At 44.6% G+C, this 70,098-nt stretch overlaps 1 protein-coding gene across 6 annotated transcripts; it reads left to right on the top strand.

The window, feature by feature from the left end:
* Positions 1-34,091: 34,091 nt before the first annotated feature.
* LOC135545537 (cytoplasmic polyadenylation element-binding protein 4-like) lies at positions 34,092-48,404 on the top strand. Of its 6 annotated transcripts, none has more exons than XM_064973201.1 (12): positions 34,092-34,211; positions 36,486-37,636; positions 39,027-39,122; positions 40,273-40,366; positions 41,346-41,396; positions 41,564-41,587; positions 42,386-42,562; positions 42,759-42,848; positions 43,928-44,046; positions 44,423-44,537; positions 44,706-44,887; positions 45,106-48,404. In XM_064973201.1, the coding sequence occupies exons 2-12, from the start codon at positions 36,563-36,565 to the stop codon at positions 45,331-45,333; spliced, it is 2,250 nt and encodes a 749-aa protein (XP_064829273.1). In that variant the 5' UTR covers positions 34,092-34,211; positions 36,486-36,562; the 3' UTR covers positions 45,334-48,404. The 6 variants fall into 6 exon arrangements, with proteins under 6 accessions (XP_064829273.1, XP_064829274.1, XP_064829272.1 ...); XM_064973202.1 differs by having other exon boundaries at positions 36,483-37,636; positions 40,276-40,366; XM_064973200.1 differs by having other exon boundaries at positions 36,483-37,636.
* The last annotated feature ends 21,694 nt before the right edge of the window (positions 48,405-70,098 follow it).

Here is a 70,098-nt window from a genome sequence, read left to right as displayed (position 1 = left end):
GGATGAGTGGAGAGGGTGTATGGTAAAAACAAACCAAACACCCAAATGGTGGTGGAAGCCAGACAGCCAGTCAGGGAACAGAGAGTGTTGGCTGATGTGGCCACCCTTTAAAGCCTGCAGGCCAAACCTGCCCGATGCACCACATCAGCTGACAATCCTCCCAGCTCTGCCCACTGGCATCCTGCAACAAATAGACTACCAAACAGGAGATCCCAGCAGATCTGGAGGGAGGTCAAACTATGCATCTCTGTCTTTACGTATCTCTGTCTCTCTGTCTCTATGTATCTCTGTCTCTATGTATCTCTGTCTCTACGTATCTCTGTCTCTCTGTCTCTATGTATCTCTGTCTCTATGTATCTATGTCTCTATGTATCTCTGTCTCTCTGTCTCTATGTATCTATGTCTCTATGTATCTCTGTCTCTCTGTCTCTACGTATCTCTGTCTCTATGTATCTCTGTCTCTCTGTCTCTATGTATCTCTGTCTCTATGTATCTCTGTCTCTATGTATCTCTGTCTCTCTGTCTCTACGTATCTCTGTCTCTATGTATCTCTGTCTCTCTGTCTCTATGTATCTCTGTCTCTATGTATCTCTGTCTCTACGTATCTCTGTCTCTCTGTCTCTATGTCTCTATGTCTCTATGTCTCTATGTATCTCTGTCTCTCTGTCTCTATGTATCTCTGTCTCTACGTATCTCTGTCTCTACGTATCTCTGTCTCTATGTATCTATGTCTCTATGTCTCTATGTATCTATGTCTCTATGTATCTCTGTCTCTCTGTCTCTATGTATCTATGTCTCTATGTATCTCTGTCTCTCTGTCTCTACGTATCTCTGTCTCTACGTATCTCTGTCTCTATGTATCTATGTCTCTATGTATCTCTGTCTCTCTGTCTCTATGTATCTCTGTCTCTATGTATCTCTGTCTCTATGTATCTATGTCTCTCTGTCTCTATGTATCTATGTCTGTATGTATCTATGTATCTATGTCTCTCGGTCTCTATGTATCTATGTCTCTATGTATCTCTGTCTCTATGTATCTATGTCTCTATGTATCTATGTATCTATGTCTCTCTGTCTCTATGTATCTCTGTCTCTACGTATCTCTGTCTCTACGTATCTCTGTCTCTATGTATCTATGTCTCTATGTATCTCTGTCTCTCTGTCTCTACGTATCTCTGTCTCTACGTATCTCTGTCTCTATGTATCTATGTCTCTATGTATCTCTGTCTCTCTGTCTCTATGTATCTCTGTCTCTATGTATCTCTGTCTCTATGTATCTATGTCTCTCTGTCTCTATGTATCTATGTCTCTATGTATCTATGTATCTATGTCTCTCTGTCTCTATGTATCTCTGTCTCTATGTATCTCTGTCTCTATGTATCTATGTCTCTATGTATCTATGTATCTATGTCTCTCTGTCTCTATGTATCTATGTCTCTATGTATCTATGTCTCTATGTATCTATGTCTCTATGTATCTATGTATCTATGTCTCTCTGTCTCTATGTATCTATGTCTCTCTGTCTCTATGTCTCTATGTATCTCTGTCTCTCTGTCTCTACGTATCTCTGTCTCTACGTATCTCTGTCTCTATGTATCTATGTCTCTATGTATCTCTGTCTCTATGTATCTCTGTCTCTCTGTCTCTATGTATCTCTGTCTCTATGTATCTCTGTCTCTATGTATCTATGTATCTCTGTCTCTATGTATCTATGTCTCTATGTATCTCTGTCTCTATGTATCTCTGTCTCTATGTATCTCTGTCTCTATGTATCTATGTCTCTCTGTCTCTATGTATCTATGTCTCTATGTATCTCTGTCTCTATGTATCTATGTCTCTATGTATCTCTGTCTCTATGTATCTATGTCTCTATGTATCTGTCTCTACGTATCTCTGTCTCTATGTATCTCTGTCTCTATGTATCTCTGTATCTATGTATCTCTGTCTCTATGTATCTCTGTCTCTATGTATCTCTGTCTCTACGTATCTCTGTCTCTACGTATCTCTGTCTCTATGTATCTCTATGTATCTATGTCTCTATGTCTCTATGTATCTCTGTCTCTATGTATCTATGTCTCTGTGTATCTCTGTCTCTATGTATCTCTGTCTCTCTGTATCTCTGTCTCTATGTATCTCTGTCTCTATGTCTCTATGTATCTCTGTCTCTATGTATCTCTGTCTCTCTGTCTCTACGTATCTCTGTCTCTATGTATCTCTGTCTCTCTGTCTCTATGTATCTCTGTCTCTATGTATCTCTGTCTCTCTGTCTCTACGTATCTCTGTCTCTATGTATCTCTGTCTCTCTGTCTCTATGTATCTCTGTCTCTATGTATCTCTGTCTCTACGTATCTCTGTCTCTCTGTCTCTATGTCTCTATGTCTCTATGTCTCTATGTATCTCTGTCTCTCTGTCTCTATGTATCTCTGTCTCTACGTATCTCTGTCTCTACGTATCTCTGTCTCTATGTATCTATGTCTCTATGTCTCTATGTATCTATGTCTCTATGTATCTCTGTCTCTCTGTCTCTATGTATCTATGTCTCTATGTATCTCTGTCTCTCTGTCTCTACGTATCTCTGTCTCTACGTATCTCTGTCTCTATGTATCTATGTCTCTATGTATCTCTGTCTCTCTGTCTCTATGTATCTCTGTCTCTATGTATCTCTGTCTCTATGTATCTATGTCTCTCTGTCTCTATGTATCTATGTCTGTATGTATCTATGTATCTATGTCTCTCGGTCTCTATGTATCTATGTCTCTATGTATCTCTGTCTCTATGTATCTATGTCTCTATGTATCTATGTCTCTCTGTCTCTATGTATCTCTGTCTCTACGTATCTCTGTCTCTACGTATCTCTGTCTCTATGTATCTATGTCTCTATGTATCTCTGTCTCTCTGTCTCTACGTATCTCTGTCTCTACGTATCTCTGTCTCTATGTATCTATGTCTCTATGTATCTCTGTCTCTCTGTCTCTATGTATCTCTGTCTCTATGTATCTCTGTCTCTATGTATCTATGTCTCTCTGTCTCTATGTATCTATGTCTCTATGTATCTATGTATCTATGTCTCTCTGTCTCTATGTATCTATGTCTCTATGTATCTCTGTCTCTATGTATCTATGTCTCTATGTATCTATGTATCTATGTCTCTCTGTCTCTATGTATCTATGTCTCTATGTATCTATGTCTCTATGTATCTATGTCTCTATGTATCTATGTCTCTCTGTCTCTATGTATCTATGTCTCTCTGTCTCTATGTCTCTATGTATCTCTGTCTCTCTGTCTCTACGTATCTCTGTCTCTACGTATCTCTGTCTCTATGTATCTATGTCTCTATGTATCTCTGTCTCTATGTATCTCTGTCTCTCTGTCTCTATGTATCTCTGTCTCTATGTATCTCTGTCTCTATGTATCTATGTATCTCTGTCTCTATGTATCTATGTCTCTATGTATCTCTGTCTCTATGTCTCTATGTATCTCTGTCTCTATGTATCTCTGTCTCTATGTATCTATGTCTCTCTGTCTCTATGTATCTATGTCTCTATGTATCTCTGTCTCTATGTATCTATGTCTCTATGTATCTCTGTCTCTATGTATCTATGTCTCTATGTATCTGTCTCTACGTATCTCTGTCTCTATGTATCTCTGTCTCTATGTATCTCTGTATCTATGTATCTCTGTCTCTATGTATCTCTGTCTCTATGTATCTCTGTCTCTACGTATCTCTGTCTCTACGTATCTCTGTCTCTATGTATCTCTATGTATCTATGTCTCTATGTCTCTATGTATCTCTGTCTCTATGTATCTATGTCTCTGTGTATCTCTGTCTCTATGTATCTCTGTCTCTCTGTATCTCTGTCTCTATGTATCTCTGTCTCTATGTCTCTATGTATCTCTGTCTCTATGTATCTCTGTCTCTCTGTCTCTACGTATCAATTTAATTCAAGGGGCTTTATTGGCATGGGAAACATGTGTTAACATTGCCAAAGCAAGTAAGGTAACAATAAAAATTAACAGTAGACATCACACATACAGAAGTTTCAAAACAATAAAGACATTACAAATGTCATATTATATATATATACAGTGTTTTTACAATGTACAAATGGTTAAGGACACAGGATAAAATATATAAGCATAGATATGGGTTGTATTTACAATGGTGCGTGTTCTTCACTGGTTGCCCTTTTCTCGTGGCAACAGGTCACAAATCTTGCTGCTCTGATGGCACACTGTGGAATTTCACCCAGTAGATATGGGAGTTTTTCAAAATTGGATTTGTTTTTGAATTCTTTGTGGATCTGTATAATCTGAGGGAAATATGTCTCTCTAATATGGTCATACATTGGGCAGGAGGTTAGGAAGTGCAGCTCAGTTTCCACCTCATTTTGTGGGCAGTGAGCACATAGCCTGTCTTCTCTTGAGAGCCATGTCTGCCTACGGCGGCCTTTCTCAATAGCAAGGCTATGCTCGCTGAGTCTGTACATAGTCAAAGCTTTCCTTAATTTTGGGTCAGTCACAGTGGTCAGGTATTCTGCCGCTGTGTACTCTCTGTGTAGGGCCAAATAGCATTCTAGTTTGCTCTGTTTTTTTGTTAATTCTTTCCAATGTGTCAAGTAATTATCTTTTTGTTTTCTCATGATTTGGTTGGGTCTAATTGTGCTGCTGTCATGGGGCTCTGTAGGGTGTGTTTGTGAACAGAGCCCCAGGACCAGCTTGCTTAGGGACTCTTCTCCAGGTTCATCTCTCTGTAGGTAATGGCTTTGTTGTGGAAGGTTTGGGAATCGCTTCCTTTTAGGTGGTTATAGAATTTAACAGCTCTTTTCTGGATTTTGATAATTAGTGGGTATCGGCCTAATTCTGCTCTGCATGCATTATTTGGTGTTCTACGTTGTACACGGAGGATATTTTTGCAGAATTCTGCGTGCAGAGTCTCAATTTGGTGTTTGTCCCATTTTGTTTTTTGTTTTCTCATGATTTGGTTGGGTCTAATTGTGCTGCTGTCATGGGGCTCTGTAGGGTGTGTTTGTGAACAGAGCCCCAGGACCAGCTTGCTTAGGGGACTCTTCTCCAGGTTCATCTCTCTGTAGGTAATGGCTTTGTTGTGGAAGGTTTGGGAATCGCTTCCTTTTAGGTGGTTATAGAATTTAACAGCTCTTTTCTGGATTTTGATAATTAGTGGGTATCGGCCTAATTCTGCTCTGCATGCATTATTTGGTGTTCTACGTTGTACACGGAGGATATTTTTGCAGAATTCTGCGTGCAGAGTCTCAATTTGGTGTTTGTCCCATTTTGTAAAGTCTTTGTTGGTGAGCGGACCCCAGACCTCACAACCATAAAGGGCAATGGGCTCTATGACTGATTCAAGTATTTTTAGCCAAATCCTAATTGGTATGTTGAAATTTATGTTCCTTTTGATGGCATAGAATGCCCTTCTTGCCTTGTCTCTCAGATCGTTCACAGCTTTGTGGAAGTTACCTGTGGCGCTGATGTTTAGGCCAAGGTATGTATAGTTTTTTGTGTGCTCTCGGGCAACAGTGTCGAGATGGAATTTGTATTTGTGGTCCTGGTGACTGGACCTTTTTTGGAACACCATTATTTTGGTCTTACTGTCTCTACGTATCTCTGTCTCTACGTATCTCTGTCTCTATGTATCTCTGTCTCTATGTATCTATGTCTCTATGTATCTCTGTCTCTATGTATCTCTGTCTCTATGTATCTCTGTCTCTACGTATCTCTGTCTCTACGTATCTGTCTCTCTGTCTCTCTGTCTCTACGTATCTCTGTCTCTACGTATCTCTGTCTCTATGTATCTCTGTCTCTACGTATCTCTGTCTCTACGTATCTCTGTCTCTCTGTCTCTATGTATCTCTGTCTCTACGTATCTCTGTCTCTACGTATCTCTGTCTCTATGTATCTCTGTCTCTCTGTATCTCTGTCTCTACGTATCTCTGTCTCTACGTATCTCTGTCTCTATGTATCTCTGTCTCTCTGTATCTCTGTCTCTACGTATCTCTGTCTCTACGTATCACTGTCTCTCTGTCTCTACGTATCTCTGTCTATCTGTCAATTCAATTCAATTCAAGGGGCTTTATTGGCATGGGAAACATGTGTTAACATTGCCAAAGCAAGTAAGGTATATAATATATAAAGTGAAATAAACAATAAAAATTAACAGTAGACATCACACATACAGAAGTTTCAAAACAATAAAGACATTACAAATGTCATATTATATATATATATATACAGTGTTTTTACAATGTGCAAATGGTAAAGGACACAAGATAAAATAAATAAGCATAGATATGTGTTGTATTTACAATGGTGCGTGTTCTTCACTGGTTGCCCTTTTCTCGTGGCAACAGGTCACAAATCTTGCTGCTCTGATGGCACACTGTGGAATTTCACCCAGTAGATATGGGAGTTTTTCAAAATTGGATTTGTTTTCGAATTCTTTGTGGATCTGTATAATCTGAGGGAAATATGTCTCTCTAATATGGTCATACATTGGGCAGGAGGTTAGGAAGTGCAGCTCAGTTTCCACCTCATTTTGTGGGCAGTGAGCACATAGCCTGTCTTCTCTTGAGAGCCATGTCTGCCTACGGCGGCCTTTCTCAATAGCAAGGCTATGCTCGCTGAGTCTGTACATAGTCAAAGCTTTCCTTAATTTTGGGTCAGTCACAGTGGTCAGGTATTCTGCCGCTGTGTACTCTCTGTGTAGGGCCAAATAGCATTCTAGTTTGCTCTGTTTTTTTGTTAATTCTTTCCAATGTGTCAAGTAATTATCTTTTTGTTTTCTCATGATTTGGTTGGGTCTAATTGTGCTGCTGTCATGGGGCTCTGTAGGGTGTGTTTGTGAACAGAGCCCCAGGACCAGCTTGCTTAGGGACTCTTCTCCAGGTTCATCTCTCTGTAGGTGATGGCTTTGTTGTGGAAGGTTTGGGAATCGCTTCCTTTTAGGTGGTTATAGAATTTAACTGCTCTTTTCTGGATTTTGATAATTAGTGGGTATCGGCCTAATTCTGCTCTGCATGCATTATTTGGTGTTCTACGTTGTACACTGAGGATATTTTTGCAGAATTCTGCGTGCAGAGTCTCAATTTGGTGTTTGTCCCATTTTGTGAAGTCTTGGTTGGTGAGCGGACCCCAGACCTCACAACCATAAAGGGCAATGGGCTCTATGACTGATTCAAGTATTTTTAGCCAAATCCTAATTGGTATGTTGAAATTTATGTTCCTTTTGATGGCATAGAATGCCCTTCTTGCCTTGTCTCTCAGATCGTTCACAGCTTTGTGGAAGTTACCTGTGGCGCTGATGTTTAGGCCAAGGTATGTATAGTTTTTTGTGTGCTCTAGGGCAACAGTGTCTAGATGGAATTTGTATTTGTGGTCCTGGTCCTGGTATCTGTCTCTATGTATCGCTGTCTCTATGTATCTCTGTTTCTATGTAGCTCTATGTATCTCTGACACTATGTATCTCTGTCTCTATACATCTCTATGTACCTCTGTCTCTATGTATCTCTGTCTATATGTTTCTCTGTCTATATGTCTCTCTGTCTCTATGTATATCTGTCTCTATGTATATCAATGTATCTATGTCTCTGTCTCTATGTATATCTGTCTATATGTCTCTCTCTCTCTATGTATATCAATGTATCTATGTCTCTATGTCTCGCTGTCTCTATGTATCTCTGTCTATATGTCTCTCTGTCTCTATGTATCTCTTGCTCTGTCTCTCTGTCTCTATGTATCTTCGTCTCCACTCCTCACTCTCCTCTCCTCATCTCCTCTCCTCATCTCCTCTCCTCATCTCCTCTCCCCTCTGTCCTCCTTCCCTCCCCTCCCCTCCCCACTCCTCTCCTCTTCTCCTCTCATCTTCTCTCCACTTCTCTTGTCTTTACTCCTCACCTCTCCTGCCCTTTCCTTCCTCATCTCCTCAATAACCTCTCCTCTCCTCCCTCTACTATCCGCTCTTCTCGTTTCCTCTCCTCCCTCTACTATCCTCGCTTCTCGTCTCGTCTCATCTCCTCTCATCTCATCTCCTCTCCTCTCCTCTCTTCTCGTCTCCTCTCCTCTCTTCTTGTCTCCTCTCATCTCCTCTCGTCTCCTCTCATCTCTTCTCTTCTCCTCTCTCAACTCCTCTCTCTTCTGTCATTATCTCTTCACCTCTCCCCTATCTCCTCATCTCCTCACTTAACTGTCCTCCTCTCCTCTCCTCTCCTCTCCTCTCCTCTCCTCTCCTCTCCTCTCCTCTCCTCAGGCTGATACTAATGAATGGTGTTCTCTATGTGGGGCCTGGATATGTGAAGCACAGAAAGCTCCACATGAGTGATGATTCTGTCTGTGCCAGTATTCCAGACGCACGCGCACACACGCACACACACACACACATACACACACACGCCTGACCTGCTGTGAACACAGGGGCTTGCTGTATCAGATCAGGCCACTGTCACAGGCGCAACTAGACAGAGCACAGGCCCTCCTCTCATACTGTCACTATGTATTAGAAAGAGACAGGCCCTCCTCTCATACTGTCACTGTGTTAGATAGAGACAGGACCTCCACTCATACTGTCACTGTATTAGATAGAGACAGGCCCTCCTCTCATACTGTCACTGTATTAGATAGAGACAGGCCCTCCTCTCATACTGTCACTGTATTAGATAGAGACAGGCCCTCCTCTCATACTGTCACTGTGTTAGATAGAGACAGGCCCTCCTCTCATACTGTCACTGTATTAGATAGAGACAGGCCCTCCTCTCACACTGTCACTGTATTAGATAGAGACAGGCCATCCTCTCATACTGTCACTGTATTAGATAGAGACTGGCCATCCTCTCATACTGTCATTGTATTAGATAGAGACAGGCCATCCTCTCATACTGTCATTGTATTAGATAGAGACTGGCCATCCTCTCATACTGTCATTGTATTAGATAGAGACTGGCCATCCTCTCATACTGTCATTGTATTAGATAGAGACTGGCCATCCTCTCATACTGTCATTGTATTAGATAGAGACAGGACCTCCCTCATACTGTCACTGTATTAGATAGAGACAGGACCTCCCTCATACTGTCACTGTATTAGATAGAGACAGGCCATCCTCTCATACTGTCACTGTGTTAGATAGAGACAGGCCCTCCTCTCATACTGTCACTGTATTAGATAGAGACAGGCCCTCCTCTCACACTGTCACTGTAATAGATAGAGACAGGCCATCCTCTCATACTGTCATTGTATTAGATAGAGACTGGCCATCCTCTCATACTGTCATTGTATTAGATAGAGACAGGCCATCCTCTCACACTGTCACTGTATTAGATAGAGACAGGCCCTCCTCTCATACTGTCACTGTATTAGATAGAGACAGGACCTCCTCTCATACTGTCATTGTATTAGATAGAGACTGGCCATCCTCTCATACTGTCATTGTATTAGATAGAGACTGGCCATCCTCTCATACTGTCATTGTATTAGATAGAGACAGGCCATCCTCTCATACTGTCACTGTGTTAGATAGAGACAGGCCCTCCTCTCATACTGTCACTGTATTAGATAGAGACAGGACCTCCCTCATACTGTCACTGTATTAGATAGAGACAGGCCCTCCTCTCATACTGTCACTATATGAGATAGAGACAGGACCTCCTCTCATACTGTCACTGTATTAGATAGAGACAGGCCCTCCTCTCATACTGTCACTGTATTAGATAGAGACAGGCCCTCCTCTCATACTGTCACTATATGAGATAGAGACAGGACCTCCCTCATACTGTCACTGTATTAGATAGAGACAGGCCATCCTCTCATACTGTCACTATATTTACATTTACATTTAAGTCATTTGGCAGACGCTCTTATCCAGAGCGACTTACAAATTGGTGAATTCACCTTATGACATCCAGTGGAACAGCCACTTTACAATAGTGCATCTAAATCATTTAAGGGGGGTGAGAAGGATTACTTTATCCTATCCTAGGTATTCCTTAAAGAGGTGGAGTTTCAGGTGTCTCCGGAAGGTGGTGATTGACTCCGCTGTCCTGGCGTCGTGAGGGAGTTTGTTCCACCATTGGGGGGCCAGAGCAGCGAACAGTTTTGACTGGGCTGAGCGGGAACTGTACTTCCTCAGTGGTAGGGAGGCGAGCAGGCCAGAGGTGGATGAACGCAGTGCCCTTGTTTGGGTGTAGGGCCTGATCAGAGCCTGGAGGTACTGCGGTGCCGTTCCCCTCACAGCTCCGTAGGCAAGCACCATGGTCTTGTAGCGGATGCGAGCTTCAACTGGAAGCCAGTGGAGAGAGCGGAGGAGCGGGGTGACGTGAGAGAACTTGGGAAGGTTGAACACCAGACGGGCTGCGGCGTTCTAGATGAGTTGTAGGGGTTTAATGGCACAGGCAGGGAGCCCAGCCAACAGCGAGTTGCAGTAATCCAGACGGGAGATGACAAGTGCCTGGATTAGGACCTGCGCCGCTTCCTGTGTGAGGCAGGGTCGTACTCTGCGGATGTTGTAGAGCATGAACCTACAGGAACGGGCCACCGCCTTGATGTTAGTTGAGAACGACAGGGTGTTGTCCAGGATCACGCCAAGGTTCTTAGCGCTCTGGGAGGAGGACACAATGGAGTTGTCAACCGTGATGGCGAGATCATGGAACGGGCAGTCCTTCCCCGGGAGGAAGAGCAGCTCCGTCTTGCCGAGGTTCAGCTTGAGGTGGTGATCCGTCATCCACACTGATATGTCTGCCAGACATGCAGAGATGCGATTCGCCACCTGGTCATCAGAAGGGGGAAAGGAGAAGATTAATTGTGTGTCGTCTGCATAGCAATGATAGGAGAGACCATGTGAGGTTATGACAGAGCCAAGTGACTTGGTGTATAGCGAGAATAGGAGAGGGCCTAGAACAGAGCCCTGGGGGCCACCAGTGGTGAGAGCGCGTGGCGAGGAGACAGATTCTCGCCACGCCACCTGGTAGGAGCGACCTGTCAGGTAGGACGCAATCCAAGCGTGGGCCGCACCGGAGATGCCCAACTCGGAGAGGGTGGAGAGGAGGATCTGATGGTTCACAGTATCGAAGGCAGCCGATAGGTCTAGAAGGATGAGAGCAGAGGAGAGAGAGTTAGCTTTAGCAGTGCGGAGCGCCTCCGTGATACAGAGAAGAGCAGTCTCAGTTGAATGACTAGTCTTGAAACCTGACTGATTTGGATCAAGAAGGTCATTCTGAGAGAGATAGCGGGAGAGCTGGCCAAGGACGGCACGTTCAAGAGTTTTGGAGAGAAAAGAAAGAAGGGATACTGGTCTGTAGTTGTTGACATCGGAGGGATCGAGTGTAGGTTTTTTCAGAAGGGGTGCAACTCTCGCTCTCTTGAAGACGGAAGGGACGTAGCCAGCGGTCAGGGATGAGTTGATGAGCGAGGTGAGGTAAGGGAGAAGGTCTCCGGAAATGGTCTGGAGAAGAGAGGAGGGGATAGGGTCAAGCGGGCAGGTTGTTGGGCGGCCGGCCGTCACAAGAAGCGAGATTTCATCTGGAGAGAGAGGGGAGAAAGAGGTCAGAGCACAGGGTAGGGCAGTGTGAGCAGAACCAGCGGTGTCGTTTGACTTAGCAAACGAGGATCGGATGTCGTCGACCTTCTTTTCAAAATGGTTGACGAAGTCATCTGCAGAGAGGGAGGAGGGGGGAGGAGGATTCAGGAGGGAGGAGAAGGTGGCAAAGAGCTTCCTAGGGTTAGAGGCAGATGCTTGGAATTTAGAGTGGTAGAAAGTGGCTTTAGCAGCAGAGACAGAGGAGGAAAATGTAGAGAGGAGGGAGTGAAAGGATGCCAGGTCCGCAGGGAGGCGAGTTTTCCTCCATTTCCGCTCGGCTGCCCGGAGCCCTGTTCTGTGAGCTCGCAATGAGTCGTCGAGCCACGGAGCGGGAGGGGAGGACCGAGCCGGCCTGGAGGATAGGGGACATAGAGAGTCAAAGGATGCAGAAAGGGAAGAGAGGAGGGTTGAGGAGGCAGAATCAGGAGATAGGTTGGAGAAGGTTTGAGCAGAGGGAAGAGATGATAGGATGGAAGAGGAGAGAGTAGCGGGGGAGAGAGAGCGAAGGTTGGGACGGCGCGATACCATCCGAGTAGGGGCAGTGTGGGAAGTGTTGGATGAGAGCGAGAGGGAAAAGAATACAAGGTAGTGGTCGGAGACTTGGAGGGGAGTTGCAATGAGGTAAGTGGAAGAACAGCATCTAGTAAAGATGAGGTCGAGCGTATTGCCTGCCTTGTGAGTAGGGGGGGAAGGTGAGAGGGTGAGGTCAAAAGAGGAGAAGAGTGGAAAGAAGGAGGCAGAGAGGAATGAGTCAAAGGTAGACGTGGGGAGGTTAAAGTCGCCCAGGACTGTGAGAGGTGAGCCGTCCTCAGGAAAGGAGCTTATCAAGGCATCAAGCTCATTGATGAACTCTCCGAGGGAACCTGGAGGGCGATAAATGATAAGGATGTTAAGCTTGAAAGGGCTGGTAACTGTGACAGCATGGAATTCAAAGGAGGCGATAGACAGATGGGTAAGGGGAGAAAGAGAGAATGACCACTTGGGAGAGATGAGGATCCCGGTGCCACCACCCCGCTGACCAGAAGCTCTCGGGGTGTGCGAGAACACGTGGGCGGAAGAAGAGAGAGCAGTAGGAGTAGCAGTGTTATCTGTGGTGATCCATGTTTCCGTCAGTGCCAAGAAGTCGAGGGACTGGAGGGAGGCATAGGCTGAGATGAACTCTGCCTTGTTGGCCGCAGATCGGCAGTTCCAGAGGCTACCGGAGACCTGGAACTCCACGTGGGTCGTGCGCGCTGGGACCACCAGATTAGGGTGGCCGCGGCCACGCGGTGTGGAGCGTTTGTATGGTCTGTGCAGAGAGGAGAGAACAGGGATAGATAGACACATAGTTGACAGGCTACAGAAGAGGCTACGCTAATGCAAAGGAGATTGGAATGACAAGTGGACTACACGTCTCGAATGTTCAGAAAGTTAAGCTTACGTAGCAAGAATCTTATTGACTAAAATGATTGAAATGATACAGTACTGCTGGAGTAGGCTAGCTGGCAGTGGCTGCGTTGTTGACTTTGTAGGCTAGCTGGCAGTGGCTACGTTGTTGACACTACACTAATCAAGTCGTTCCGTCGAGTGTAATAGTTTCTACAGTGCTGCTATTCGGGGGCTAGCTGGCTAGCTAGCAGTGTTGATTACGTTACGTTACGTTAAAAGAACGACAATAGCTGGCTAGCTAACCTAGAAAATCGCTCTAGACTACACAATTGTCTTAGATATAAAGACGGCTATGTAGCTAGCTAGCTACGATCAAACAAATCAAACCGTTGTACTGTAATGAAGTGAAATGAAAATGTGATACTACCTGAAAATGTGATACTACCTATATGAGATAGAGACAGGACCTCCCTCATACTGTCACTGTATTAGATAGAGACAGGCCCTCCTCTCATACTGTCACTGTATTAGATAGAGACAGGACCTCCCTCATACTGTCACTGTATTAGATAGAGACAGGACCTCCCTCATACTTTTACTGCGTGTGGAACATTAAGAACACCATCCATTAAAACCACAAGAAAACATTTCCAATGTTCAAAGAAAGTTCTAAGAATGTTTTTGAAAAGTACATTCCGTTCTCAGCATCAACAGAACTATCTCTATCTTCTATCTTGTTAGTCTGTTCAGGTGTTGTGGCCGCGGCCACTAATTGGCCACTACTGATTTTAATGAGTACTTGTTTCCTTTGAAATAGGGTCTGGTTGAATAGACTCAAATTAACAGCTTCGTTTGAGTAAAAAAATAATATGTCATGGTAGCTCCATCCTGGTGATGCAGTGGACTAATTCCATCAATAAATAAGACGATTAATGCCGAAGAAATTGACATTCAAAGTGCCCAATCCTATCTGTGCTTGGAGTTTAAAAAGTTAAAGGGAAATTTCACCGTTTGTTTACTTCATATCATCATCCCCAGCACAACATTACTATATGTGAAAATTTCATGGTTCTAGATATTGTAGTAAAAAAATATGGAGAAAGATAGGTGTTTCAAATGACATCATTGTTGTGCATCATGTGATTTCAACCAATTATAAGTAGGCGTTGCCATTTTCACATATGTTGATGTTGGGGTGGAGCTGGAGATGATGAATATGAAGTTGAAACATTTTGAAATTTCCCTTTTAGCCAAACTAAGCTAGCAATGTTATTAAAGTCTTACTGAAATATTCACTGACATTGTTAAGGAAGTTGTAAAAAAAAAAAAAGCCAAATAAACGATACTTTTCATTCTCAGAACGTTCATGAAAACTTTCAGGGAAAAATAGTCAAACGTTCTCAGAACCTCCCTTCAACTTAAAGATTTAGTTTCCCAGGCTAAATTTCCACTTCCGTTCTTAGAATGTTTAAAAAACGTTCAGTTTTACCAGTCAGGAAATGTACACTATAGCTTCATTCCCAGAACCAATGTGAAACTAAAAACATTTGTTCCCACAACTTCCAAGGAAACAAATGTGCTAGCTGGATGCTCTCGTTTTTTTTTTTTTTTAATCCCTGACAAACTCCCACTGTAGCATCATCACTAACCTTTAGACTTATGAGGTACCATACCAGTCTCAGTGATGGCTAACTCTTGAAATTAATTTGGTCTTTACAGAATTAGATAAATCAGCTTTTCATTTTTTTGCACCTTACTTGTGGAATTATCTTCAAAAGTCTCTACAAGTGGATGTTTTGGTGCTCCTATGGCAATTCAGAAAGCTGATTGAGGACCTTCTGATTGGAAACGGTGTTTGTTTTTTATGATTGTGTTTTGTATTTCTGCTTTCCGTGTGTGTATCTTTCTAATTACAGAGATCATTTGTAAAAGAGACCTTGGTCTCAACATGACCTGTTAAAACAAAAGTTCAAATAAACAAATGGAAAGATACCCACTGGGCACAGACAATTCAATGTCTATTCCACGTCATTTCATTGAAAATACGTGGAAACAATGTTGATTCAACCAGTGTGTGCCCAGTGGGACAGGAACTTCAATTGCAGTGGCAAGGACTCGCTGACCTCCTGGACAGTGCCAGTGGTTGACAATAGCTAGCGTGTGTGAGCATGCGCGCTTGTGCACACACACACACACACACACACACACACACGCGCGCGCGCGTTGAGCCTATTAGCAAGTCCGTTACCTCATCTCTTGGTCGACTGTAGTTGCATGGAAAAGGGAGCAGAATGGTAAATGGTCTGTTCCAGTCAGGCTGATGGCTGGCAGACAGGCAGGCAGGCTGCAGGGTGAATTAGGCCCTTACAGCTCTGTGACGCAGGTAGCCACAAGGCTAACAACAAATGTTCCAGCAACTTTAGAGAACATTCCCTTTAGAGTCTCATTAAGTCATGAACTAACGTTTTCATAGGAATGTTCCCATGATGTGCAAGAAATGTTTCCAAGAGACCGTTCCCTTAATGTCAAAGTTAACTTACCCAGACTGTGACTGCCATGTTCTCAGAACTTAAAATATAATGTTCAAGACCCGTTTCATGGGAACGTTGGGTTAAGAGAATGTTCCATCAACGTCTCACCAAACATACACAGAACATGTTTGCAATGTTCTCAGAATATCAGATATTAATATTGTTGATGCTACCTCATGAGAATCGGACCCTTTTTTTTCAATTTTTGCCTAAAATGACATACCCAAATCTAACTGCCTGTAGCTCAGGCCTTGAAGCAAGGATATGCATATTCTTGGTACCATTTGAAAGGAAACACTTTCAAGTTTGTAGAAATGTTAAAGGAATGTAGGAGAATATAACACATTAGATCTGGTATAAGATAATACAAAGAAGAAAAAAAACATGTTTTTGTAAAAAAAATTGGACCATCATCTTTGAAATGCAAGAAACAGGCCATAATGTATTTTTCCAGCCCAGGTGCAATTTATATTTAGGCCACGAGATGGCAGCAGCGTATGTGCAAAATTTTAGATTGATCCAATGAACCATTGCATTTCACTTCCACCTGGACCATGTTTCTACCAGAACCAACACTTCCACCTGGACCATGTTTCTACCAGAACCAATACTTCCACCTGGACCATGTTTCTACCAGAACCAACACTTCCACCTGGACCATGTTTCTACCAGAACCAACACTTCCACCTGGACCATGTTTCTAACAGAACCAACACTTCCACCTGGACCATGTTTCGGCAACAAATGAGGACTGTTCCAGATAGCAATCAATGAGGAGAGCTGATGTGATTCCTCATCATAGACACATGCTTGTTCTTCATGGTATATATCCTCTACGCTGACCCTCAACACAGGGGCCCCTCGGTGGTGTGTCATGTACTCTCAGTTCACCCATGACTGCATGGTCACGCGCAACTCCAACACTATCATCAAGTTCGCTGACGACACGATGGTGGTAGGCCTGATCACCAACGGAGATGAGACAGCCTATAGCAGTGGTAGGCCTGATCACCAACGGAGATGAGACAGCCTATAGCAGTGGTAGGCCTGATCACCAACGGAGATGAGACAGCCTATAGCAGTGGTAGGCCTGATCACCAACGGAGATGAGACAGCCTATAGCAGTGGTAGGCCTGATCACCAACGGAGATGAGACAGCCTATAGCAGTGGTAGGCCTGATCACCAACGGAGATGAGACAGCCTATAGCAGTGGTAGGCCTGATCACCAACGGAGATGAGACAGCCTATAGCAGTGGTAGGCCTGATCACCAACGGAGATGAGACAGCCTATAGCAGTGGTAGGCCTGATCACCAACGGAGATGAGACAGCCTATAGCAGTGGTAGGCCTGATCACCAACGGAGATGAGACAGCCTATAGCAGTGGTAGGCCTGATCACCAACGGAGATGAGACAGCCTATAGCAGTGGTAGGCCTGATCACCAACGGAGATGAGACAGCCTATAGCAGTGGTAGGCCTGATCACCAACGGAGATGAGACAGCCTATAGCAGTGGTAGGCAACTAGATCCAGCCGTGGGATGATTGCTGTCTGTGGGGCAAACTAAGCCCAAAAAGAGACATCATTTTAAAATAACAAACATTTCTTGATTGCACTGAGATACAATCATGTCTCTTTTTTTAACTGAATGCATGGTGATTTTAGTCTTTTTTTATTCCAAAAATAAATTTGTAAAAAATAAATACAAAAGCGCTAACACTTTGCTGGGCCCAAGAAAAAATAACTCACAAGCCGGTTTGGCCCACGGGCCGCCGGTTTGGCCCACAGGCCGCCTGTTGCCGACCCCTGGCCGATAGGGAGGAGGTCAGAGACTTAGCAGTGTGGTGCCAGGACAAGAGCCTCTCCCTTAACGCCTATAAGGCCTAGGAGCTGATCGTAGACTATTTGAGAAAGAGGGTAGAGCACACCCCCATCCACATAGGCTGTAGTGGAGCGGGTCGTGAGCTTCAAGTTCCTTGGTGTCCTCATCACTAAGGACTTAACATGGTCCACATTGACCTGCACAGTCGTGAAGAGGACACGGATCCTCAAAAAGATATACAGCTGCACCATTGAGAGCATCTTCGCTGCATGCATCACCGCTTGGTATGGTAAATGCACCGCCCTCGACCACAAACCACAATAGACGGGTGGGTGTGGACATCCCGGTACATCACGTGGCCGAGCTCCCTGCCGTCCAGGACCTAAATATCAGGCGGTGTCAGAGGGAGGCCCGAAAAATTGGCAAAAACTCCAGCCACCCAAGCCATAGACTGTTCTCTCTGCTACCATCCGGCAAACTGTACCAGAGCATCGACTCTCAGAACAACACGCTCCGAGACAGCGTCTACCCCTAAGACTGCTAAATAGCCATTAGACTGCTAAATAGCCATTAGACTGCTAAATAGCCATTAGACTGCTAAATAGCCATTAGACTGCTAAATAGCCATTAGACTGCTAAATAGCCATTAGACTGCTAAATAGCCATTAGACTGCTAAATAGTTCATTAAATGGTTACCCGGACTATCTGCATTGACTCTATACACACACTCACTAGAGTATATGTACACACTATATACACTCTCACACAAAACATGTAAACATCAACATAGACTACAAACACACACACATCTCAGCTATTTAGAATTCTACAGATTCCCATCTTTCAATGAGAAACAAATAATAAAATATATTGTTAAGACCGTGAGAGTAGGGTGACTTCCCTAGCAGGTTTTGAACCCTGGCCAACAGCACCAATGACCAACACCCTAACAAACATCCCAATAAGGGATATCTCAAGAGCATGTTCTTATTGGGCCAGTATAGTTTGGCCTTGTCCCTAAACCCTAACCCCTCGTACCGAGGCACTTGTGTAGCTCTGAAATGACTTGATAGGTGTAAACAATAGGGTGAATACACTTTGAAGTAAAATTAGCTGATAACTGACATAGACATGGTGGTGTAGTAGGAAGAGCTGAATGCTGTGAACCAAGAGGTTGTGAGTACAAATCACAGGTGAGGACATGTTGAATAACTATTATTGTATGAACATACACAATGCAATCATGCATGTTAAATATGTCAATTAAAAGCACTGTGTGTGTGAGAATCCCTAACATTGGCAACAGATAAACAGAGCTGTGAATGGGTCAGTTGTTCACCAAATCAGGTTTGGGACCATAAGGTGATGTCCAGACAACTGATACACAGAAGTGTTCCTGCATTGTTCCCATGGAACATGTCTAGAACATTCATATCTTACATTCTGAGAACATAGCAACCATATAGGGGCGGCAGGGTAGCCTAGTGGCTAGTGAGCACTGGACTTGCAACCGCAAGGTTGCAAGTTCAAACCCCCAAGCAGACAAGGTACAATTCTGTCATTCTGCCCCAGAACAGGCAGTTAACCCACTGTTCCTAGGTGTCATTGAAAATAAGAATTTGTTCTTAACTGGTTAAATAAAGGTAAAATAAATAAAAATGATCTGTGTATGTTTGGTGAAACATTGATGGAATATTCTCCTAAACCACTGGAAACAGGAATGTTCTCATAAAACATGTCTAGAACATTAATATTGTATATTTGGAGAACATGGCAACACCAAAACATGCTATAAAGTGTTTGATAACATAGATAGGGGAACATTCTAAATGAAATGACCATGGCAACACCAAAACATGCTATAAGGTTTTTGACAACATAGATAGGGGAACGTTCTAAATGAAATGACCATGGCAACACCAAAACATGCTATAAAGTGTTTGATAACATATATAGGGGAACGTTCTAAATGAAATGACAATGGCAACACCAAAACATGCTATAAAGTGTTTGATAACATAGATAGGGGAACGTTCTAAATGAAATGACCATGGCAACACCAAAACATGCTATAAAGTGTTTGATAACATAGATAGGGAGACATTCTAAATGAAATGACCATGGCAACACCAAAACATGCTATAAAGTTTCTCTCCGTCTCTCTCCCTGGAATTGTTAGCTGGGCAGTTATTGTACACTCTAAATGCATCCCAAATGGATGCATACTAGTTCCCTATATAGTGCACTACTTTTGACCGGAGCCCTCCCAGCTAGCACATTTGTTTCCTTTGAGGTTTTTGAATAACTTCCTAAAACTTCCCCTGAATGTTTCAATAAGAAATAACTTCCTAAAACTTCCCCTGAATGTTTCAATAAGAAATTAAAAAAATCTAATGAAAAAAGACCTTTAATAACACTGCTAGATTATTTGGGGTGAAGTTTTTTAAACCCCATGCACAGATGGAAATTCCTTTCTTTAGGGATTAATCATGCAAACATATTTCTTTGTTATTGTGACACAGCATCAGTGAGACTCTGTCCATGGAATTAGTCCACTGCACCACCGGGATGGAGCTAGCATGCAATGTTTTTTTTTTACGCATACAAAGCTGTTCATTTTTCTAGTCAAACAAACCCCATTTCAAACTCTTAACAAGATAGAGGGAGTTTTGTTGTGGCTGAGAATGGAATGTATAAATAACATTCTTAGAATGTTCTCTGAATTTTATTGAAGTTTTTTGTGGTTGTTATGGAAAGTTTTCTTAATGTTTCTCAGAACAATTTGAAAACATTACTTAAAATAGAATAATGAGGACACCTGTGGGAAACGTTATGCTGAAGTACTGAAATTCCCAAGAAAAACGTTGTTTCTTAACGTTTTTAGAGCAATTTGAGAACATAACTTTAAATAAAACCATGAGGAAAGCTGTAGGATACGTTGTGCATTGAAATTTCCACTGAAGAAAAGTGTTTGTTAACATTCTCTGAACTGTTTGAGAACATTCCTAATGTCATACCAGTTGGAGAACGATCCTAGAACATTACCAACATTGAAATGAAATGTAACAATGTTTGAAATGTAAGGAAATGTTCTGTTACAGTAATGAAATACCAAGAAAATGTATGTTTTTCTGTCGAGTTCCTTAAATGTTAAATGTGCTGAGAATGTTCCAGAGCCAAGCATTGGATGTAAGCAAAATAACCATAGGACAACCACACTCTCACCAAGCTCTAAGAAGCATATGGTTCTCAGAACACTATGTGCTAGCTGGGCTCTGGTCAAAAGTAGTGCATGATATGGGCCCTGGTCTAAAGTAGTGCATGATATGGGCCCTGGTCTAAAGTAGTGCATGATATGGGGCCTGGTCTAAAGTAGTGCATGATATGGGCCCTGGTCTAAAGTAGTGCAAGATATGGGCCCTGGTCTAAAGTAGTGCATGATATGGGCCCTGGTCAAAAGTAGTGCATGATATGGTCCCTGGTATAAAGTAGTGCATGATTTGGTCCCTGGTATAAAGTAGTGCATGATTTGGTCCCTGGTATAAAGTAGTGCATGATATGGTCCTTGGTCAAAAGTAGTGCATGATTTGGGCCCTGGTCAAAAGTAGTGCATGATTTGGGCCCTGGTCAAAAGTAGTGCATGATTTGGGCCCTGGTCAAAAGTAGTGCATGATTTGGGCCCTGGTCTAAAGTAGTGCATGACATGGGCCCTGGTCTAAAGTAGTGCATGACATGGGCCCTGGTCTAAAGCAGTGCACTATATAGGGACAAAGCCTTTGTCTGGGCCTGGACATGCCTCAGTGTGTTGGGAAACAATCTCTGTGCATCACTGTGTAGCTGCTGGTATTATGTAGAGATACTGTAATTATGCTAAACAGAACCATATTGTATGCAAACTATAACATTCATGTAGGATAAGACAAACTCAAATATGCAAGGTTGGCAGTCATCTAATAATAGACAAACAAAGTGTTTAGGTATTTTAGTTTTTAGTATTAGGTAACGGGGAAGAGAGGAGAGGAGAGTTTCAAGTTTCAAATTGTATTAGTCGTATGTACAGGATATACATTGTATACAGCGTCCAATGAAATGCTTACCTACTGGTTCCTTCTCAACAATGCAACAACAATAGGAAATAATAAAAGATGAGAATCCGAACATAAAGTAAATGGCTCAGTAGAAGAGAATAAGCATTTTAGCATCAGCATAATAAGAATACGAGAGGAGAGGAGAGAGGAAAGGTGAGAGGCAAGGAGAGGAGAAGAGAGGGGAAAGGAAAGGAGAGGACAGGAGATGAGAGGAAAGGAGAGGAGGAAAGGTGAGAGGCAAGGAGAGGAGAGGGGAAAGGAGAGGAGAGGCAAGGAGAGGACAAGAGAGGAGAGTAGAGGAAAGGTGAGAGGCAAGGAGAGGAGAGGAGGGGAAAGGAGAGGCAAGGAGAGGACAGGACAGGCGGACTCATCTCACTGTACACTTTCAGAGATCCAGAGAGTAAAAAGTTGTTCCCAGCTCCTTCTCCTTTTCTTCCAGAATCTGATGCTTCTGGAAGTATGAACTACATCTCCACCTAGTGGCCTCTGTATTTATTCCACCTCTCAGCTCTGTAAAGGAACTGAAAAAAGGACAGAGAAATGAAACACGACCCTTGTTCTCATCTGATGTGGCGTCTCTTCTCTCAGCTGACGTTGAAATACGAACTGATTCAAGTTTCAACGACTATAAAGATCCAAAGATCTCTTCTATTCAGACAAGTAAGTGCCGACGCCAGCCGGTCAGCGGGTTTGTATTGAGCACTTCCTTCGTGGGGTTTGTTAACAGTGTCTGCTGTCTCCACTGAACATTTGACGGAAAACCTTGTCTCACGAAACACATTAGGACTATGGTAGGGGTTTTGAGAGGAGTAAACTTAACATTTCCGAACATAGTAGAGTGCTTTTCCAAATACCATCAGTTCATGTTCAGTTCAGTCCTGATGGGTTTTAATGGTGTGTGTGTGTGTGTGTGTGTTTGTTTAACTATTCTTGTGGGGACCAAAAGAATAGTAGAATAACCCAAATTTGACCAACTGGGGACATTTTGTTAGTCACAAGATCAAATTCTATTTCTAGGGAGTTTAGGCTTAAAGTTATAATTAGTGTTAGAATTGCGTTAGATGTGAGGGTTAGGAGCTAGGGTTAGATTTTGGGTTAGGAGCTAGGGTTAGGTTAAGGGTTAAGGTTAGGCTTTTGGGTTAAGGTTAGGGTAAGAGTATGGGTTAGTGTTAGGTTTAGGGTTAAGGTTAGGTTTTGGGGTTAAGGTTAGGGTAAGAGTATTGGTTAGTGAAAGGTTTAGGGTTAAGGTTAGGTTTTTGGGTTAAGGTTAGTGTTAGGGTAAGAATATGGGTTAGTGTTAGGTTTAAGGTTAAGGTTAGGTTTTTGGGTTATGGTTAGAGTATGGGTTAGTGAAAGGTTTACTGTGTGCGTGTGCCTGTACGCGTGCCTGTGTTTTACTGATGGAGCAATTCAAACAGCTCAAAAGTAGTTCATCCCGAGTTTTAAGTTAGGCCTTGGAAAGTGTTCTCCTTCCCCATGTTTATTGACATCTCTGTCTGTCCTCTTTCTCTGCTCTCTCTGTCTGGAGAGTGACATCGGACGTCAGTGTGGATGCGTGTTGTAATATACAATGGCCACCAGATGGCGAATTCTCACCACTGACAAGTGCTTTCCAACCATTTCCCAGGAGAACTTCGATGCGTTCTAAACGGCACCCAATTCCCTATATAGTGCACTACTTTTGACCAGAGCTCTATGGGCCCTGCTCAAAAGTAGTGCACTATATAGGGGATTTTGTGTAATTTGGAAAGGATAGGCCTCCTAGAGAGCTAATGTGTGTGTTAGGATAGGGTTTGAGCAAAACCCTGCACGCTACATATCAGCTGTCACAGTTAAGAGGTGAGTAGTGACAGGGACAGTGTATCTGCCAGGGGACAGGGATGACAGGGACAGTGTAACTGCCAGGGGACAGGGACAATGTAACTGCCAGGGGGCAGGGGTGACAGGGGACGACAGGGGATAGTGTAACTGACAGGGGACAGGGACAGTGTAACTGCCAGGGGACAGGGATGACAGGGACAGTGTAACTGCCAGGGGGCAGGGGTGACAAGGGACAGTGTAAGTGCCAGGGGACAGGGATGAGAGGGGATAGGGACAGTGCATCTGCCAGGGGACAGGGATGAGAGGGGATAGGGACAGTGTAACTGCCAGAGGACACGGATGACAGGGGACAGGGACAGTGTAACTGACAGGGGACAGGGATGAGAGGGGATAGGGACAGTGCATCTGCCAGGGGACAGGGATGACATGGGACAGGGATGACAGGGGACGACATGGGACAGGGATGACATGGGACAGGGATGACAGGGACGACATGGGACAGGGATGACAGGGGACAGGGATGACATGGGACAGGGATGACAGGGGAAAGGGATGATATGGGACAGGGATGACAGGGGACAGGGATGATATGGGACAGGGATGACAGGGGGGACGACAGGAGAAAGGAATGACATTTTTACCCACATTTTTCAATATATTTGCTTAAATTGTTTAGCAAAAACTGTCTCTGTTGAAAAAACACCAAGGAAACTGTACTAGTCTACACAGAGCACGGCTTAGGTCGTCATGGTAACCGAAACCCTACAGGACCAGTAGCAGAGCCATGGTAAGTAGATCAACCAGATAGCACCTGGTTTCGGATGGGTTGTTAAACAGGTGTCCTGGCTCTCTGTGGTCATTAAAAATCCCATGGCACTTATCATAAGAGTAGGGGTGTTAACTCTGATGTCATGTATAAATTCCCAACCTGGCCCCATTCCATCATGGCCACCTAATCATCCCTCTCATTCCTTATTGGCATAAATCACTCATCTTTCCAGCTGACGTGTGGTGAGTGTTCTAGCACACAACTGTTGCAGAGCATCACCCAGGTGGGTGGTGGATGAGGTGAGTTTACCTTCTTCCTAACTGCTTGGAGTACCTCAGTTGGTCGAAAGGTGCTATATAGATCCAGTGTATTATTATTAATGGTGAACGAGGACTGTCTGTAAGGGAGGGAGACGGTCACTATGTACATGCTGAGTAACTTGGCTTGTTACCTGAAGACTTGTGTTAGTACTCAGAGCTAGGCGTTTAGCTCAGTCTCATGTAAAGACAGTCACATGTTAGTCATTTAGCAGATGCTCTTATCCAGAGTGATTTACAGTAAGGAGTACATACATTTTCTTTCTCCCATACTGGCCCCCCATGGGAATTGAACTCACAACCCTGGTGTTGGAGACGCCATTCTCTACTAACTGAGCCAAGAATATAGCTCACCAGCTGAGGTTGTGACACCGGGAATTAAAGAGTGGAGCGAATTCGGTGACATTTTCTACCAAGAATGAACATACTCGCCGATGCCGACACCGTATCGAATCCCAACACGGCTGCTGTATTTAGCCTTGAATGGTTTTTAATGCTTTCTTGTCGTTACCGTGACAATCTGAGAGTAGAAAAGCATCGGTCTTCATCCTCGTTCCTCTCAGCCTCGTTCCTCACCATCCTCGTTCCTCTCAGCCTCGTTCCTCTCAGCCTCGTTCCTCACCATCCTCCTCCATAACGTTTCATTATGGAAATCTGTCTCTTTCTGTCAAACCCCTCGTCCTCTTCAGGATTCACATTTATAGAAGGGGAGCCTAAATGTGTTAAACAACATTTAACTCCTGTGGTGTTTATGCTTTTCTCAAAATGAGAGAAATGGCTTAATTTATAAATGTAATATCAAGTTCACATCGAAAACCTAAAGTTGCCGAAATTGTTTTCATTGTAAATCAAGGAAGTAATTGAAGACACAGAATTGGAGGAAGACGTGAGAATGACAAATATACTCTAATTGTTTTAAATCAGTGCACAAGGCACACAAGCAGGAACATCACATAGTTTATACAATGGAGCATTGAAAGACTGACATTAATAATTTATCAAAATGTAATTAGAGAATTTAGCTAGGGGCTTGTGCCCAGAGTGACTTAAGGGGACAATACTTTTGATACCACAGAGGGACAAACAATTGAACACAAATATTTACAACTATATATAATTAACTGATAATGAAGAACGATTGATCCCTGGCTCCATCAGAATTCCCAGCCCGTAAGGAACAGAAGACAGAGCTGACTGAGTGTCAGCCGGGCACAGGTGTGGAGGTCATGAACAGAGGACCAGCCGGGCACAGGTGTGGAGGTCATGAACAGAGGACCAGCCGGGCACAGGTCATGAACAGAGGCCCAGCAGGGCACAGGTCATGAACAGAGGCCCAGCAGGGCACAGGTGTGGAGGTCATGAACAGAGGACCAGCCGGGCACAGGTCATGAACAGAGGCCCAGCAGGGCACAGGTGTGGAGGTCATGAACAGAGGACCAGCCGGGCACAGGTCATGAACAGAGGCCCAGCAGGGCACAGGTGTGGAGGTCATGAACAGAGGACCAGCCGGGCACAGGTCATGAACAGAGGCCCAGCAGGGCACAGGTGTGGAGGTCATGAACAGAGGACCAGCCGGGCACAGGTGTGGAGGTCATGAACAGAGGACCAGCCGGGCATAGGTGTGGAGGTCATGAACAGAGGACCAGCCGGGCACAGGTGTGGAGGTCATGAACAGAGGACCAGCCGGGCACAGGTGTGGAGGTCATGAACAGAGGACCAGCCGGGCACAGGTGTGGAGGTCATGAACAGAGGACCAGCCGGGCACAGGTGTGGAGGTCATGAACAGAGGACCAGCCGGGCACAGGTGTGGAGGTCATGAACAGAGGACCAGCCGGGCACAGGTGTGGAGGTCATGAACAGAGGACCAGCCGGGCACAGGTGTGGAGGTCATGAACAGAGGACCAGCCGGGCACAGGTGTGGAGGTCATGAACAGAGGACCAGCCGGGCACAGGTCATGAACAGAGGCCCAGCAGGGCACAGGTGTGGAGGTCATGAACAGAGGACCAGCCGGGCACAGGTGTGGAGGTCATGAACAGAGGACCAGCCGGGCACAGGTCATGAACAGAGGCCCAGCAGGGCACAGGTGTGGAGGTCATGAACAGAGGACCAGCCGGGCACAGGTGTGGAGGTCATGAACAGAGGACCAGCCGGGCACAGGTGTGGAGGTCATGAACAGAGGACCAGCCGGGCACAGGTGTGGAGGTCATGAAAAGAGGACCAGCAGGGCACAGGTGTGGAGGTCATGAACAGAGGCCCAGCAGGGCACAGGTGTGGAGGTCATGAACAGAGGCCCAGCAGGGCACAGGTGTTGAGGTCATGAACAGAGGACCAGCTGGTGGTGTAGTAGCCCGTACAAGAGTGGAGGACAGAGGCCCAGGTGGTGGAGTAGCCCGTACAAGAGTGGAGGACAGAGGCCCAGGTGGTGGAGTAGCCCGTGGAGGACAGAGGCCCAGCTGGTGGAGTAGCCCGTACAAGAGTGGAGGACAGAGGCCCAGGTGGTGGAGTAGCCCGTACAAGAGTGGAGGACAGAGGCCCAGGTGGTGGAGTAGCCCGTACAAGAGTGGAGGACAGAGGCCCAGGTGGTGGAGTAGCCCGTACAGGAGTGGAGGACAGAGGTCCAGGTGGTGGAGTAGCCCGTACAAGAGTGGAGGACAGAGGCCCAGGTGGTGGAGTAGCCCGTACAAGAGTGGAGGACAGAGGCCCAGGTGGTGGAGTAGCCCGTACAGGAGTGGAGGACAGGGGACTGACTGACTGATGCAGCTGGGGACTGGATGCTGGTAGAGGGGGTGACAGTAGCCTGTACAGGAGTGGAGGACAGGGGACTGACTGATGCAGCTGGGGACTGGATGCTGGTAGAGGGGGTGACAGTAGCCCATACAGGAGTGGAGGACAGGGGACTGACTGATGCAGCTGGGGACTGGATGCTGGTAGAGGGGGTGACAGTAGCCTGTACAGGAGTGGAGGACAGGGGACTGACTGATGCAGCTGGGGACTGGATGCTGGTAGAGGGGGTGACAGTAGCCCATACAGGAGTGGAGGACAGGGGACTGACTGATGCAGCTGGGGACTGGATGCTGGTAGAGGGGGTGACAGTAGCCTGTACAGGAGTGGAGGACAGGGGACTGACTGATGCAGCTGGGGACTGGATGCTGGTAGAGGGGGTGACAGTAGCCTGTACAGGAGTGGAGGACAGGGGACTGACTGATGCAGCTGGGGACTGGATGCTGGTAGAGGGGGTGACAGTAGGGTGACAGGTGCCAACAAGAGGCAGGGCTATCTCCACCACTGGAACTGTCAGATCCTGAACTTCCACAAGCGCCACAAAGCCCTCATCATCCTCCCCTTGGACATCAGGATCACCTGTCTCCAGTTCCTCAATAGCAGCCTTGTGATCCTGCAGCACCAAACCAGTCTGATCGAAGAGGTACCCCAAACCTATCAGCTCACCTAAAGAAAAGAAAAAAACCTGACAAAAATATATGACAATACACAGGACTGAGAATGGAATAATTCTATAATAACATTTCACAAAGAGAACTGTGTTGCTGTTTGTATTCAATATAAAAACTGCATTAGATTATTAATTAAATGTAAATGACATTGCCATTACCAGTGTATTAGTGTGGAATAGTGTAAGGAACTATATGTTCCAACTGAACACCTTCCTACTGCAGAATGTGGGAAATGCAGCTTAACCTGCCAGAGTTCCCTGGGCATCGAGAGCAGCAGAGGACAGGCAAAGTACCTCTCCATCTCTACTGGGCTGCAGATGGTGGTGGAGGGTCGGTCACATCACATTTTGTCAACCCTGGAAAAGAGCATCTCTGGAATCCAATTCCCCGACCACCTGAACAATGCCTTGGACATCCACTTATGATCCAAACAGGCCACATGCGTTGCTATCCCTTGGGAAGACATACTTCTCTCCCTGAAATCAAAAAACAACATCCCCCCACAATAAATAATGTATTCATCTTATCATTAATACATTATTTATTGTGTGGGGATGTTGTATTTTGATCATTCCCCAAAGAACAGGGCATCATATCACGAGACATAATGTGTAGGTCTAGTACATCACTATACATACTTCAAATACAGGCTGTAAGGGCTGAAAGGTAGAACTATTCATTTAATTAGATCAATAAACACCATCAAAATACGATCCTTTGTTTTACTTATCTATTATCTCCATAAACTAAACATCATCATTAATGAACATAATAACTCAAACTTAGTATGAAAATAGTGGGGTTGACAGACTATTTTGATGGTCAGGGTAATCGGACGTTAAACTAGCTAACGTTACTTCGATACCGCAGTTTACTAGCGCGTTAGACAGCGTTACTGTAGCTAACGTTACACTGTAAATATTGTTTACCAAACCGTGCTAACATATTACCGTAGCCTAATACACTGATCTTACCAGCTAGATATTCCAATCGATGATGATGATCAATGAAAACAGCAGACAACAAAAAAAATTGTAGCTGACGTTACTTCAAAAAATAAAGATAATTCGCGAACAAATTACCTGAGGAAATATATTTTTCCATTGTTCTCTTCTAGCGTTTAAAGGTCCCGCTATAGCTCATGTTACTTCAGAAAATAAATTAAACTCGCGAACAAATTACCTAAGGGAATACACTTTTCCATGGGCCTCTTGACTAGATTTTAAAGGTCCCGCCATAGTTCTATCCTCATTGGTCAATTATTGGTTGCACTGGCGTCTCGGATTGGTTGGCGAGTACAATTCTAGGTTACGTCTTGGTTGCAGACGGCGATATGATTGGTTGTCGCAAACAGAAATATCCTCGACCCACTGTTGTCACACGGGACCAGCCAAAATAAACAACTTGTCACAGAGGGCAGCACTGCAGAGAGCGAGCGAGCGAGCGAGCGAGAGATATATATATATACACACACACATCTCTCTCCTATCTCTCTCTCTCTGCAGTGCTGCCCTCTGTGACAAGTTGTTTATTTTGGCTGGTATATATATATGACATTTGTAATGTCTTTATTGTTTTGAAACCTCTGTATGTGTAATGTTTACTGTTAATTTGTATTGTTTATTTATAGTATCTACCTCACTTGCTTTGGCAATGTTAACACGTTTCCCATGCCAATAAAGCCCCTTGAATTGAATTGAGATAGGAGAGAGAGAAGAGAGCGAGAGCGAGCTAAAGAGGTGCAGTGCTAGCTGTGCCACTAGAGATTCTTGATTTGATGCGGCGCACAATTGGCCCAGCGTCGTCCGGGTTAGGGGAGGGTTTGGCCGGCAGGGATGTCCTTTCCCCATTGTGCACCAGCTTCTGTGGCGGGCCGGGCGCAGTGCACGCTGACACTGTCGCCAGGTGTATGGTGTTATCTCGACACATTGGTGCTTCCGGTTGGTTGGGTTGTGTTTCGAAGGTCGCATGGCTCTCGACCTTCACCTCCCGAGTCCGTACAGGAGTTGCAGCGATGAAACAAGACTGTAACTACCAATCGGATACCACGAAATTGGGGAGAAAAAGGGGTAAAAAATAACTATTATAAAAAAAATGTAAAGCTTGATTATCAGCTGAAAGTAGCAGCAGCTTATTTTTATGAGATTGCTATGCAGCACCATGCACTGTGCAGCTTGGAGCTGCCCAACACACACACACTTTGATGCATTCTGATTCATTCATCTCAAAGGGATAAATAACTGATTAATGTACAGTGCATTCAGAAACTATTCAGACCTCTTTCCTTTTTCCACATTTTATGTTACAGCCTTATTCTAAAATGTATCAAATACATTTTTTTTTATCATCAATCCACACACAATACCCTATAATGACAAAGTGAAAACAGCAATCGGGGAAGAAGGGCCTTGGTCAGCGAGGTGACACTCTACATTATATTCCATGTGAGTTCAAGATGGCGCCGACAGAGGTGGTCACCTCGCTTTTAAGAAACGATGCAGCATTTTTTTTTAATGTATTATTTCTTACATTGTTAGCCCAGAAAATCTTAAGTGTTATTACATACAGCCGGGAAGAACTATTAGATACAAGAGCGACGTCAACTTATCAACATTACGACCAGGAATACGACTTTCCCAAAGAGGATCCTTTGTTCAGACCTCCACCCTGGACATTGCATCTAATCCCAAAACAACGTCGTCGCCGCAGGAGAAGCAGATGGAGAGGCCTCCTGGTCAGACTTAGAAAGCGAGCACACAATCCACCGGTTCCAAGCATATTACTCGCCAATGTCCAGTCTCTAGACAACAAGGTGGACGGAATTAGGGCACAAGTTGCCTTCCAGAGAGACATCAGATATTGTAACATTCTCTGTTTCACAGAAACATGGTTCACTCGACTCAGTACAACCACCAGGTTTATTCATGCGTCGCGCCAACAGAAACAAACATCTCTCTGGTAGCAAGAAGGGCGGGGGTGTATGCCTCTTGATTGACGACTCATGGTGTAATAATAACATACAGGAACTCAAGCCCTTTTGTTCACCTGACCTAGAATTCCTTAGAATCAAAATGCCGACCGCATTATCTCCCAAGAGAATTATCTTCGATTATAGTCACAGCAGTGTATATCACCGGGTAGCCTTAGACAATAATGTCGACGTATACGCTGACTCGGTGAGTGAATTTATTAGGAAGTGCATTGGAGATGTTGTACCAACTGTTGACTATTAAAACCTTCCCTAACCAGAAACCATGGCTTTATGGCAGCATTCAAGCAAATCTGAAAACGTGAACCACCGCATTTAATCATGGCAAGGCGACTGGAAACATGGCCGAAATACAAACAGTGTAGTTATTCCCTCCGCAAGGCAAACAAACAAGGAAAGCGTCAGTATAGAGACAAAGTAGAGTCGCAATTCAACGGCTCAAACACGAGATGTATGTGGCAGGGTCTACAGACAATTACAGATTACAAAAAGAAAACAAGCCCCGTCGCGGACATCGACGTCCTGCTCTCAGACAAATTAAACAACTTCTTTGTGCGTTTTGAGGACAATACAGTGCCACCGACACGGCCCGCTACCAAAGACTGTGGGCTCTCCTTCTCCGTGGCCGAAGTGGGTAAAGTAATTAAACGTGTTAACCCTTGCAAGGCTGCCAGTCCAGACGGCATCCCGAGCCGCGTCCTCAGAGCATGCGCAGACCAGCTGGCTGGTGTGATAACGGACACATGCTTCACATGCTTCAAAATAACCTCTCAATCAACGTCAACAAAACAAAGGAGATGATCGTGGACTTCAGGTAACCGCAGAGAGAGCACAACCCCCATCCACATCAACGGGACAGCAGTGGAGAAGGTGGAAAGATTTAAGTTCCTTGTACGGCAACTGCACCGCCCTCAACCGCTAGGCACTCCAGAGGGTAGTGCGGTCTGCACAACGCATCACCGGGGGCAAATTACCTGCCCTCCAGGACACCTACAGTACCCAATGTCACAGGAAAGCCAAAAAGATCACCAAGGACAACAACTACCCGAGCCACTGTCGATTCACCCTGCTACAATCCAGAAGACGAGGTCAGTACAGGTACATCACAGCTGGGACCGAGAGACTGAAGAACAGCTTCTATCTCAAGGCCCTTAGACTGTTAAAGAGCCAACACTAACAGAGCGGCTGCTGCCAACATACAGACTCAAATCACTGGCCACTTAAATAAATGGATTTAATAAAGGTATCACTAGTAACATTAAATAATGGCACTTTAATGTTTAAATATCCTACATTACTCATCTCATATGTACAGTTGAAGTCGGACGTTTACATACACTTAGGTTGGAGTCGTTAAAACTCATTTTTCAAAGACTCCACAAATTTCTATCATTTTGGCAAGTCGTTCTGGACATCTACTTTGTGCATGATACAAGTAATTTTTCCAACAATTGTTTACAGACAGATTATTTCACTTGAATTCACTGTATCACAATTATAGTGGGTCAGAAGTTAACATACACTAAGTTGACTGTGCCTTTAAACAGCTTGGATTCCAGAAAACAATGTCATGGCTTTAGAAGCTTCTGATAATTGACATAATTTGAGTCAATTGGAAGTGTAACTGTGGATGTATTTTAAGGCCGACCTTCAAACTCAGTGCCTCTTTGCTTGACATCATTGGAAAATCAAAAGAAATCGGCCAAGACATCAGAAAAAAGTTGTAGACCTCCACAAGTCTGGTTGCACATTTTGACTGTTCCTTATTTGTTAAGTAAAAAACGGAGCACAGAAAAACGGAATCAACAAAGGCAATGCTACCAAATACTAATTGAGTGTATGTAAACATCTGACCCACTGGGAATGTGATGAAATAAATAAAAGCTGAAGTAAATCATTCTCTTTACTATTATTCTGACATTTCACATTCTTAAAATAAAGTGGTGATCCTAACTGACCTAAAACAGGGATTTTTACGAGGATTAAATGTCAGGAATTGTGAAAACTGAGTTTACACGTATTTGGCTAAGGTGTACGCAAACGTCTGACTTCAACTGTATATATTGTATTTTATACCATCTTGTCTATGCCGCACAGCCATGGCGCATCCATATATTTATATGTACATATTCTTATTCCATTCCCTTACATTGTGTGTATAAGGTAGTCGTTGTGAATTTGTTAGATTACTTGTTAGATATTATTGCACTGTTGGAACTAGAAGCACAAGCATTTCGCGACACTCACATTAACATCTGTTAACCAAGTGATTGTGAGCAATACAATTTTATTTTATTTGACCAGAATAAAATGAGGAGTGGAAGGCCCCGGTGCACAACTGAGCAAGAGGACAAGTACATTAGAGTGTCTAGTTTGAAAAACAGACACCTCACAAGTCCTCAACTGGTAGCTTCATTAAATACTACCCGCAAAACACCAGTCTCAACGTCAACGGTCTAGGGGCAACTCTGGGATGCTGGCCTTCTAGGCAGAGTTCCTCTGACCAGTGTCTGTGTTTAGTGTTTAGTTGCCCATCTTAATCTTTTATTGGCCAGTCTGAGATATGGCTTTTTCTTTGCAACTCTGCCTAGAAGGCCAGGTGTTTTGCAAGTACTATTTATTGAAGCTGCCAGTTGAGGACTTGTGAGGCATCTGTTTCTCAAATTAAAAGTCTAATTAAAACTTGTTCTCAAAACATTATTTAATCACCTTTCAATAATCTATCATTTCCGTTCTCAGAACGTTAATGAAAACTTTCCGGAAACCATAGTAAGACGTTATCAGAACCTCCTTGCAACCTAAAATTGAACGTTGCCAGAACAGGTGACATTTTCACTTCAGTTCTCAGAACATTCAGTTTCAATGGCCAGGAAACGTATAGCTTCGTTCCCAGAACCAATGGGAAACCAAAAACGTATGTTACCACAAATTCCAAGTAACCAAACGTGCTAGCTGATTCAAGATTCGCCTCTTATCTTGCCTTTTTATTGGGTTTAAATGTGTTTAATAAACACATTTAATCATAGCTGAATATCGCACAGAAGCCTTGACTGACTAGATGTTTAAATGCAGGCAGTATTGAATGTATTGATTTCCTTACATTATTTTCCTGTATGTCCAACTCCCACCCATGAATTTCTCGACATCCTTATTTGGGCGGAGAACGTCTTGAATGCATGAGCCATTTCGTTGAAAAGGCGTGAGATGGGTGTGGCTTCCCCACACATATCCAATGAAACCCCATTCATCTGTGGAAAGGGGCGAGGCCGCAGAGGGAAACCCTTGCAGTCTGTGGACAGGAGTTGGTGGAGGGGGCGGGGTTATGAGACGGAAGTGTCTAACTGACTGGTCCAGCTGTCATCGACTAGAAGAGACCATTCGCACCGGCTGACTTGGAAATGCAGAAAATGGAAAAAAGCTGAAATATGGCAACATCTAGGAACCATAAGGACATGACGACAATTTAGAGGTACATAATGCACGACCTAGAATGAGTTTCATAAATGTAATGTCATACCAGAGAATTGCACTCAGGTTTGTACTCGTAGTTTGGAATTGCTAAATTATGATGACAACGATTGGTGCTAAGCTATGACATTGAACACACAGGACACGAAACCGACGAGGTCGTTTAAAGATACATACCATTTAATACCAATATTACCGCAGATCCAGCCCGTGTATCGCTGTAGGTGGAATTTTAGGATACATTTAATTTCTAGTCGACATTGTTGCTTATCTGCGTCGATTGCTCGCTAGATCGGCAACAATGTATCTACTGTGGTAGCTTGTCGGCTATAACCGTAGCAGCTTTTATACAGGGAACTAGGCTACCCTAGATTCAGAACAGACAAGAGACGTCATCAGTATTTGCTTTAAATGGTCGCGTCGGAGTTGGTCATTGGAGAAAAAAAAATAATCTAGATATTCGGTAGGTGTTGGTGTATTTACCTTATAACCCGCGGGCATAGACACACTACACTGCATATAGACCGCATATAGATAAACACTGATAATCGCAATGTGTTTGATTGACAGGGCACATGGAGCCCAACGCAGCAGCTGTTAGCTTGCTAGCCACATAACGACCTTTGGGAAGTGAAACGTCAATTAACAGTGTAGCCAGCCTGCCTGGTTGGTGCTATGTGCTTCTACCACATCTAACCCACGCAGCTTAACTCGAGTGTTTTCTGTTGCGGCTTGTTAGTGCTACTGCTATGCTTAGTCTGTGTAATTTTATCATGTAGCCTTGGCCTACCGTGGCAGAGCGAGTCAATGATTTCTTCTCATTGAGTTACATCACAGGACTAGCAGGCTGCAGTTGCAGCAAAGTCACTGCAGTTGGCGAGGCTGGTGTTGTTTTGGAAGGCCTGTAGGCTCAAATTGTGGTGGGACAGCCTTTGTATTTATGTCCTCAATCCTCCCTCCCCGCTCCCTCTCTCTCTCCCTCCCCGCTCCCTCTCTCTCTCCCTCCCCGCTCTCTCTCTCTCTCCCTCCCCGCTCCCTCTCTCTCTCCCTCCCCGCTCCCTCTCTCTCTCCCTCCCCGCTCCCTCTCTCTCTCCCTCCCCGCTCCCTCTCTCTCTCTCCCCCCCGCTCCCTCTCTCTCTCCCTCCCCGCTCCCTCTCTCTCTCCCTCCCCGCTCCCCCTCTCTCTCTCCCTCCCCGCTCCCCTCTCTCTCCCTCCCCTCCCCCTCCCTCTCTCCCTCCCCGCTCTCTCTCTCTCCCTCCCCGCTCCCCTCTCCTCCCTCCCCGCTCTCTCCTCCCTCCCCGCTCTCTCTCTCTCTCTCCCTCCCCGCTCTCTCTCTCTCCCTCCCCGCTCTCTCTCTCTCCCTCTCTCTCTCCCTCCCTCCCCGCTCTCTCTCTCTCTCTCCCTCTCTCTCTCTCCCTCTCCCCCGCTCTCTCTCTCTCTCTCCCTCCCCTCTCTCTCTCTCCCTCCCCGCTCTCTCTCTCTCCCTCCCCGCTCTCTCTCTCTCCCTCCCCGCTCCCTCTCTCCTCCCTCCCCGCTCCCTCCCCGCTCTCCCCTCTCTCTCCCTCCCCGCTCCCTCTCTCTCCCTCCCCGCTCCCCTCTCTCTCTCCCTCCCCGCTCCCTCTCTCTCTCCCTCCCCGCTCCCTCTCTCTCTCCCTCCCCTCTCTCCCTCTCTCTGCCTCCCCTCCTCTCCCTCCCTCTCTCCTCTCCCCCCTCCTCTCTCTCTCCCTCCCCCTCTCTCTCTCTCTCTCCCTCCCCGCTCCCTCTCTCTCCCTCCCCGCTCCCTCTCTCTCTCCCTCCCCGCTCTCTCTCTCTCCCTCCCCGCTCCCCCTCTCTCTCTCTCTCCCCGCTCCCTCTCTCTCTCCCTCCCCGCTCTCTCTCTCTCTCTCTCTCTCCCCCGCTCTCCCTCTCTCCCTCCCCGCTCCCTCTCTCTCCCTCCCCGCTCCCCCCTCTCTCCCTCCCCGCTCCCTCTCTCTCCCTCCCCGCTCTCTCTCTCCCTCCCCGCTCCCCTCTCTCCCTCCCCGCTCCCTCCCTCTCTCTCCCTCCCCGCTCCCTCTCTCTCCCTCCCCGCTCCCTCTCCCTCTCTCTCTCTCCCTCTCCCTTCCCGCTCCCTCTCTCTCTCCCTCCCCGCTCCCTCTCTCCCCCACATCCCCCTTTCTCCCTCCCTCTCTCTCCCCCACACCCCCTTTCTCGCTCATGCCTTCACTCCTCACCTCCCCCTCACCCACTTTTCCCCCTTCTCTCCCTCACTTCTCTTCTTTCTCATGTTAAACAGTAGGAAATAGGCCTAGAAGACACTGAGATAAGAAGAACCAAGTTAAGGAGGAAACATTGGCTTTACCCCAGGATTCATAAATGGACGACTACGGCTTCGGAGTCCTGGTGAAGAATAACTGCAGTGGCAACAAATCTGCTTTCCCCGTGAGGATCCCTCACCTCCAACCCCAACCCTCCCACCTCAATCATCCTGCCAACCCCCCCAGCCCCCCTTCATTCATCAATAGCACCTCGGCCACCAATGGAGGAGGTAGTGCCTGGCTGTTCCCCTCCGTAACACCCCACAGTAACATGCAGGATGAGATCCTTGACTCCGACAAGGCCAAAGCCTTGGACCTGCAGGAGAAGGCCCAGCCGCAGGCCCTCTCCCCTGGGCAGCAAGAGGCCAGAGGTGGCTTAGGGGAGCTAGATGGGTCTCTACCTGAGGACTGCTCCATGGAGAAGGGCTCATTGGAGAGCAGCGGTGGGAAGGAGAAGCTGAGGGGTGGGATGGACTCTCCTCCGGTGCTGGGGGGGTTTGACTACCAGGACAGCCTGGGGATGGCGACGTCTGGAGCCCAGTCCACCACCACTACCTCCTCCCTGACCTCCTTCAACAACTGGTCCCCGGCCGTACCCTCCAACCCCTCCCCCGTGGTCAGTGAGGACGTTGGGAGCGGGTTCTTTGGCCCGGCCGGTTCCAACGCTAACGGACCCCCGATGCTTTTCCAGAACTTCTCCCACCACGCCGGGCCCGGCTTCGGAGGGGTGGGGGGTAGCTTCTCCCCCCAGATTGGCCCTGTCTCCCAGCACCACCCTTCTCCACACCCCCACCACTACCACCCCCACAACCAGGGGGTCCCCCCGCAGCACCGCCGTTCCCCAGCTTCTCCCCACCCTCCCCAGCCCTCCTTCCCCCCTCACCCCCACCGCTCTGGAGCTTTCACCCAGCTGCCCCACCTGACCCCAGCCCAGGCAAAGCCCCCCTCCCCTTGGGGCAGCTACCAGAGCCCTGCCCCCTCCACCCCCACTTCCACGTCCTGGAGCCCTGGAGTGGGGTACGGTGGCTGGGGAGGGTCACAGGGGGTCCGAGAGTACCGCAGGGGCCTCAACGGAGGGGTGACGGCCCTCAACTCCATCTCACCACTAAAGAAGTCTTTCCCCAACAACCAGGTACTCTTCTAGCTAGTTATGCTGCACCCCTCCCGTTGAACAACCAGGTACTCTTCTAGCTAGTTATACTGCACCCCTCCCGTTGAACAACCAGGTACTCTTCTAGCTAGTTATACTGCACACCTCCCGTTGAACAACCAGGTACTCTTCTAGCTAGTTATACTGCACCCCTCCCGTTGAACAACCAGGTACTCTTCTAGCTAGTTATACTGCACCCCTCCCGTTGAACAACCAGGTACTCTTCTAGCTAGTTATACTGCACACCTCCCGTTGAACAACCAGGTACTCTTCTAGCTAGTTATACTGCACACCTCCCGTTGAACAAGCTGGCACTCTGCTAGATATACAGCACGCCTCCCGTTGAACAAGCTGGCACTGTGCTAGATATACAGCACACCTCCCGTTGAACAAGCTGGCACTGTGCTAGATATACAGCACACCACCCGTTGAACAAGCTGGCACTGTGCTAGATATACAGCACACCTCCCGTTGAACAAGCTGGCACTGTGCTAGATATACAGCACACCTCCCGTTGAACAAGCTGGCACTCTGCTAGATATACAGCACACCACCCGTTGAACAAGCTGGCACTGTGCTAGATATACAGCACACCTCCCGTTGAACAAGCTGGCACTGTGCTAGATATACAGCACACCTCCCGTTGAACAAGCTGGCACTGTGCTAGATATACAGCACACCTCCCGTTGAACAAGCTGGCACTGTGCTAGATATACAGCACACCTCCCGTTGAACAAGCTGGCACTGTGCTAGATATACAGCACACCTCCCGTTGAACAAGCTGGCACTGTGCTAGATATACAGCACACCTCCCGTTGAACAAGCTGGCACTGTGCTAGATATACAGCACACCTCCCGTTGAACAAGCTGGCACTGTGCTAGATATACAGCACACCTCCCGTTGAACAAGCTGGCACTGTGCTAGATATACAGCACACCTCCCGTTGAACAAGCTGGCACTGTGCTAGATATACAGCACACCTCCCGTTGAACAAGCTGGCACTGTGCTAGATATACAGCACACCTCCCGTTGAACAAGCTGGCACTGTGCTAGATATACAGCACATCATACCTGCTAAGACTGGCTGTCCCAAAGGCCTCAGACTAATGAGTAGCTTAACCATCATCATAATGACCTCCAATTTAACTAGTAAATTATTTTCCTTCATTTAAATGTTTTGCCAAACTCATTGTGCTTGATTTAGTTGGTTATGATATAATTTATTCACGCCTACAGCTAATCCAGCTAATACTGTTGTCTCTTGTGCATAACAGGCAGTTTATATAAAGGCTCATCAATGGTACATTCACATGGTACTATCCCACATGTACTACATGGTACAGTCTTACAGAATATTTTCCTGTCTTCCAGGTTCCCTCTCAGAAGTATCTTCGTAACAACTCTGGGTTCAACCACAAGCCTTGGCTGGAAGACAGCATGAGTCGCACTGACAACTTCCCTTTCCAGGTGAGTACAGAGATGAGCGAACTGTAGAGGGGAAAGTATATTCTTACACTCTTACAGGACAATGAAAGTGGAGTTAAAACATGCTTTTATATTGTTAAAACCAACACATGAAGCCTTGTTGAGGCCTTTTCAATTATGCACAACACAGTACACATCAAAGTAAATAAGAGCAAATATGATCTAGTTACGAGAGTCTAGTAAGTAGAGCATCTGATAACATCAATCAGGCCAACTAAATGATTCAGCTCACATGTAAGTAACTCTGTATTATTGGATAAGTAGACTTATACATCTGTCATTGTGGTGGTAAGCGAATGCCAGGATGAGGCCTATTCCGGTAATGTGTTCATCCAAAATGGCACAATATTCCCTGTATAGTGCACTACTTTTAACCAGAGCCTGGTCAGAAGTAGTGCACTATATATAGGAAATAGGGTGCCATTTGGGATGGAAACCCCAGTCTTCTGTCCTTGTTAGACATGCAGCGTGTTAGAGATGCCACAACGCCTGTATGACAAATGTTGACATACTGTCATCTCACTTCTGCAGGCTTTGGCCCTGTTTGAAAATTGCAGATCTGATATGACCTGGATTTGCGTAAATCTAGTTTTATCTTTCCAGTCACATACAGATCAGTGATTACTTCAAGGAATGGATTAATTGAAAAATAATCACTGTTTATCTACTTTTTTGTTATTTTTTTTATTCCCCTTTATTTAACCAGGGAGACCAGTTGAGAACAAGTTCTCATTTACAACTGCGACCTGGCCAAGATAAAGCAAAGCAGTGCGACACAAACAACAACAGAGTTACACATGGAAGGGGCATGACAAGGGCAGGGCCATGTGATACAAAGCAGTAGATTATCTACATCTGTAGATATCTCTGTAGAATCAGATAAATAGATTTTGTCTGTATTGTAGTTGATAAGCGTCACCACAGAACTTCTCAATGGATGTGTAACTGTTTAGAGGGTCTTAAGTACCAGGATAACACAGGTATCATCTATTATCAAAGCAAAACTTTGTCAAGGGTCTAGATTAGAACCTACCACCTCTGTGTTCTAGAGTCAGAATGGTTCAATTTTCCTGTTCTTACATGGAACACCGCAGGCTAATCATCGTGTTCCCTGTCTCTGTGTGTCTCTCAGCAGGAGAGAACCCGTTCCTTTGATGGCTTCAGCATGCACTCCCTGGAGAACAGTCTGATTGATATTATGAGGGCTGAACAGGATTCCTTGAAAGGTGAGGTTCTCTGTTTCACATAGTATGAAAAAACACCCTGGGCCTGTATTCACAAAGCATCTCAGAATAAGAGTGCTGTTCTTGAATCAGTTTTCTCTTTTAGAAAATAAGTAATATGATTATATGATCGGGGGGGTGGGGCCTGATCATAGATCAGCAGTCCTACTCTGAGATGCTTTGGGAATATAGGCCCTGATATTCTGGAATACTCCAAACAATGAGAGCTGGACATACAGTAATGGCATATTTTTTTATGTAGAGCTAGAAGATTGATGTCACATAATTCTGACTGGTTGGTGAAATGGCTGCTTAGCTCAAATCGCTGCACCAACACAAGTGTGGTTGTACTGGATACTCATAAAAGATGATACTCGTTGATGTCAAGTCTTTTCAAAGACATATCCTGCTGAATTCCTGAGTTGCAGTAGAGCAGAGTAGTGGAAGCACAGCCATATTTAAGACTGAGTCCTCTGAGTGGTGGGAGTACTGAGCAATACTCTTCTGTCTTAACCTGCTCAATGTCACACACAAAGCTACCTGTTAAAGTACCTCTATGCTGGCACTTTCATCTCTGCTCCACTCTATTCTCTCCACCAACATGAATTAAACATGACGTTTTGTCGCATCACATTTCTGAAGACACATTTTTTTGCTAAGACTGTCACTATGTTAATGTAGGCCAGTCGATCCACCCTGATTATGCGCTAATTTCTGATCACGTCTCGCAATCGGTTGGCTGTTAAGTCAGAGTTCTCTGCATGCTTTGATGGTTCTGCTGCTCATCTCAATTCTCATTCTCCTCAGTACATCACAGAACAGCCACAGTTGTTAGAATATCTTGGCTGTATGGAGTGAGAATGCGGTGGCCGGATGGAGTGAGAATGCGGTGGCCGGATGGAGTGAGAATGCGGTGGCCGGATGGAGTGAGAATGCAAAATTATATGCGTATTCTAACTGACTTCTGTCTGTTCCTCTCCAGGTCGCTATGGTTTCTCTCACCAAGGCGGAGACATGTCTTTGCCCATGAATGGTATGGAAATGTTACTTTACCTCAACTATAAAGTTTATAGCTTTGTTCAGTCAGTCACAGTAGTGGTTGTAAATTGGATGCGATTTGTTCATGGGATTTACATTATTTTGTAACCCTGTGCCGTTAAGAGTTGGTATGAAGGTTGTTGTCTCTTGTTTTACATGCAGCTAGGAGCTATGGCAGACGACGAGGTAATGCTAAACCCAAAATGTCTTCATGTTTTAGCTTCCATCGTATCATTATTTGCAAAGCCTCGATTACGTCTGGTTTGGCATCGCTGTGTAATAGGGTACTGTTTCAGATATGTGTTTTCCTCCCGACTCTGACTGTTCACTAGGTCCCGACTGAACCTGCAGAGGAAGACTTAAGTCCCCAGGGAGGATTTGAAATGAGTCTTCTTTTTTTTTTTTTTTCTTTTTTTTTTTTACATCAAAATAAAATGTATTAATTCAATCCAAATACTATAAGCCTGGTAGAGTTCCAGGTCATCTGTGTTGCAGTCGTGCTGACTGACCATCTCACAGATTGTTATATTAACAACGTTCAACACTTGTGGTTGGTTTGAGAGCGACAGCAAAAAAAAGATGACCTGACAGGATTGTAGACTGCCTGTTTCCTGCTGGGCCTTTGTGACGTGGCTGTGGTGGCTTGCCACTGGACTTTAACAAAGCATTATGTTGCAAGTGCTTGAGGAAATTGTGGTTGGTTTCATGATCATGGTTCTCATTTGTCTTCACAATAACATTTATTTGGGTAAAATCTTACTTTTTTTCCAAAACTGAGTCAAGCAGAGTTGAGCAGAGCTATACCAAACTGGCCTGGTTAAACATTCCCAATAATTGCTGGAAGGGACAAAATGTAAATGAAATATCGGAGTCAGCACAGTATGGTTTGGAAAATCATAACCACAAATGGGTGTAAAGTGGCCAAATAAATCCAGGGTGTCTGGGTTAGTACGGTTTGAGTATCTCTTTCTCTCCGCTCTCCAGGTCACTCGAACCTGTTCCCCATGGGGGACGAGCACTCCTTCGGAGAGGACGAGTCAGGTGACCAGGGACTTCCTGGTTTAGGATCCTCCCACTGTTTCCCGCAGCTCAACGGAGAGCGAGTGGAGAGGTACTCACGCAAGGTGTTTGTGGGAGGACTGCCCCCCGATATAGACGAAGGTATTGATCAATGAACAGAATATTGCACCTTCTACAATGTTGTTTTAGGATTATAAACAATGGTTTGAGAGGCGTCTCTGTTTTCTATGGTAATGAGCCCTGATATATGATGTCTTAGAGGCTGTGGACCACCATTGCAGGTTCCTGAAGGCTAGTTGACTGTGTAGTTGAGTAGCTTTGACTCTTTCATTCTCAGATGAGATCACCGCCAGTTTCCGCCGGTTCGGTCACCTGTTTGTCGATTGGCCCCACAAAGCTGAGAGCAAGTCCTATTTCCCACCCAAAGGTGAGTCTGATATGGTCACATTGGCCAGGGAATACTCGGTGCCCTGGTAATGAAGGGAATACTCTGTGCCCTGGTAATGAAGGGAATACTCTGTGCCCTGGTAATGAAGGGAATACTCTGTGCCCTGGTAATGAAGGGAATACTCTGTGCCCTGGTAATGAAGGGAAAACTCGGTGCCCTGGTAATGAAGGGAATACTCGGTGCCCTGGTAATGAAGGGAATACTCGGTGCCCTGGTAATGAAGGGAATACTCGGTGCCCTGGTAATGAAGGGAATACTCGGTGCCCTGGTAATGAAGGGAATACTCGGTGCCCTGGTAATGAAGGGAATACTCGGTGCCCTGGTAATGAAGGGAATACTCGGTGCCCTGGTAATGAAGGGAATACTCGGTGCCCTGGTAATGAAGGGAATACTCGGTGCCCTGGTAATGAAGGGAATACTCTGTGCCCTGGTAATGAAGGGAATACTCTGTGCCCTGGTAATGAAGGGAATACTCTGTGCCCTGGTAATGAAGGGAATACTCTGTGCCCTGGTAATGAAGGGAATACTCTGTGCCCTGGTAATGAAGGGAATACTCTGTGCCCTGGTAATGAAGGGAATACTCTGTGCCCTGGTAATGAAGGGAATACTCTGTGCCCTGGTAATGAAGGGAATACTCTGTGCCCTGGTAATGAAGGGAATACTCTGTGCCCTGGTAATGAAGGGAATACTCTGTGCCCTGGTAATGAAGGGAATACTCTGTGCCCTGGTAATGAAGGGAATACTCTGTGCCCTGGTAGTGAAAGGAAAACTCGGTGCCCTGGTAATGAAGGGAATACTCGGTGCCCTGGTAATGAAGGGAATACTCGGTGCCCTGGTAATGAAGGGAATACTCGGTGCCCTGGTAATGAAGGGAATACTCGGTGCCCTGGTAATGAAGGGAATACTCGTTGCCCTGGTAATGAAGGGAATACTCGGTGCCCTGGTAATGAAGGGAATACTCGGTGCCCTGGTAATGAAGGGAATACTCGGTGCCCTGGTAATGAAGGGAAATAGATGAAGGTCATGAGACTATTGAGTGTTTTCTTTCCCCTCTTAAGGTTATGCATTCTTGCTGTTCCAAGACGAGAGCTCTGTCCAGGATCTGATTGATGCCTGTATCGAGGAGGATGGCAAGCTCTACCTCTGTGTCTCCAGCCCCACCATCAAGGACAAGCCTGTGAGTGGAACTTTACGTGTGTGTGTGTCTGGCTAGTGTGAGACAGTCTGTCTGAGTCTCCCACACACCCAGGCAGTATTTAAAAAATGTTTTTAACTGTAATTAAACTTCTTGGTTGGAGTTGTCTGTCCTTGTCAGTCTAGCACTGCTGGTATAAATAGTTGTGAGATTTCCCCAGTCCACCCCCCTAGTTCTGCCCAGTCCACCCCCCTAGTTCTGCCCAGTCCACCCCCCATGGTTCACATCTAGTTGTATGGACATTGAAAGAGTTTTACAGACGTTATATGGAATTTGTTACAGCCTTTTCTAGATGTTGTTTGAGTGTTAAATGGGTGTTATCTGAACGTTGTCTGGCCATGCCTGTGTGTTCCTCTAGGTCCAGATCCGTCCCTGGAACCTGAATGACAGTGACTTTGTGATGGACGGCTCTCAGCCTCTGGACCCCAGGAAGACCATCTTCGTAGGGGGGGTGCCACGTCCTCTACGCGCAGGTACTGGACTGTGTTTCTGTGTCTGTGAGGAATGGTGGGGTGGAATGGGGTGAGTGTGGAAGAGCTAAAGACCCTGAGCTACAGTCGTAATGCCTAGGCTTTAGCTCAGCAGGCTAACACTGTCTGGCAGACCCAGCCACATCATCAGCCTATATGTTAATGTTCCAGTGGAGCTGGCCATGATAATGGATCGTCTGTATGGAGGAGTGTGTTACGCTGGCATCGACACAGACCCTGAGCTGAAGTACCCTAAAGGAGCGGGCCGTGTGGCATTCTCCAATCAGCAGAGCTACATCGCTGCTATCAGCGCTCGATTCGTTCAGCTGCAGCACGGCGAGATCGACAAACGGGTGAGTCAGTCGGTCTTTGGTAGTTTAGCGGAGCCACATACGCCGTGCATTTTGTCCAGGAGAAGAACCATAGAGACCTCACGCGCACACAATAGCTAAGCTACAAAATGGAGCTGGGTCTGAGCTTCTCCCCACGAGTTTCTCTTGTTTCATTCCATCTGGGTATGTTTCATCTCCTCCCTCCCTCTTTCCCCTTCTGCCCTCCCCCTTTCCCCCAGGTGGAAGTGAAGCCATATGTGCTGGATGACCAGCTGTGTGATGAGTGCCAGGGGACACGCTGTGGGGGGAAGTTCGCTCCCTTCTTCTGCGCTAATGTCACCTGTCTCCAGTACTACTGTGAGTACTGCTGGGCCGCCATCCACTCCCGTGCCGGACGAGAGTTCCACAAGCCACTGGTCAAGGAGGGGGGCGACCGGCCCCGACACATATCCTTCAGGTGGAACTAGGGAGGGAGAGTGTGACGGCTATGTTGTAGAAAATAAATGCACTTTTCTTTTTTTTCTGGTTCCTATTTAGTTTGGAAAATTAATTTAAAAGCTTAATTTAATCTTTATTTTTTAATCAGACCTTCTCAGAACAGTAAATGCTAAGAAGGACAACTAAGTGAATGAAATCCCGTTTTGAATTTAAGTTAAGGTGTGCATGAGTACTTGGATGCATTATTAGATATGAGAAGAAATGTTTCTTCTGACTTGACTGTACTTTTCTCACATTAGCTGGCAAAGCTGCTTACATTTGTTGTCAAGAGTAACATATAACATTTGAGTGAGGTATGTGCTGCACCTCAATCAGTATATTAACTAGAACAGTTGTGTGTTAAAGGGTACACTTATTTTTGTTAATTTACGCATGCAGGATTAGGTTGATATTTGTATCGTTAACCAAAGTTTGAGAGTAACTGGTCGGGTTAAAGTTCAATAGTCAAAGAAAACCACTGCAGAAGGGCAGACAGACAATTCCCTTCATCATAAATAAACTGTTTAGAATACATGCAGGATTATTTAAGAAAAGATCATCCTCTGGGGCCTGGCAGCGATTACTGGCATGTGTTTCTCGATCATGGTTTTAAATTGACTCTTTGTAGCCAAAATGGGCAAACCAAAGATTGGCCTAAAACAAGTGATCAACGGCAGTTGATTATCTGAGGGGTTTAAGGACCATAAGACTCCATTTTCAGGTTCAGAAGGTCAGGAAGGCTAGTGCTGTTTTAAGTTGTTGAATTGTGGAGAGAGGGGAGAAACTGTCTTTGGAAAGACAGGTTTCAGCTGATAGACTACAGCCCTAGCTGTCTAGGCAGGGATCAGGTATTGGCAGTAGTATTAGCTCACTTTATATTGTCAGGGATATTAGCACTGGATGCTAACATGCTAATATTGTAGTACTAGTAGGAATTCACAGTACAGTGGTAGCTAGCTACAGTGTTCCCTGAGTGACTCATAGTATGTAGCCTGGTCGTGGCCTGTATGTGCTTCAGTGTTGAACCAACTCCTCTGCCTATCCTTGTCCAGGTAATTAACACAGCGAGTTGGCTAAAGCACAGACAGACTGGACAACCAGGCTAGTGTCATGGTGATCTGATGCACTCTCTCTCCCATGACTGGAGTGTAGAGGAAATAGATCCGAACTGTGGCGAATGGATACGCTAGTGGTTCCTTGCTGTGGAGGATGAATACATTAGTAGCTGGACACTCTGAAGAACTTACTGTCACAGAGATAAAGATATTATTTTATACATGGCCTGCTGATTTTGTACAGTGTTTTATAGCTGATTATTTTGTCATGAACATATAAATTTATTATGCACTACTTTTCTAAATATTTTTTTCAATAGTCGTTTTAGGCACATGTTTCATAAGATGATAACTCCTTTTGCAATACCTCATTTTTTTTCCACTTGATGAGAAATAATTTTGTACCTTTGTTACTAAGAGATCTGCATTTATTGTAAAACTTAATTTAAAAAGAGAAAATTAATGATATTAATATAATTTTCAATTTAGCTTTTTATATATTTAAGTGCTGGTAATCTTAAATTGTCTGGTCCATTGGTGTGATTGTGTAAAGGAAAGATAAACAGCCAGATGCAGATGGATAGCCATCGTGTACAGACTTCTCTTTCATAATAATAAACCATAAGTACTGGATCTTAAGGCATGACGAGACCTTTCTAAACTTATTTTGATAGTCTTGAAACATATATTCAGCTTGTAGTGGGTAAGGAAAATCCAGATGACATTTTTTGACATGGGTGGATGAGTAAACCCTTATACCCTTGTGTCATCAGAGAGAATGATGACCGGTGTTCTAAAAACTAGATTCTCTTTCTGGAACTACCTGAAGGTTCCAGAACGTTCCAGTTATTCTATGCATGCATGACGTAATACAGAATAACAACATGACTATTGGCTCGTGTTAATGCAGGAAACTATTGTAATGCCCTAGACAGCTTTCCTTTTTATTTTTGTTTGAGTTTTTAGTTCTCTCTTTCAGATCACCTCCTAATATCTAGCTTCTCTTTCTCTCCTCAAGTCTGCATCCCTCGCAGGCAGGCAGATGCAAGCAGGCAGACAGACAGGCAGACGCATGCAGACAGACAGACAGGCAGGCAGGCAGACAGGATACCAGAGTGATAACACTTATACGAGTTTAGCCATATAGACAACACTTCCTAAAAGAGACATGTTCACTCCACCCCTGGGATGTGGCTTTGGGACATAGACTTGAATGTGACTCATGTTGCTAGTTAACTTTGAGCGCTTATGTGCAATCCTTCTTTCCTAAAACAGTTTCTCTCATTCTGCAATGTAAACCCATATAAACCATGTAAACATTAAAACAGGGTTGTTTTTTCAGTCTACTATTCATGCTGGTGTCTGCAAAGTGAAATGTTCTACTAATATATAAATATATATATGTGAATTTATTTTTAAACATTTGTTTTGTGCTTATTCAATGATTTTGCTACTACCATGCTACTGTGATTGAGAAAACATTGTGTATATACTAGGTTGGTGATGTATTTTGTTATATTCTCAATTGAAATGTAACACTTTCATTTGGATCAGATTTTTCTATTTTTTTGGGGTGACGTGTTAAACTTGTTGATGTCTAGGTTTTCTAATTGCTGTATTGTGCATCACATTCAGAGGAATAATGTCTGTTAGTATTACTTGATTGCGAAACATGCCAATAGTTTTTAATGGTATGCTGGGAAGGTTGTATTTATTGATATCTTTTTTACTTGAGACATCATCTTGATTTTTATTATGTCATTTCACATTTATAAGTTCCGATTTGTACCCCCCCCCCCCCCCCACACACACACACACACACTTATGTTGTGCTAATTAAAGATGTCAGTTTTTATAGTTGGTTTGTAGAACTGAAGTAAAAAAACAAAACAAGCTCTAATGTACTATAATCATCTGCAGCCAACTGTTTAGAACTGTATGCATACAACATTTGAAGTATGTGTATTGTGAGATGTTGAAAGAATAAAACTCGGCTGTGAGGAGAAGTGGTTGTGGTCAGTTTCCTGAGGAAAGAAAGGCATGTGTGCTGCTGAAAGTGTCCATGTGCTGGAAATGGACAAATGTGCACCGGGTTTTCTTTTCTTTCTGCCCGGTACATTCCTTTTGAACCCTGCACCCAAATATGAATTACTATTTGACTCGTGCACTACAACACCTCATTCTGTTACTAAAGTGGACACTGAACTCCACTCATGGATTTAAAAACATTGGATTGGTATAAATTGGATTGAAGTTTCGCACCATATATTCTACACCAGTCCATTCCTCGACGGGGAGTGAGTGTACACTTCATGGAGATTGTTCCTCCTCCTCACAATACCCACCCCATCTACATTGTTTTGTTCCTCTCTTTAATTGTGTAAAGTGTGTTGTGAACTTGACTAGAAGGGTAGAGAATTGGACCACAACCTTTCAGTGCAGCTGTGTGTGATGGTGTGACAGACAGACGGCGTCTGTGGTTTCTGTCACATCTGGCCTGCTGTGCTGAACCAGGTCAGGCAGGGCTATTTATAGATTCAGGCAGATCCGGACCTTTGGCTCCTGATACCAACAACGACAGATACCTAGAGGTTTGAGAATACTGGTCTCAGCAGGCCACTGCAATTACAGTTGAATTTGGAAGTTAGCATACACCTTAGCCAAATGCATTTAAAACTCAGTTTTTCACAATTCCTAACATTTAATCCAAATGTTTCAGGTAGCCAACCAACACAAGCTTCCCACAGTATGTTTGATAAATGTTGTACCATTCCTCCTGACAGCTGGTGGAACTGAGTCAGTCAGGTTTGTAGGCCTCCTTGCTTGCACATACTTTTTCAGTTCTATAGGATTGAGGTTAGGGATTTGTGATGGCCACTTCAATACATTGACTTTATTGTCCTAAAGCCATTTTGCCACAACTTTGCTTGCAAGTATGCTTGGGGTCATTGTCCATTTGGAAGACCCATTTGCGACCAAGCTTTAACTTCCTGACTGATGTTTTTATGTTGCTTCAATATATACACATAAATTCCCTCCCTCATGATGCCATCTATTTTGTGAAGTACATCAGTCCCTCCTGCAGCAAAGCACACCCACAACATGGTTGGGAAGATGTTCTTTGGTTTGCAAGCTTCCCCCTTTTTCCTCCAAACATAACGATGGTCATTATGTCCAAATAGTTATATTTTTTTATATATATTTCTCCAAAAAGTTTGATCTTTGTCCCCATGTGCAGTTGCAAACCGTAGTCTGGCTTTTTTATGGAGGTTTTGAAGCAGTGGCTTTATCCTTGCTGAGAGGCCTTTCAGATTATGTCGATATAGAACTCGTTTTACTGTGGATATATATACTTTTGTACCGGTTTCCTCGAGCATCTTCACAAGGTCCTTTGCTGTTGTTCTGGGATTGATTTGCACTTTTCGCACCCAAGTACGTTCATCTCTAGGAGACAGAATGCGTCTCCTTCCTGAGCAGTATGACGGCTGCGTGGTCCCATGGTGTTTATACTCGCGTACTATTGTTTGTACAGATGAACGTGGTACCTTCAAGCATTTGGAAATTGCTCCAAAGGATGAACCAGACATTTTCTTCTGAGGTCTTGGCTGATTTCTTTTGATTTTCCCATGATGTCAAGCAAAGAGGCACTGAGTTTGAAGGTAGGCCTTGAAATACATCCACAGGTACGCTTCCAATTGACTCAAATTATGTCAATTAGCCTATCAGAAGCTTCTACAGCCATGACATAATTTTCTGGAATCCAAGCTGTTTAAAGGCACAGTCAACTTAGTGTATGTAAACTTCTGACCCACTGGAATTGTGATACAGTGAAATAATCTCTGTTAACAATTGTTGGAAAAATTACTTGTGTCATGCACAAAGTAGATGTCCTGACCAACTTGCCAAGACTATAGTTTGTTAACAAGAAATTTGTGAAGTGGTTGAAAAATGTAAATTTAATGACTCCAACCTAAGTGTATGTAAACTTCCCGACATCAACTGTATGTGCTATTGAATTTCTGTATGGCAAAAATCTTATTTTCATCAATCCATTTGGTTGGCAGTGGCAAATTGTACTGCTCTTTTGGTCAGCAAGTGACAACACTAATGTTTACCGGGGCCCCCGGGTGGCGGAGTGGTTAAGGGCGCGGTAGGAATACCCTTGTCCCATCGCGCACCAGCGACTCCTGTGACGGGCCGGGCGCCGTGCACGTTAACCAAGGTTGCCAGGTGCACGGTGTTTACTCCGACACATTGGTGAGGCTGGCTTCCGGGTTGGATGCGCGCTGTGTTAAGAAGCAGTGTGGCTTGGTTGGGATGTGTATCGTCTCTCCCGAGCCCGTACGGGAGTTGTAGCGATGAAACAAGATAGTAGCTACTAACAATTGGATACCACGAAATTGGGGAGAAAAAAGGGTCAAATTAAAAATTTAAAAACCACTCATGTTTACCAAATAAGTGATTAGCAGCTGAATTGAGAATGAAATAATTGTGCGTTCTGGCATCCTCATTGTTCTTGCTTCTCTAACTGGATCAATAGATTGTTTACGGACTGGGCACATGCGGCTAATCCTAATCCTGGTACGGGCTGGAGATTCGAGGAACTGTCCGTTTACTGGCCTAGCCCAAGAAGAAACGAAAGGACGAGAGAACTTCGGTAGGATGCTGCAGGAGAACAGGAGCATCAAAGAGCCTGGACTCCCTCAATCAGAGCAGTCATGTTATACATTTAACTCCGATTGAAGACTAGATTACAATCTGTAATTGATTATTCCATTCCTCTCAATCTCAGGAATGGAATAGTTTTCTTTGTTTCCCTTAAATGTTATTATCAAATCATATCAAATGTATTCATAAAGCCCTTCGTACATCAGCTGATATCTCAAAGTGCTGTACAGAAACCCAGCCTAAAACCCCAAACAGCAAGCAATGCAGGTGTAGAAGCACGGTGGCGAGGAAAAACTCCCTAGAAAGGCCAAAACCTAGGAAGAAACCTAGAGAGGAACCAGGCTATGAGGGGTGGCCAGTCCTCTTCTGGCTGTGCCGGGTGGAGATTATAACAGAACATGGCCAAGATGTTCAAATGTTCAGAAATGACCTGCATGGTCAAATAATAATAATCACAGGCAGAACAGTTGAAACTGGAGCAGCAGCACGGCCAGGTGGACTGGGGACAACAAGGAGTCATCATGTCAGGTAGTCCTGAGGCATGGTCCTAGGGCTCAGGTCCTCCTCCGAGAGAAAGAAAGAGAAAATTAGAGAGAGCATACTTAAATTCACACAGGACACCGAAGAGGAAATGAGAAGTACTCCAGATATAACAAACTGACCCTAGCCCCCCGACACATAAACTACTGCAGCATAAATACTGGAGGCTGAGACAGGAGGGGTCAGGAGACACTGTGGCTCCAACCGAGGACACCCCCGGACAGGGCCAAACATTATGATTTTGTTTTGACCAAGTTTATGGACAACCTGGAAAATGTGCTGATTTGAGATGGAATTAAGGTTATGTTACCTGTAACGAAACAGGTCATGTACACCTCCAGCAATCTGTTCATTTCGTTTATTCTTTAATATACTCTGGTTGAAGAAATTGACTGTTGGTTTTGTTTTGATGGGGAATACAGATTTTCACTGTTGTCATGGGGAAAGAAGAATTAAAACAACTTCTTGAGTTGGGTGGGACTAAGGTTTAAGAGGGTGTGAACGATGCTGAATGGGTGTAGACAAAGAGCTCTACATTAGGTAGTACCAAAACATTCAAGGGCCATTTTCTCAAAAGTGGGTTTCAAGTTGATCAACTTTAAAAGCAGAATTACTTTCCCATTGTTCCTCAACTGCAGTGTACGATATACCATTTTCTAGCTTTGAGTCTCTACTTTTATCCATTGTAAAAAATAGAATAAACATTTTAAAAAGCATTTTCAAATGTTGCTACATAATATCGAAGTGGTCAGGCACATTTCCGTTATGTCTGGTGAGCTATAACAGGTCTGCCACCCCTCCTGGAGAGCTACTTCTGAGTATGCATGCTGTTGCACTAGCCCTTCTTCCTCATGGAGAACCTCTTTTTCCACTAGAGGGAAGTGTCTCTCCTGTGTGTGTGCATCATTAGGCCTTAGTGATTCTCTCTCTCGCTTGTGTGCGTGTGCGTGTGTGTGCGCGTGCGTGTGCGTGTGTGTGTGTGTGTGTGACAGACAATACTGTACACTCAGCCACCTAAAAGTTGAATACACAGGTCAGCCACAGCTCAACTTCCTCAGTCAGATGTTCTCAGTTGAGCCTAGAAGTGTCCCAATGGCACCCTATTCCCTTTAGGAGGGCTACTTTTGACCAGGGCTCATTATAGTGACCAGGGCTCATTATAGTGACCAGGGCTCATTATAGTGACCAGGGCTCATTATAGTGCACTACTTTTCACTAGAGCATATGGTTCTGTTTCCTGCTCCTTATTAGCTCTATTTGTTAGTGAATTAACAACCCACAGCCAACATGTGGTTCTGTTACCTTATTAGTGAATTAACAACCCACAGCCAACATGTGGTTCTGTTACCTTATTAGTGAATTAACAACCCACAGCCAACATGTGGTTCTGTTACCTTATTAGTGAATTAACAACCCACAGCCAACATGTGGTTCTGTTACCTTATTAGTGAATTAACAACCCACAGCCAACATGTGGTTCTGTTACCTTGTTAGTGAATTAACAACCCACAGCCAACATGTGGTTCTGTTACCTTGTTAGTGAATTAACAACCCACAGCCAACATGTGGTTCTGTTTCCTGTATCTTATTAGTGAATTAATAACCCACAGCCAACATGTGGTTCTGTTACCTTGTTAGTGAATTAATAACCCACAGCCAACATGTGGTTCTGTTACCTTGTTAGTGAATTAACAACCCACAGCCAACATGTGGTTCTGTTACCTTGTTAGTGAATTAACAACCCACAGCCAACATGTGGTTCTGTTACCTTGTTAGTGAATTAACAACCCACAGCCAACATGTGGTTCTGTTACCTTGTTAGTGAATTAACAACCCACAGCCAACATGTGGTTCTGTTACCTTGTTAGTGAATTAATAACCCACAGCCAACATGTGGTTCTGTTACCTTGTTAGTGAATTAACAACTCACAGCCAACATGTGGTTCTGTTACCTTGTTAGTGAATTAACAACCCACAGCCAACATGTGGTTCTGTTACCTTGTTAGTGAATTAACAACCCACAGCCAACATGTGGTTCTGTTACCTTGTTAGTGAATTAACAACCCACAGCCAACATGTGGTTCTGTTACCTTGTTAGTGAATTAATAACCCACAGCCAACATGTGGTTCTGTTACCTTGTTAGTGAATTAACAACTCACAGCCAACATGTGGTTCTGTTACCTTGTTAGTGAATTAACAACCCACAGCCAACATGTGGTTCTGTTACCTTGTTAGTGAATTAACAACCCACAGCCAACATGTGGTTCTGTTTCCTGTATCTTATTAGTGAATTAACAACCCACAGCCAACATGTGGTTCTGTTACCTTATTAGTGAATTAACAACCCACAGCCAACATGTGGTTCTGTTACCTTATTAGTGAATTAACAACCCACAGCCAACATGTGGTTCTGTTACCTTGTTAGTGAATTAACAACCCACAGCCAACATGTGGTTCTGTGAATTAACAACCCACAGCCAACAGGTGGTTCTGTTACCTTGTTAGTGAATTAACAACCCACAGCCAACATGTGGTTCTGTTACCTTGTTAGTGAATTAACAACCCACAGCCAACATGTGGTTCTGTTACCTTGTTAGTGAATTAATAACCCACAGCCAACATGTGGTTCTGTTACCTTGTTAGTGAATTAATAACCCACAGTCAACATGTGGTTCTGTTACCTTGTTAGTGAATTAACAACCCACAGCCAACATGTGGTTCTGTTACCTTGTTAGTGAATTAACAACCCACAGCCAACATGTGGTTCTGTTACCTTGTTAGTGAATTAACAACCCACAGCCAACATGTGGTTCTGTTACCTTGTTAGTGAATTAACAACCCACAGCCAACATGTGGTTCTGTTACCTTGTTAGTGAATTAACAACCCACAGCCAACATGTGGTTCTGTTACCTGTACCTGTACAGTAGCTAAGATGGGGAGAAGTCTGTCCATAATAAAGAGCTGCTCTGCCTACTAAACAACACTATCAACAAGGCAGGTCCTACAGGCCCTAGTTTTGTCACATCTGGACTACTGTTCAGTCGTGTGGTCAGGTGCCAGAAAATGGACTTAGGAAAATTGCAATTGTCTCAGAACAGGGCAGCACGGCTGTTCCTTGGATGTACACAGAGAGCTAATATCAATAATATGCATGTCAATCTCTCCTGGCTGAAAGTGGAGGAGAGATTGACTTCATCACTACTTCTATTTATGAGAGGTACTGACATGTTGAATGTACCGAGCTGTCTGTCTGAACTACTGGCACCCAAGTCCAGAACAGACTATGGGAGGCGCACAGTACAACATAGAACCAGGACTACATGGAACTCTATTCCACATCAAGTAACTGATGCAAGCAGTAAAATTTTATTTAAAAAACATATTTAAAATACACCTTATGGAACAGTGGGGACTGTGAATCAACACGAACAGAGGCACTATACACACACGTACACACATATTTTATATTGTAGATATGTGGTAGTGTGGAGTAGGGGCCTGAGGGCACACAGTGTGTTGTGAAATTTGTGAATACATTGTATTGTTTTTAAAATTGTATAACTGCCTTAATTTTGATGGACCCCAGGAAGAGTAGCTGCTGCCTTGGCAGGACCTAATGGGGATCCATAATAAACCCCAGGAAGAGTAGCTGCTGCCTTGGCAGGAACTAATGGGGATCCATAATAAACCCCAGGAAGAGTAGCTACTGCCTTGGCAGGAACGAATGGGGATCTATAATAAACCCCAGGAAGAGTAGCTGCTGCCTTGGCCGGAACTAATGGGGATCCATAATAAACCCCAGGAAGAGTAGCTGCTGCCTTGGCCGGAACTAATGGGGATCCATAATAAACCCCAGGAAGAGTAGCTGCTGCCTTGGCCGGAACTAATGGGGATCCATAATAAACCCCAGGAAGAGTAGCTGCTGCCTTGGCAGGAACTAATGGGGATCCATAATAAACCCCAGGAAGAGTAGCTGCTGCCTTGGCAGGAACTAATGGGGATCCATAATAAACCCCAGGAAGAGTAGCTGCTGCCTTGGCCGGAACTAATGGGCCCCCATAATAAACCCCCAGGAAGAGTAGCTGCTGCCTTGGCCGGAACTAATGGGGATCCATAATAAACCCCAGGAAGAGTAGCTGCTGCCTTGGCCGGAACTAATGGGGATCCATAATAAACCCCAGGAAGAGTAGCTGCTGCCTTGGCAGGAACTAATGGGGATCCATAATAAACCCCAGGAAGAGTAGCTGCTGCCTTGGCAGGAACTAATGGGGATCCATAATAAACCCCAGGAAGAGTAGCTGCTGCCTTGGCCGGAACTAATGGGGATCCATAATAAACCCCAGGAAGAGTAGCTGCTGCCTTGGCAGGAACTAATGGGGATCCATAATAAACCCCAGGAAGAGTAGCTGCTGCCTTGGCAGGAACGAATGGGGATCCATAATAAATACAAACACAAACCACCAGTATATTTACTAAGCTTGTTAGGAGTACAGTACAGTGTTGTGGATGAAGTCACTCTCAGGAGGTGAATAGGGTCTAAACAGCCCATTCCAGTGTGAGGTCTGAACAGATCTTCCAATCAGGGCTGTGGTCTGAGACAGAGACTGGTGGTAGACCATGGTGGTTCTACCATCTAACCACACAGCCCTGGCCTCAGCATTGGTCTTGTTGTTCCCTGTATTGTTGATGTGGAGAGGCCTCTGCACAGAGGCTCTTTTCTCTATCACTTTTGAAACTCCTAGTGTTGTTTATATAGAGAGGCCTCTGGACATGAAGGAGGTTTCTGCCCCCCCCCCCCCCTTCCCCTGAATGAGTAGGTGTTCTAAAACTTTTGACCGGTAGTGTACATTCTCTGCAGATTTTCTCACACATATATACTGTACATGTAGGGTACTTCTACCATACTGTATATGCTAATGACGTCCTTTAAACTTGTTGAGCAAGGAGGTGGAGGAGGTGTTGAGTTATTTTAGTCTGATGGACAATTATGTGTTATGTCATGAGGTGTGTGTCTGTGTGCGTGTGTGTGTTGGTTTGACTTTGCTCGTTTGACTTTGAAGATAAATTACATTTCGGATGTTACCATAGGGTATTTGACATTTAAACTGACATAATTTGCTAAAAGATCAGACGAACTCAGTCGTTTAAAAGCAGAGCTGTCCTCCTTTAAACGCTGGGTGTCTCAAGTGTCTTGTAATTAACAGTTTGAAATGTTGTGTAGTTAGAATTTCAAAAAAAGAAGGAGAACAAAAAGCTCATATACATACCCCGTATAGGCCTAAATGTAGGAACAGAAATGAGACAAATGCCTTTCTATGTCCTGAAAAGGCATGTAGAGCTCTGGTGGAAGTCCTCGAAGCTCTGCAAAGATGCCAAGAAACAACATTTGATTTAGATGTGTGGTATGAACATTTTTGTGATTTTGTTATATTCTGAAATGGGAAAAAATGATGCAAATAAAGAATACTCCCAGGAAGGTTTACAAGCCAAACAAACCTTATTGGAATGATAAGTTAAAGGATCTACGGTCAGTAATGCGCAAGGCTGAGTACTTGTTTTTACAGTGTAAAGATGGGAATACAAGACAACAGTGTAGGAAGGAATTATTTTTCAACCAGCATGTGTTTGATGAAAGACTGCGCATATTCAAACGGAGATATCAGAGAGGGCAGTTATTACATCTTGAGGAGATACAGACAAGAAATCCTCAACAGTTTTGGAGCCAAATAAACAAGTTAGGACCAAAATGACATAAGAAAATTCCAATGGAAGTCAGGGAAGAGCAGGGCGGCTGAACTCTGATACTACACAGGTACTTAAGGAGTGGGAGAAGGGGTTTGCTAGTTTGTTCTCAAGTAATGAAAATGTGGCATATTTTGAGGACATTTTTTATAAAGACATATGTTCCCTGAGAACTAAACTGGAAAATACAATGTTAGAACCTTCATATATGTAACCCGTATTTAAATGAAGAGCTGTCAGTGGCAGAAGTTTAGAATTGCCAGGTCGCAATTGTAAATGAGAACTTGTTCTCAACTTGCCTACCTGGTTAAATAAAGGTGAAATAAATAAATAAATGAAGTTGATTGAAGCTGCAAAAAATGGGAAAGCGTTTGGCATTGATGAACTGCCTAATGAGGTTTTATAATCCCCTAAATTAATTGACTTCCAATATGATTTTCTCCAAATGTGTTTTGAGTACGGTATACTGCCATCCACTTGGTATTAGTCTATAGTGAATCCCATTCCCAAATCTTCAAGAAATGACCCGAGAGTGCCACTGATCTATTGAGGCATAAGTTTATTAAGTATGGTTTATCAATTATATTCATTCATCCTCAACAATATGCTAATTATATTTTTAGAGGATTAAAACATTCTGGTGGAAGAACAAAATGTTTTTTGTAAATCCAGAGCCTGTATAGGTCATATCTTCTCGGTCTGTACAATAATCAGAAATAGATCACACGAAGAGAAGCCTACTTTTGCATGTTTCATTGATTTCCAGAAAGGTTTTGATTTTGTAAATAGAGATCGTTTAGCCTATAGTTTGTTAAAGACAGGGGGGTTGACGGGAAATGTTATCACGCAATCCAGTCTCTTTACAAAGTATCAATTGCTTGTGTGCGTGTCAATAAATATTGTACTGATTGGTTTTCAACACCCTCGGGTGTAAAACAAGGAGACGCCTTATCACCAACTTTGTTTGCTTTGTTTATAAATGATTTGGCAAAAGAAATGAAAACAGTTAAATGTTGGAGTAAGATATGATGATGAAATGCTAAGTATCCTTTTATATGCTGATGATATTATTTAGATAGAAGAAACAGAACAAGACCTGGGGCGGCAGCGTAGCCTAGTGGTTAGAGTGTTGGACTAGAAAGGTTGCAAGATCAAATCCCTGAGCTGACAAGGTACAAATCGGTTGTTATGCAGCTGAACAAGGCAGTTAACCCACTGTTCCTAGGCTGTCTGTCACGCCCTGACCTTAGAGAGTCTTTTTGTTTCTCTATTTGGTTAGGTCGGGTGTGATTTGGGTGGGCATTCTAGTTTTCCTATTTCTTTGATTGGCCTGGTATGGTTCCCAATCAGAGGCAGCTGTCTAGCATTGTCTCTGATTGGGGATCCTACTTAGGCAGCCTTTTTCCACCTTTAGTTTGTGGGATCTTGATTTTGTATAGGTGCTGTGTAGCCTGCAGAACTTAATCACCTTTAGTTTGTGGGATCTTGATTTTGTATAGGTGCTGTGTAGCCTGCAGAACTTAATGTACGTTTTGTATTTTGTTGTTTTTCGGTGTTCAGTTTAAATAAAGTAAGATGTTCACCTACCACGCTGCACTTTGGTCTAATTCATCCAACGAACGTAACACTGTCATTGAAAATAAGAATTTGTTCTTTTAACTGACTTGCCTAGTTAAATAAATGTTTTTTTTAATGTTATTATGTGCAGTCAATTGGTGTAAAAGATGGAGACTCATGATCAACCAGACATTAACACAGATAAGGACTTTTTAGAAAAGCAGGTACTAAGAGAAGTATTTTTCAGTTTTATTTTAGAGAAGACATTCTTGAGCTTACCAGCAATTATAAATGTGGGTATTTTTATTGATGAACATGTTACCTTTCTATACGGACCATCTGCCCTGGCCGAAACCACTCAATGATATTGGTTATTCTATGATTCCAAACGGTGTCAGGCATGCGTGTGTCCTGTTCTGGACTATTCTGTAGGAGTGTGGGGTGCTAAGAGGTCATTTTGTCCATAACAGAGCAGTACGTTACTTTTTAGGTGTACACAAGTTTGCACCTATACTTGCAATAACTAGGGACATGGGCTGGGATCCCTGTGAGGGGAGATGGAAGCTGTGTATGGTGAGACTTTGGAATAGACTGTTGGATATACCAACTGCCAGAATAGCTAGAAGGTTTTTCAATGGCATCTATCCATAGGGAGAGCCTGGGCAACTGAAATGTCAGAGCTTTTTCAGCAGTCTGACTGTGAACATCTGTACAAAAACCAAATCAAGGGAGACATAGATATGATTATAAAACAACTGTTGATGCAATATGGAAAAAATGGGTGGAGGAGATAAATCATAAACCCAAATTGAGAACATTTTATTTGATTACGGTGTGAATTTGTGTGTGAGAGATATATTATGTATAACCTACCTAAAAGCAAGAGACCGCTATGTGCACAGGTAAGATCAGAGATATTGCCACTGCATATTGAAACAGGTCGGCATTGGGTTGAAATGGAGGAACAAAGACTATGTAACTATTGTGACCAAGAAGACATAGAGAATGAAACTCATTGTATCTTCTATTGCCCTTTCTACCAAAATATACACTTGCTCTTATTCCGGAAAGCACACCAGATATACCCTGGCATTATGTGGCTGAGTGATGAGGAGACAGACCACCAGATATACCCTGGCATTATGTGGCTGAGTGATGAGGAGACAGACCACCAGATATACCCTGGCATTATGTGGCTGTGATGAGGAGACAGACCACCAGATATACCCTGGCATTATGTGGCTGAGTGATGAGGAGACAGACCACCAGATATACCCTGGCATTATGTGGCTGAGTGATGAGGAGACAGACCACCAGATATACCCTGGTATTATGTGGCAGAGTGATGAGGAGACAGACCACCAGATATACCCTGGCATTATGTGGCTGTGATGAGGAGACAGACCACCAGATATACCCTGGCATTATGTGGCTGAGTGATGAGGAGACAGACCACCAGATATACCCTGGCATTATGTGGCTGAGTGATGAGGAGACAGACCACCAGATATACCCTGGTATTATGTGGCAGAGTGATGAGGAGACAGACCACCAGATATACCCTGGCATTATGTGGCTGAGTGATGAGGAGACAGACCACCAGATATACCCTGGCATTATGTGGCTGAGTGATGAGGAGACAGACCACCAGATATACCCTGGCATTATGTGGCAGAGTGATGAGGAGACAGACCACCAGATATACCCTGGCATTATGTGGCTGTGATGAGGAGACAGACCACCAGATATACCCTGGCATTATGTGGCTGAGTGATGAGGAGACAGACCACCAGATATACCCTGGCATTATGTGGCTGAGTGATGAGGAGACAGACCACCAGATATACCCTGGCATTATGTGGCAGAGTGATGAGGAGACAGACCACCAGATATACCCTGGCATTATGTGGCTGAGTGATGAGGAGACAGACCACCAGATATACCCTGGCATTATGTGGCTGAGTGATGAGGAGACAGACCACCAGATATACCCTGGCATTATGTGGCTGAGTCATGAGGAGACAGACCACCAGATATACCCTGGCATTATGTGGCTGAGTGATGAGGAGACAGACCACCAGATATACCCTGGCATTATGTGGCTGAGTGATGAGGAGACAGACCACCAGATATACCCTGACATTATGTGGCAGAGTGATGAGGAGACAGACCACCAGATATACCCTGGCATTATGTGGCTGTGATGAGGAGACAGACCACCAGATATACCCTGGCATTATGTGGCAGAGTGATGAGGAGACAGACCACCAGATATACCCTGGCATTATGTGGCAGAGTGATGAGGAGACAGACCACCAGATATACCCTGGCATTATGTGGCTGAGTGATGAGGAGACAGACCACCAGATATACCCTGGCATTATGTGGCTGTGATGAGGAGACAGACCACCAGATATACCCTGGTATTATGTGGCAGAGTGATGAGGAGACAGACCACCAGATATACCCTGGCATTATGTGGCAGAGTGATGAGGAGACAGACCACCAGATATACCCTGGCATTATGTGACTGAGTGATGAGGAGACAGACCACCAGATATACCCTGGCATTATGTGGCAGAGTGATGAGGAGACAGACCACCAGATATACCCTGGCATTATGTGGCAGAGTGATGAGGAGACAGACCACCAGATATACCCTGGCATTATGTGGCAGAGTGATGAGGAGACAGACCACCAGATATACCCTGGCATTATGTGGCAGAGTGATGAGGAGACAGACCACCAGATATACCCTGGCATTATGTGGCAGAGTGATGAGGAGACAGACCACCAGATATACCCTGGCATTATGTGGCAGAGTGATGAGGAGACAGACCACCAGATATACCCTGGCATTATGTGGCTGAGTGATGAGGAGACAGACCACCAGATATACCCTGGCATTATGTGGCAGAGTGATGAGGAGACAGACCACCAGATATACCCTGGCATTATGTGGCTGAGTGATGAGGAGACAGACCACCAGATATACCCTGGCATTATGAGGCTGAGTGATGAGGAGACAGACCACCAGATATACCCTGGCATTATGTGGCAGAGTGATGAGGAGACAGACCACCAGATATACCCTGGCATTATGTGGCAGAGTGATGAGGAGACAGACCACCAGATATACCCTGGCATTATGTGGCTGTGATGAGGGGAAATATTGTTTTTTTTTGTCCATTGTGTATTTCCGTTTGTGTAATATTTAGATAAAGCCTGGAATACAAGAAAAAGGGCTGCCCATAATTAAATTGTACAAATATGAATCTTCTTTGTGGTAAATGGCATGTGTGTCTATAGATGGTGTATAGGCTTGTCTCCATTATGAATCTTCTCTTTGTGCCAGACTGGGTTCAAATGCCTTCTGTTTAATTTTTCTGTATTTATTTATCTGTATATGTATGTATGTATGTATGTATGTATGTATGTATGTATGTATGTATGTATGTATGTATGTATGTATGTATGTATGTATGTATGTATGTGTGTGTGTGTGTGTGTGTGTGTGTGTGTGTGTGTGTGTGTGTGTGTGTGTGTGTGTGTGTGTGTGTGTGTGTGTGTGTGTGTGTGTGTGTGTGTGTGTGTGTGTGTGTGTGTGTGTGTGTGTGTGTGTGTGTGTGTGTGTGTGTGTGTGTGTGTGTGTGTGTGTGTGTGTGTGTATGTATGTATGTATGTACGTACAATTGAAATCTGAGGTTTACATACACTTAGGCTGGAGTCATTAAAACTCGTTTTTCAACCACTCCACAAATTTCTTGTCAACAAACTATAGTTTTGGCAAGTCGGTTAGGACATCTACTTTGTGTAAGACACAAGTAATTTTTACAACAATTGTTTACAGACAGATTATTTCACTTAAAATTCACTGTATCACAATTCCAGTGGGTCAGAAGTCATTTGAGTCAATTGGAGGTGTACCTGTGGATGTATTTCAAGGCCTAACTTCAAACTCAGTGCCTCTTTGCTTGACATCATTGGAAAATCAAAACAATTCAGTCAAAAACTCAGAAAACAAATTGTAGACCTCCACAAGTCTGGTTCATCCTTGGGAGCAATTCTATTCTTAAAATAAAGTGGTGATCCTAACTGGCCTAAAACAGGGAATTTTTACTAAGATTAAATGTCAGGAATTGTGAAAATCTGAGTTTAAATGTATTTGGCTAAGGTGTATGAAAACTTCTGATATCAACTGTATGTATATATACAATTTTACTGCTCTAGGGATGTAGTTATTGTTTGGATAACCTTATTTACTATTATGTATTGATTTCTACCTTCAATGTTTTCACTCTTTATGCAATGCGCAATGTAGAGATGCCCGGAAGAAGAATTATCATTTAATTACCATAGTTTGTGTCAATTAATCCCACAAGGAATGGGTTGTCAATTGGTGTATGACACGAAAATAAAATGTTATTCATTCATTATTTTGTGCAGTAGATTACAGTAGGTGAGAATGAAGAATAGCACCTTTGAGATCCATCAAGGAAACATAAAGCAATAAATGTTAGACAATCGTGCCTAAACGCCCATGAGAAACACACACACACACACACACACACACACACACACACACACATACACACACACACCCAACCCCCTCCAACCTTCCATGAGATAATCACTATTATATTTCAGCTTTCCCCTCATCCTTGGTTCGCTGAGTCATTCTGTTGTCTTTTGTTGCGTTTCCTTGCAAATGTTTCAGTACATGAGTTTACACTGGGCAACCATAATGTCCGGTATTTTTCCAAACACTGTAATTGCTCTAATGAGAAATTAGGTCTGATTTTGTTGACCATGCTGGTTGTAGTTCCAGCTTGTTTTAGGGCCCCGGGGGTTATAGTGATGAGTTGCAGCAATAAGCAAGAAATCCAGCACTGTAAAACTAAACACACCATCAATTCTTCCCCGGAAAGTGGTTACGATTTGGGACACACACAGACACAAACACTCATTCTCATTCTCATGCACACACACACACACACACACACACACACACACACACACACACACACACACACACACACACACACACACACACACACACACACACACACACACACACACACACACACACACACACACACACACACGTACTCGACTGTACTGTGAGAGCATTTTATACGGTGTGTTTATTCACTGTGGTCTAGAAAGCAAATTGTCTTTAGGGAGTGGCTATATTATAATATCCTAATTCATCCCCCAAGCAGCCATGTCCCTGTGTGCCCCAAATGGCACCCTATTCCCTAAATAGTGCACTACATTTGACCAGAACCCTATCTAGGGAAAAGGGTTCCATTTGAGACGCAGACCCTGTGTGCTCCAAATTAAGCAGAAAGCTCTCTTTCCCAGTTCATTTAGGAAAAACATATTTTCATTGTTGTTTTTATGATTACAATCCTAGATCTAAACTGTACTTACAGCATAATTAAATCAAAATGTGGGTGAAGTTGACGTGAAGTTTATTTTGACTTTCGTTGTCAAAACCCTTTTCTGTGGACGTAGTTTGTTTGACAGGTACAAAATGAAAAATTAGGCTTAGATTATCTTGTCGATTGAAGTCTGGAAATGGTCCTTCCAGCCACAGTGAGAGATACACTGTGGGTCAGGCTGTTTAGAAGAGGTTGTTCAGCTCAGTGATTTGCCTGTTTAACCTGTCTCCAGACCTCTTATTACTGACAGGTCTCTGACACTGTCAGAAAACCATGTATTTTCATGTTCTTCTAACTTTTAACCCTCCTTAGAGTTGCCAGCTGTAATGGGGGGGGCTCTGTGTTAGGGGGGTTGTCTGTAATAGGGGGGTTGTCTGTAATAGGGTGGGTTGTCTGTAATAGGGGGGGGTTGTCTGTAATAGGGGGGTTGTCTGTAATAGGGTGGGTTGTCTGTAATAGGGGGGTTGTCTGTAATAGGGGGGTTGTCTGTAATAGGGGGGTTGTCTGTAATAGGGTGGGTTGTCTGTAATAGGGGGGTTGTCTGTAATAGGGGGGTTGTCTGTAATAGGGGGGTTGTCTGTAATAGGGGGGTTGTCTGTAATAGGGTGGGTTGTCTGTAATAGGGGGGTTGTCTGTAATAGGGGGGTTGTCTGTAATAGGGGGGTTGTCTGTAATAGGGGGTGTCTGTAATAGGGGGGTTGTCTGTAATAGGGGGGTTGTCTGTAATAGGGTGGGTTGTCTGTAATAGGGGGGGTTGTCTGTAATAGGGTGGGTTGTCTGTAATAGGGGGGGGTTGTCTGTAATAGGGGGGGTTGTCTGTAATAGGGGTGCTGTCTTATTGTGACCCGTCCATAGAGGAGGACATCCGTTTTACAGTAACTACAATCTGGTTCTCCTGAAGGATTCTAATCACAGCAACCCTCCATAGCTCACACATCAGTAGGATTGTCAAACATTTGCCTGCCGACAGTACTTAGCATCTCTGAAACCGTGTGTCGGCAGTCACTCTTTTGTGTTCACACAGCAAATAGCTTGAAGTGTTCAGCCTCTCAGCCATTTTAAAACAATCCAAATCAGAAGGTGGGAGTAGCGTTGTTTAGCGATGCATGTCTGTGTGTGCTGCTTAGTTTATGGTCTAGATTAACTGCGCTAATATTTCTATTTAGTAAAAAGAAACTTGTTGTTACTAGCCAGACGACCACAACTAGATAACTACCTAGCAAGAAGATGAATAAATAATTTAATACACTCTTCATAATCTCGTACTACCAGTGCCATCCCATAGACAAATGTTTAGCTAGCTAGCTAGCTAGCTAGCTAATGTTAGCATATTCTCTCGCTAGCACAACATAGCTAGCGAGCTAAGGACACTGCACTAACACAGGCAGCTGTTTCATGGAAAATAATCCATTGTGATTTAATTATAGTGTCAATACTAGCTAGCTTGGAGGAAGCATTTAGTGTTGTGCATTGCATCTCTGCACTTAGCTAGCTACCATCCCATAGCCTACAATGCATATGAAGTGTAATTGTCTCATGATATTTAACCGTGGATGTACAGAGAAAATTGACTCTTTTTTCCCTTTTCTTGTCACTCCTATTGGTCCTTCCCATGTAGGGGTTTGTGCTCTCTGATTGGTTCAAAGTCAAGTTGTTGGCCACTGTTCTAGCAAGAGAAGGAAAGGCCTCCCATTGTGATAAGTACCTACAGTAGCAGCAGACCAAAGGGGCAGTGAGATTCTCGAGTGTTTCATGCTTAAGGGATTTTGTCCTTGCTACTGACACCTCTGGCTAGTTTCTGGGGTGGATTAGACCATGGTTTTTAGTGAAGCAAGTATTGTGGTAGAGAAAATGCCATTACATTTTCTGTACAACAATATAGACCCTTCCCTTGGTTTCCAGAATAAGAGACTGTAGCCTATTGTGACCTCAGGCTCAGCTTCTGGGGTAGATTAGACCAGGGTCTATGCTGAAGCAATTAGGATAAAATATTATCAAGCAGAAAACTGCATTCAAATAGAATTGTATTAAAGAGGAGACAGAGTAAAGCTGCTACGCCCCATAGCCATTCCTTCCCACTGGTCTCTACGTCTAGGAAACCATGTATTTTAGTTTCCTAATGGCTAGAGCTACACAAGCTTTACTCTGAAAAATGGAACAGACAGAGAGCTGTGTGTGTATGTGTGTGTGTGTGTGTGTGTGTGTGTGTGTGTGTGTGTGTGTGTGTGTGGCAGTGCTAATTGTATGGTATCTAATCAATGGGACTGAGGGTTGAAGTGGTCTGGAGCTCAGGGTTCACACTGACCTTTAGGTGGACGACCAGAGAGATGAACACATTCCCTTAAGGCTGGCCATCTGTCTATCTGGGGAAGAGGGGACAGTGTCTATCTCCAATCAGACAGACCCCTGCTGGGCTTGGTGTGGCCACTCTGCCCCCTTATCCAGGGATAGGAACCAGAGGAGAGAAGAGATGAGAGGAGATGACTAATGGGTGAAATCTAAGGATGTCAACATATCAATGAACATATGCTTTTCTTGTGCTCTGATATCAACCGCTCTTCTCACTCAACTGCTTTTCTTGCTAATTGCCTCTTCTCATCAACTCATTAAACTATGCACACACACACACACACACACACACACACACACACACACACACACACACACACACACACACACACACACACACACACACACACACACACACACACACACACACACACACACACACACACACACACACAGCGAACACACACTTCACAGTAGGAAACCGCGGGGATGAAAGAGAGGCCTTTAATTGATGTGCATGTGTTTACATGAGGCTGGGGCTGCATAGTGGTGTAAACACATTGATTCACACACACACACACACACACACACACACACTCCAGTGTGTCTGGACTGTGCTCTGTAATCAGTTGAGCATTAGTGTTGTGGTGTCAGCCCCTCGCTCCCCCCTGCATCATTAGGCCTTCATGATTCTCTCTCTCGCTTGTGCGTGTGTGCGTGCCTGCGTGTGTGTGTGTGTGTGTGTGTGCAGTTTATTTAACCTTTATTTAACCAGGTAGGCCAGTTGAGAACAAGTTCTCATATTCAACTGCAACCTGGCCAAGATAAAGCAAAGCAGTGCAACACAAACACAGAGTTACACATAGGATAAACAAACATACAGTCAATAACACAATAGAAAAATCTATATACAGTGTGTGCAAATGTAGTAAGATTAGGGAGGCAATAAAAAGGCCTTAGTGGCGAAAGTCACACATCATTTCTAGATTTTCCATATTATGCGTTTGTTTGAATAGCGTCCTTGATCTCTACAGGACAGAGACACTTTGTTTTGGATGACAGATGATATTTATAATTATTATTATTATTATTATGTACTGGGGCAAGGCCTACAGGTACAATACATGGCCAAAAGCATGTGGACACCCCTTCCAATTAGTGGATTCGTTGATGACAGGTGTATAAAATCGAGCAAACGGCCATGCAATCTCCATAGACAAACATTGGCCCGTACTAAAGAGTTCAGTGACTTTCAACGTGGCACGGTCATAGGATGCCACCTTTCCAACACGTCAGTTTGTTGGTGTAAATCTCGCCGCCATTGGACTCAGGAGCAGTGGGAACATGTTCTCTGGAGTGATAAATCACGCTTCACCATCTGGCAGGCCGACATACAAATCCGGGTTTGGCGGATGCCAGGAGAACATTAACTGCCCCAATGCATAGTGCCAACTGTGAAGTTTGATGGAGGAGGAATAATGGTCTGGGGCTGTTTTTCATGGTGAAGTGAACTTCCAGTGAAGGGAAATCTTAATGCTACAGCATACAATGACATTCTAGATGATTCTGTGCTTCCAACTTTGTAGCAATAGTTTGGGGAAGGCCCTTTCCTGTTCCAGCATGACAACGCCCCCGTGCACAAGGTGAGGTCCATACAGAAATCGTTTGTCGAGATCATTGTGGAAGAACTTGACTGGCCTGCAAAGAGCACTGACCTCAACCCCATCGAACCCTTTTGGGATGAATTGGTTCGACGACTGCGAGCCAGGCGTAATCGCCCAACATTGGTGCCGACCTAACTAATACTCTTGTGGCTGAATGGGAGCAAGTCCCAGCAGCAATGTTCCAACACCTAGTGGAAAGCCTTCCCAGAAGAGTGGAGGCTGTTATAGCAGCTAAGGGGGACCAACTCCATATTAATGTCCATGATTTTGGAATGAGATGTCAGATGAGCATGTGTCCACATACTTTTGGACATGTAGTGTATATCTGAGCTTCAAACAGTCCCACACACCGACACAGTCCCTAGCCTGACAGCTCTGCTCAGTCTGTGAGACAATAGACTGAGGTTATTGTGAGCGGGCGCCACACACCTCAGGAAGGTAGTAATTTACCTTCATTACCCTTAAATCCTGCTTAAAGGAGCCGGATTCCACACGCCTAATTACAAGGTGTTAATAACAACTATGTAATGACAGTCATTTACGAACCTGCCTGCCTCCAAACATCAGCCCTCTCCAAATGCCTCGCTCTCACAGTGGAGTGAGTAAGCTGAGATGAGGTTTGAAGTAGAAAAACAAACGGACTGCGTCCCAAATAGCATCCTATTCCCTATATAGTGCACTACTTTTGACCAAAGCCCTATCGGCCTTGAGCAAAATTAGTGCACTGCATAGGGAATAGGGTGCCATTTGGGACCCTGGCTGACTGACATAATTCTTATTGATTACCATTGTGATTAACTACCAAAGTGGTATTTGAGGTCATAGCGAGTTTCAACATGAGTAGAGAGACTCAGGGCTCCACAGAGCCAGAGATGTGGTAACACAACAGTTAAGTTGTCTCTCTGATCTGCTTTCATCTTTCTGCCACCGACCGACGCCCAGAGACAAGTTGTGATGACACATAGGCCTACACACACACACACGCACGCACGCAGGCAGGCAGGCACGCACACGCACACACACGCACGCAGGCAGGCAGGCAGGCAGGCACGCACACACACACGCACGCGCGCACACACACACAAACACGCAGGCAGGCACGCACACACGCACGCACGCAGGCAGGCAGGCACGCACACACGCACGCACACACACGCACGCAGGCAGGCAGGCAGGCAGGCAGGCACACACACGCACGCGCGCACACACACACACACACACACAAAATCAAGCTAATAGCCGAGAGGGAGATACAGTAGAAGGCCTCTAAGATACCACTAGAATCAGCCCCCCTATCAGCAGCACTGGACTAGTCTGCACTGGGATAACCCTGGCAAAAACACTCCCATGATTGTCTCCCACGATGAAATTGGGGAGGGGACTGTGGCTCTGTCTCCGTCCGTACGTTCAACACATGTGATATCTCAGACAGCACTAGCACAATTTGGACAAAACTTGGATAAATGATGCATCTTTCAATAGAGATCTGGCATTTACAAGAGTACACTGATTGGCCACAAGGCGGGAGTTTAGTAATAAACAGAAATGTGTTAGTCACACGCCATATCTCAATTGGCCCAACAGGGCACTGCAGCATTCGTGGGGGATGACATGTTTACTGTTGCCTTGTTTCTATTGATGAGTTGACGGGTGGGTTGTTTGGGAACAAAACTGCCGCATGCACAACTTTGGGGAAAAACAGATGGTTGGCTTAGAGTGAATGGAATGTTGACAACATGTAAACTATATTCTCCAAATGTTTATTGAAAACATAAATAGATTCGCAAAATTAGC

The sequence above is a fragment of the Oncorhynchus masou genome, chromosome 9 (assembly GCF_036934945.1).
Source record: "Oncorhynchus masou masou isolate Uvic2021 chromosome 9, UVic_Omas_1.1, whole genome shotgun sequence".
Lineage (NCBI taxonomy): Eukaryota > Metazoa > Chordata > Actinopteri > Salmoniformes > Salmonidae > Oncorhynchus > Oncorhynchus masou.
The sequence above is the reverse complement of the archived record's forward strand: the minus strand, read 5'-3'. Positions and strand labels throughout refer to the sequence as shown.

Bases quoted from the DNA above. Each gene is read 5' to 3' on its own strand.
- LOC135545537 (XM_064973201.1), top strand. From the start codon at position 36,563: ATGGACGACTACGGCTTCGGAGTCCTGGTGAAGAATAACTGCAGTGGC. The intron at 39,123-40,272 runs GTGAGTACAGAG...TGTGTCTCTCAG, and splicing joins CTGACAACTTCCCTTTCCAG to CAGGAGAGAACCCGTTCCTT. The intron at 42,563-42,758 runs GTATTGATCAAT...TTTCATTCTCAG, and splicing joins GCCCCCCGATATAGACGAAG to ATGAGATCACCGCCAGTTTC.